This window comes from Anoplopoma fimbria, chromosome 18 (assembly GCF_027596085.1).
Source record: "Anoplopoma fimbria isolate UVic2021 breed Golden Eagle Sablefish chromosome 18, Afim_UVic_2022, whole genome shotgun sequence".
NCBI lineage: Eukaryota > Metazoa > Chordata > Actinopteri > Perciformes > Anoplopomatidae > Anoplopoma > Anoplopoma fimbria.
This window is the reverse complement of record NC_072466.1, coordinates 8054031-8118767: the sequence shown is the minus strand read 5'-3', so window position 1 is coordinate 8118767 and position 64737 is coordinate 8054031. Positions and strand designations below refer to the sequence as shown.

Below are 64737 nucleotides of genomic sequence, written 5' to 3'. Positions count from 1 at the left end.
GAAAAGATGGAAAGTTACTTAAGACATGTAGCCCTTGCGATCAAAGACTACACTGTCTTTGATCACAAGGGCTACATGTCTTAAGAGCAATGTCCAAATTCCCCTAGTGTGAATGTATAAAACGAATGCACAATTTTAAGCTTTCCTAACGTTGCAGAAATTATCCATATCCTTTACCGTTTCACTGCATGTATCATCTCAGTCTTGATTGAACAAAGTTGTCAGAGATTAAAAACACAGCACTAGGTATTATTAGTATGTCAATCAAAAATAGCTTCCAGTTATTTCCACAAAATGGGATCACACACAGAACAGATACGGATGTTCTATCTCTTAAATGGAACAACCACATTGCAATTAGGAAGCACAATAGGAACATCCTCCTCCACACTGAGGTGAAGAGTTACACCACCCCTGGGAGAATCTGCAGCAGTCAAAAACAAGCCAGATACGCTGCAGCATAGGTACACCAGTGCAAGCCATCACATTAGGCAGAGAAAAAGGGACCAATGCAGGCCAGTCAGTAAAAATAGGACATGAACGGCAATTTTGCATTGCTTGTTTTAAAAAAAAAATCATTCATTTGTGATAGTAAGTTTTTATATCTTTTGAGTTTTTACTGCTGTTTCTAATTTGAGTAAAACATTCTAATACAGAACCACAAACCTTGTATTAAAGTGGGGAGTTTACTGAAATGCATATAGTTTTGGAGGACACTTCTAAATCCTTTTTCGTGCATCCTGCAGTATTGCACAAGCTTTACCGCCTGTGCCGATTTGGTAATCAGGCCGCGCTCATGGGTAAATGGAAATCTAGCCTTCTCCTTCCCTGGGTTGGCAGCCATGTGCTGGCCTTCCTCTGTGCTTTTGCTGGTAGCCTGTATCTGCTTAGAACAGGTGCCGGATCCCGTTCAGCTGCAGCATTCACAGCACAGGTACGGGTGGGAGGCCCTTGGCTGCTCGTACAGTCCCCCAAGTTTTCCAGGGGTCCCCATCTGTGTCCCCGCACATCCTCTGCCACATGGCACCTGTCCCTCGACGGGTCTGGTCCATTCTTCGTCCGGCGACGTACACGCCTGCCTGCCACCCCACACTCTGCCTGTTGTTGAGCCACAATGAGATGAAGAATAGCTGCACCCATAATCCCTTGCTGTGAGATGTGTGTGTTTGTGTTTTTTTTCCTCTTCCTTCCAGATTCAGGGCCAAGTACAAATTGTAAACAGGTTATTATGCTGCTGTAACACACTCCAACTGGAAATGCACTCCGACAACATTTAGTGTTTAGTGATGTAAGTGTGTCTTTATCCATCGCACAGAAAATTTTAATTTGGTGTAAAGTTCACTGCGTTTACTGTGATGAGGATTCTATAATGGGTATGTTGTTTTCTATTTGCAAGGCTTAAAAGGAAAGAGATGATTATCCCCCAAAAATCTTTGCAGTGATAACAGTCCGTAATCTAATTGCAAAAAAATACTCACAATATGTGCAATTGCATATATATTAGGTATTATAATTTTAGAGTAAGCAGCCACAATACAAGAACTCAAACAAATGATGACATAAAGAATCGATAGTAAGTAGGTTTAACGAGCATCTTGGTCTCAAGCATGCGTATACCTTAGTCACGTAGTCCTAATCAGTCACTTCTCTCTTGACCTACAGTAAGTGCACAAATTAACATCATATAGCACAAATGTGACGTGATTGGACGCTCCCTCACCAGCTACACAATGGATGCTGGACCAACCAGACAGTCAGCCTCCTCCTTGCCTCCGGAGGACATGATATTTAAAGTGATCACTGCGCACCTCGGCCCCAGCAGATGGATAATACTTTACACAGCTGTGCAAGCTTTGCACCTCATCCACACACACAGAGCCCCACATAGTTACCTTGACAGTTGGTGTCGAATTAGACCCCCGAGTTGTTTGTTTGCCCAGGGAAGTGACATGACGACAGAGGAGGAAATAGGAAACATAACAGACTACCTGACAGACTCATTCCACCGGCTTGACCTGAGACTGGAACTGAGCCAGTCAGCAATCAGAGAGAAATAACAGGAGGAGGCGTTTTGTTTGTTCAGCCTATATCCTTATATTTGCAAATATTTGTAAATCTTGTGAATCTGCAATCTTGCAAATGTGTGAAAGATTAAATTTGTCAAATTAAATAGTTCATACACTCCCTTCTCACAGAAGAAGGGGCTTTAAAGATAATTCCTGCAAATACCTGTATGTATAAGGAGTAAAGTTTGTGCATTTCACAATAATGTCATGTCAGTGTTTGTTGACACGTTATTTTCTATTTCCTTTTCTTGTTGATTTATTGCAGCTAAAACAGCAGCAATGGCTGTCTCAGGTTAACTAAAAGTTACGATGACAATGAGTCAACTTCTAGGGAGGAAAGGATTGAGGATGACAAGTTGAGTGTTTTGCCCTCACTTCCCGAAACGTAAAAGTCACAGGATCCAAAAATATTGATAAAAACTCCCGTTCAGCGCTTCCGTGCATTCACATTTACATATATATATATATATATATATATAATTATATATATATATATAATTTTGTTTAAAAATGTAAGTGTTCCTTTATGGTTTCAGAAAAAAATCCTGCTTCCAATAGCTGAAAAAACTGTTAAAAAACTGCCTTGGATTAACTGAAAAGTGCATTGTTACCACTATTAAATAGGCCTGTATTTCTTAGTTGATCTTGCTTGTATTTATATTTCTTACCTAAAACTCTGTTGTGGCCATGAATAATAAAAAATAGTTAAGGAAAAATATGATATAATGATGAAAACACTGCTTTATTCTGCAATTTATGCTTTAGTTCTGTCTTCCTGTGTGCACAAGTCTGAGTCTAATGTGATGATGCTTTGTTGACGCTTGAGTCTTTGTCCTTGTTCCTGTTTCCGTGTCCTACCCTGAGGTGGTGGTGATTGTTGAGACATTGCAGGGCGTCTTTACCAGGGGAATCTGCAGCAGCACCGTGAGCTGACCCTGACAACTCAGGGGCTGATGGCGCCCCAAAGACTACTTCTCACCCCGTATGCCTGGGGCTCCACCCGTCCGGCTCACACGTCCGAAATATGGTCGCACTCAAATGGACCCTCTGCAGAGTTTTGAACCCTGCAGGCACAAAGGGTAATGATGTAACCCCCGAAGAAATGAACACGACATCAGCCAGATGCAAACACTGGTGTTTGATGAATGTTGTCATACCGGTCAGTTTAAACACAAGGCGTCAAAAGCACACGGTTAAATAGGGCGCCGAAGAAAGGTCATTTTAGGTACATATGTACTTAAGTGTTCAGGTATCAAGTGTTAATTTGTGGTTTCAGAGTAAGAAACCCGCTCATTACTGTATGGATGTTTGTGGTGTGTCTGTGGTCACGGTACGACAGGCTAGGTTTACAAAGCCTCTCCTGAAAAATAGTGGCTAAGTAAAGAAGGGTTAGTAAGATGCTAATCAGCACGGCAGTGTTTCCTCTCGCTTGCTGAACAGTGGGTTCCCTTCCCTCTCTCTGGCTCTTTAATGCAGGGCCCAGCCAGGCCCAAACATCCTGACGGAGAGAGGCTTTTCCCTTATCAGTCAGGAAACACCGCTCCTCCGCCACATCCTCTTTACAAGAAGCACGACTCAACCGTTCCCAAAAAAATGCAGGAAGACCAGCCAGACTCCAGGATTTGTCAAAAGCCCCCTGAATTCCTTTTATCGAAAAAGAAAAATTCAAGAGAACAGAGAGGGTGAGAGGGGGGGGGGGGGAGGAGTGGAGAGGGTAAAAAAAAAAAAAAAAAAAAAAAAGAGAGAGAGAAAAATGAGGAGGGTGTAAAACAGTCAACGAAGCCCTGGGATTTATTTTTTTATTTATTCTGCACAGATTACGAAAGGTCTGCATCAGCAAGATAGAACACGGGTGAGGGGGTGGGGGTGGAAGTGGGGTCCGGTGTGCCTAAGAATGGCACCCAGAATAAGACTACGGGGAAACAAAGGGAGGTTTGGGATGGAGGCGGGTGGCGACGGCTGTGCCTGTTTTACACTAATCCTCTGTAGCGGGATGAAATGAAAGCGAGAGGAGACGGATGGAGAAGGATGATGTGATGCAGGGTGGAAAAAAGAAAGCGGGGGAGTGGGTGTCAGAATGGGCCACTTGCAGTAGAACAGCTAGACAGAGCGAAAGATAGATGTGGCGTGACACGGAATTCAAAGATGGAAAAATAGCACACATCGTTTCCCCCCCATTTGTGTCTGAAAAGCTTTGGCGTGACTTTTAATTGTTTTAATTCAGGAATCTGTTTGTATTAGTTAGGTGGTATGTATATGAGTGAAAATGTGTTTCATCTGCCGTTGCATATTTCATTTCAAGTGTATCAGTTATTCCCAATACTTCACACATAATTATTTTGTTGTGGTGTGTTTTCTGTGGGCACATTATCCAAGTAGCAAGTAGGTTATATAAAAATTGAACTTTATTTTAAATTATTGTCTTTCACAAACTTAAATCAGCATACAGTTATAGTTACCATTATTATTTTTCATGGTAGAGGTTATGATTATATATTATTAAGTACTTGAGAAGAAGTATAAACGCCTTTTTTCTTCATTACACACGTTTTTGTTAAATTGCATAAGAAATGTCCAACTAAGACCTCATTCAATTACAACTACTGAGGTAAGACTCCCAAACTAATGAGAGAGAGAGAGAACACATAGTACAAACATTCGAATGGAAAGCGTCAATAATAACATTACAGTTAGCGTTTATGCGAAACATCGAAGGACTTAAATTAGCTTCTAAAGAGCATCTGTACATGCCGCAGTGGCAACAGTAACTGGTGACATTTACAAGTGGACAACAAGTCTTTACAATTGTTCTTCTGGTTTAGAAATTTCACGACAACTGGAGGTGGCATACTATAGTATTTTGTGTCTGCATCCCTGAGGTGTCCATCTCCCTTTTTTCTTCATATTGTTCTTTGTTTCCTCGGCTCCAGACAATCATTTTGCTCAGTAATCAGTTCAGGTTAAAATCATGGTCGGATGATTTTGCTCGTATATGCTAATATGGGATTTTGAATTTACAGACGAAAGCACAGACATTTTTTCCCTTACTGGCACCTAGGTGCAACATCATCCCAATGTCTTCACCCATTGTAAACCCTGTAGTGTCTCTGATCAGCCACAAGTGTAATGGGTGCTGTAACTGAGTTTATGAGATGCCGTAGTTGTTGTAGTAGGCCGCCGTCGCGTCCGCGAGCACCGAAATGAGGCTGGTTTCTGTGGTGCTACTGGGACATGCAGAGGCAGGAGCCGCGGAGGCAACCTGGATGTGTCCTGTAACAGTCATGCTGCCGCCCTGCTCGGGATGAAACCCGGTCCCATTGGAGTTCAGATACTGGTCAAACTCATTGCGGTCCACCTCACACAGAAGCTCTGCCTGGCTCAGCTGGTCTAGAGTCTCCAGGTGACCCTGTGTCTCTGGTGGGGGGGACAGCTGACCCAGGTGGCCCTGATGGAGCCTGTGGTGGATCTGGGGGAAAGATGAGGTACTGTAGTAAGACAGCGGAGGGCCAGGGATCAGTCCACCACCAGTTTGGGACATGTGAGAGATGTGACCCATATGTGTGACCCCACAATGGATTTGGGTCTGAGTGTAGTCGGTGTGGTACGGAGGAGGGCTGCTCATGTGCGTCTGATGCTGGTGGTGCTCATCTGGGCAGGAGGAAGAGCAGGAAGAGCTACCAGATGTTGAATAATAAGAGGGGGGTACATGCTCGTGGTCCATGGCATCTAAGGGGGACATCTCAGGGGGGGTGGGCAGACCGTAGGGGTAGGTGTCAAAGCTGCTGTTGGAACCGGCTGGGTCTCTGAAGCTCCTCACGCTGGGCAAAACAGGGCTGGGGCTAGAGAAGCCGCTTCGCATACCATTAGGGCTGCCCTCGTCTTTGTCGAGGGGGTGACAGAGGACTCGCTGGTCGGGCAGGGCGTTCTGATCGGGGGCCAGCCCGCTCAGCAGGAAGCCGGGGTCCACTCGCTTGCAGATGCGTTTGAGCTGTTTCTTCCGGCGAGGCCGATACTTATAGTTGGGGTAGTCCTGCATGTGCTGCACCCGAAGCCTCTCTGCTTCCTCCACATAGGGCCTCTTATCAGGGGGAGTCAGGGCCTTCCATGATTTGCCTGCAAGAAGAAAAGACAGATTTTGAGTTCAAATCTTAAATAAATTTCAATAGATTAGCTCTCAATTTATTATTGCACCTTTTTTTAATTTCATATTTCAAGTCTGTTAAACCGACTCCAAATTAAAATGACTCACACACTATCAATCTTCTACAACTTGTTAAATATACATAATCATGTTGTAAATTATTTTTAAAGTTTTAGGCTGAAACTCCTTTATCGGATTATTAAGAGTTTAATTTCCCTATGAGTAATGGTGGGATTAAAACAATAAAAACAAAGGTTGAAAAGCACTGTAAAACAGACAATATTAAGATAAGTATTCCTTTACTTTAAAACAAAAACTCAAATGTATCATTAATATATCAGGTGCATGATTTGTTCTCTAGAAATGAAAGAAAAAACATTAGTATTAAGACTTTCACCACAGCCTCAATATTCAGCTTCCCTTTAAATTCTTAATCGTTTTAAGGGACTTTGCTTCAAGTAATGAATGCCCTTTTAAAGATAACCATAAGTGCCGATTTTACCTTTAATAATGAAAGCATATTTTACATGTATTGCTGTTTTGGAATTGGCTTTAAGATGATTTCAGATGTGCGAGAGTGCCAGATTTTGAGCTTAACATTAAACACTAATCCAAATGGCCTAAATCCAACTCAAAATCCTACATTTCTGTCCTTTTCTATGTCCATTGTCTTAACGAATTATACGGTTTTACAGAGACATTACCTTTTAAATTCAGAGGGGTTTTGGCGAAGCGCTTCATACTATAATGACTGTGAAGTTATGTGATTATTTTACTCGGTCTAACATTTGGCTGGCTACGATTAAACACGTCAATGTGTTTCCTTTTCTTCTTAAACACCTTTACTATAATTTTGATTTTATCACTTAACTTTTTTGGCGTTGAAAAACAACTTTTAAAACTTTTGTTAAACAGCCGAGGCCTGGTGGGAATTATAAGCGTGTGGATGTCTTAATAAAACACTAATATTAATTACAATAATAAGATAATAATATGTATATGTATATACATAAAATACCTGAATTAATAACACGTAAATGAATTCATCTCACCCAACATTTTGCTGAGCTCGGCATTGTGCAGGTCTGGGTTTTGCACCGCCAGCCGTTTGCGCTCATCTTTGGCCCACACCATGAACGCGTTCATGGGCCGCCTGATGCGCGGCTCCGGCGCCTTGTCCACGGGGGTCCTGTGCGGGCCGTGTCCGTCGGGCGCGTCCCCGTCTCCCGGAGGACACTCGAAGGACTCTGGCCACGACGAGTACGCGCTGATGAGGGCTGCCATCTGCGCGCGTTCTCCTCTCCAAACTTAAGATGCGCGTCTCGCTCTGCCGCTCTGACAAGTTGAGGATAAACTGGAGTGCTGATTAAAAAAGCTGAACTACTTTTTTTTTTTTTTTTTTTTTTTAATTTAAATTTTAAATACAGCAGTACAGTGTTTCACACACTCACTAGATCACTAAAGCTATACAGGCTGGAGTCAGATATCAGGACAAGTTTAAGGCAAAAACAACCCAGAGATGTGCTCAGGAAGCGTCTCCTCCTTGTGAGTTATGATTCAGTCTTTCCTGGTGGATGAGGAGAGCGCTTTATATTTGAGGAGCAGGTTCCAGGAGAAGCCCCGGAGGACTCTCGGCTCCTCCTTGATTGCAAGTTGAGCCCCGTGAAAGGGAAGAGAGAGAGAGAGAGAGAGAGAGAGAGAGAGAGAGAGAGAGAGAGCAGCATTTCAACACCACTAACTACTTAAACTGGCCTCACAACAAAACAACACTTTCCACTGACAGATAACGAACTAAACTCATTGTTGTTTAGGTGAGTTGGGCCAAACTGAATTTTTTTTTTGTTTTCCAGCCATTACAAAAATCCATGTCTATTTCACAGTAAACTGATGTGATGACAGAGGGATTTGGCAACAAGGAAACCCTTGTCAAACGCATCAAACTTATCTAACCTGTTTGGCAGTTTACTCAAACATTACTAGCAAGCTGCACTAGTTAAGTGACGCTTTCAAATTTCCATTGAAACTTCTAAGCAGGTCAAAGTGTCAAGGTCCACACAAATGAGGAAGCAACACTCAGATTTAAAAATAGAAATAAACTACTATTCTTCCTGTTTTTATAAGCTACACTCAACAGAATTTTGCAAGCTTTATGAATATATTTTTCACACGTAATTCCTGTTAAACATCTAAATGCAAAAGCCTATATTTAAACCATATTCCCTCAGAGGAGGGAAAAGGTCCTCTTTTTAACACTTTAGGTGCAGATCCATGTGGAACCTCTGAACACATCTGTGGGCGACAAAAGAGATAAAACCACTGAACACACACTACAAACCAATCAGTTTCCTTCTGTGGCCAGCGGCGGGTGCATATCAAATCCAGGAGTTCCTGTTGACAGGATACTCTTGGGCTGCAGCCATGGAGTAGCTCACACTCTCACAAACAACGGTAGACACACACACACACACGAACACACACACTGCTTGAACACAGCTACTGATCACAGGTCAGATGTTGTCTTGGTTTGTAGTATTTATGGGTGAAGGAGTACCCTGACAGATACTGTGGGTTTTAACTCTTCTTTCACTTCCTTCCCTTCAGAATGAATCCACAGCAGACATGAATGTTAAAGTGTAATACACATCTTTTGGTCGGTCATGCCTCCTCAACCATCAGACTGAAGTGTCAGCTCTAGCTTTGTGTGAAACTTGCCCCCCCTCCCTCCCTCCACAGGAACAGGATACGGCACCTGAAGCCACAGATAGTGAGTAGAGCAGGCCACATCGGTGATATATAGGGCCGTGCTGTTCTGACGAGGGGCCACAGTGATGTGAAGTCAGTGTGCTGGTAAACATTTTCGTGAGTGTGTGGACAGCAGACCGGCAATATGAGGGAGCAAAGTTTCACATCGTATTTGCATATTTTGGGTTTCTGAAATGACTAATGGCTTTATGTGTTAATCGCTGTGTGGGTAGAAACTGCATCAGCCTGCTGTTGTCCAACCTTTCGGTTTAACTGACATGTGGCTACTGGAGACTTAAGGAGGGGGTCTGTTTCCCTATGGTAACGTAATTCAAGCAAGGACACATCCAAATCAGTTAATAAGCTAAACCTTTGTCACTTTTATTAGATTGTTCTCCACGTCATACATAACCTTGCTATACATCCAATGTTTACTTTTGGGTCATTTCTTTTTTTTTTATAAAAATGAGCAGCATCATTATATGCAAATTATTTCAGTAAATGTTGGTTGAACAAATATGCAGTATATTCCTTCTGTGACTGTTAAGGTTTTGTAAAGTACTTAATCGAATCTCATGATTACAGTATCAGGACAGAGAAGAAAAAAAAAAACTACTGAGATGGTTAGTTATAGTCAGGTTGTTTTAACCATGATGAGGAATGCTATGTTGTTTTGACGAGAAAGACTGGACTGCTCTAGTTTCATCTTACCTCCTTTGACTCATACCACCCACTTGTTGCTGAACAAGACTGGCTTGTTGGTAGTTCGCCTGTCAAGTCAAAGAAAATATTTCGTAACCTCAAATCATATTTGGACGTGGAAAGGGTGACTGTTTTAAAAGCCATCTGTGTTTGGAGGTGTATATCAGTTATTTTTAGATTACCTTTACAGCTGATCAGCTGATATACGGTACTCACTGCTCGACTGAAGTAAAACTATTTCTCATCACCATTGTTTTCTTAATAAATTCACCTACATTTCACTCAACCTATGGAGGTGGGGGGGAAAAAAACAATCAAACACACATGCATTGCTATTTGGATTTATTTTAAAAAGTGATTTCATCTGGTTAAAGCTCCAAATCGAAGCCTGTTTTCTTACAGCTCATGAAGTGTCAGAAAAAACGTTTTTCAGATTTCTAGCAAAACATCCTCAAATTTCATCAGTTCATATTTGTCAAGTCATATCACATCAAGGAGACTAATGTGTGTGGGCTTCCGTTTATACAAAATTGACAAAAATAATTGGAATTAGGTAGTGAAAACTAATTGCTTGCGAGAAAATACAATTTACTGTGAATGCTAAATAAATAGTGATGAGTTGGTTAGACAAAAGATTTGTGTTTTTTGTCTCTCCGTCAAATATGAAGCTACAGCTGGATAGCTTAGCTCTGCATTAAGACTGAAAACGGGGAAACCACTGGCCTGGCTCTGTCTTAAAGTAACATGGAAGTCAATAAGTGTATTTCCCAAAAATGTTTAACTTTTTCTGTAAGTCTAGGCATTTTACCACCTGACACAACAATGTCGACAGTACAAGTTTGTGGATTAGCTCTGAAGCTTCAAGTGTTCTTTGAGTAGGTTATAAGATTGTATCTGTACAAGACATTTGACTTGCTCGGAAAAGGCAATTTCTCCAAACACGCGTCGCCATGGTCATATTTATAATAGGAAAAGTACGAAGTCCCATAAAGCATTAAGGACTTATGGCATTGGAGGCCAATTTCTATCAATTCCATCCTATTCTTGACGTTTCTTTTTCTTGTTTTTCTTGGATTTCTTCACTACCTGCTCCTCCTTGGCTACATCGTCCACCTCCTCTCTGTTGTTTTTCTTCTTCTTTTTGTGAACAACCTCAGATTCAACAGTTTGATCCTCAGTTAGCCCGTGTCCATTTAGTAGCTCAGTGTCCTGATGGTGTTTTTTAAGCTTCTTCTTCTTCTTGGAAGGAGGCAGCTCCTCACAGTCCTGCTCCACACCAGAGGTGGAGCTACAGTTCTCATTTGTAGCGCCATCGCTTTCTTCCACTTTCCTCTTCTTCTTCTTTTTACCCGAACACTCCTGCTGTCCGTCCTCATCGTCCTCTATTAGGATGATGGGAGCGGCGGTACTGTTCTCTTCTACCACCTCTAGGTCATCTGCTGACTTTTTGCTCTTCTTATTCTTCTTCTTCTTCTTTTTCTTTTTGGGCTCTTCCGAGTCGTCGATGACGAGGACGGGACTGGGTTCATCAGATGGACCGGATGTCTCGTTGGTCTCCGTTGAGGGTGCTGTACTCCGCCCTTGTCCACGAGCCTCCTTCAACTGAGCCATTCGCTGTGCAAAGTACTCCTGCATAGTGAGAGTACTTTTCACAGTATTGGTGATGGTCTCTGTATCCAGTTCAAAGGCAGCAGGAGTGAAAGTCTCCTCCGTCTCACCCTGAGAATCACTGCTGTTGCTCTCCTAGACACCAAAAACACACATGAGAAAGACAGTTAGGATTTAATGCAACATATAGAGAATCTACACAGAAATACACACACATACACACAAACAATGGCGGACCGAGGAGCTTAAGTGATCGTCAATCATCATGCAAAGATTAACCAGGCAGATTTTGGTGAGTGAAAAGAGTCCAAAATAGGACGTTGAGGTAACAATAGGTGTTAAAGGATCATCTTAAGATAAGCATCACCGGTCCTAATTGTCACTTGTGACATTTATCATCATCTTCTTTAAGTACAATGCAGCTTCACACATCCAGCTGTGTCCTTTCACAGCCGTCTCTCTCTTACCAAAAACAAACCATAAGTGTTGACAGTGTACATACGTTTTTGGGTTTTTTCAGTTCACATTGTGACACTACAGAACTGCTTCAAAAACAAATTAAAATGCACACCACTTGAGGAAATCCTTTCATATGGTTTAGTTATATTTACACATATTTATTCCATTTATTTTACTGGATACATTCTAAATGATTTAAAATGTGTGAATCAAGACTGTGACTGATAGCATTTTTTCAGGAACTTGGACATGCTTATATTAGACTAAGTAAACTGATACTAAGTAAACTGCTCTCCTTTAACATAAAAGGTGAATTCAATTAGAAATGAAACCCTGACAACAGTTCATACTTTATGTATTCTGAATGGTAAACAACAAAAATACCTTTTATACAACACAATTGTGCAGTTAATAGCTTTGATGATTTCAGTTTCTGAGGACTTTTTGTGTACCTCCTTGATGTGTGTCTGCTAATAAGCACAGCAACATCTGATGCTCAAATTTCTGTCAGAGAACGACCCATTTTGGGATTAGAGTGGAACCTCCTCGGAGCAAAAAAGAAATCTACTGATTTCAGTGAGGCAGTTAGAAGGTGAATCCTTTGTTTAAAAAAAACACTGTTTGTTAGACAGTGTTTGTTAAAAAGGAGGAAAGAGACAGGACCCCCCTTTTTTTTTTCCTTTTGGTTAAACTGTCTCCAATCTGAGTCGGCCGGTCTCACACTCATCTGTCCAGCCTCTAGGCTACATCATGAAACAGGGACTACTTTTCAGCCGAGAAGTACAACACAGTCCAGATTTTAACTCTACAGCAGGAACAATTTGTCACTTCACCCCTGCGACCCATTTGTCTTCATTTTCCTAATGGCCTACTCAATGCATAATGATTTGTCCAGAAGAATACAGGAGCTTCTCCTGAGAGTCGCACTAAACAATGCTGCAGCTCTGTGCATCGCCTCGGAGATGGTGAAGCGGACGGCATTTTTTTTCAAACCCTACAGATTAGAGATGAATTGAAAACACGGTGTTATGTCGAGTCACCTCATTGTTTGGCCTTTAAGCTTTTACATTCAGATTACACTACTTTGACCCTTGACGCTGATTGAGACGGACAAGCTAACTGATGGGCTGGTAAAACAATGTGGATGCAGATCCGATCAGGTCTTGTGGGACCTTCAATAGACTTAAATGCGGAGTGACGTTACTACATCTGGGCTTTAACGTATACTGTAAATATATATATATATATTTTTTAGGATGACCAAAAAAGCCAAACTAGCCACCTGGGACTTCAGTGAAACCCTTCAACCTATTTGTCTTAACCTACAAGAAGGCTCTTCATAGTCAATATATTTCCATTTGGGAATTAACCATTGTTTTTGCGGCATAATATATTGATTAATATGGTAAGAAATGATTGCTCTGCAAATATACCCCTCGTTCTATACTTCTTTAATGCTATAAATTATGCATGTAACATCATGATTTGACCAAGTATAACATAGTTGAGTATCTCTTGGGTTACTACATAATCTGTAGACTGTATTCCATCTCAATAAAATGGATTCAGAAGCTTCCCAGTCATGAACATGTGATTGAGGCTAAATGACAAGGCAGGTGTTCCGACGTACCACAAAGTTTTCTGCCACCTCAGACCTAGACTAGAAAGAACCCCAACTTCTAACAAGGGGGGGATAAGGCCCTTCAGGTGAGATGCCATTACACAAAACTTTCCAACTTCCCGGAGAAAATCTATACTCCCCGTTACTGCACAATGGCATCCTCTCTGCTTGGGAGAGACGAGATGTGGCTTAGAGCTGACAGCGCCAAACAACATGTTACTGGGATTAGGGAAGATGGCTGGGGGCCACTTTAGAACTGCCTGTGAAATTACTCTCGAGAGGGAGAGGGTGAATGAGCGAGGGGGGGAAAGAGAGGAGAGTGACTGAGAGAAACATCTCCTTCATCAAGGAAAGTAGTAGGAGCTTGGTCCGTGGTTCGTCCTCTCTGCCTGGGGATCTCCATTAGACCCTGATCCGACAGGAAAAACATACGTACAGTGGGGATATAAACCAGATACAGTCAGCGTTACCGGCAGCCCTGGAGATTTTTGTTGGCGAGTGCTGAGGGCAACATGTTACTAAGAAACAACTCTGCAGTAATGTTTGAGATCTTATTTCCAGGTAGGTGTTATTTTCTCTAGGCTGCTATGGGCATTCACACTTTCTGTGTAAGTGCCATACTACATTAGTGTACAGCAGAGGCATGAGACGAAATCCTCAGACCAGAATAAATCTTCCTGATAAAAGCTCAATGATAATACAAAAATACTACAATAATCACACAAAAAATGAAATCACAAAAAAGCTATATAATATGATACCAAAATAAACCAAAAAAAAATGTTCTTTTTCACACCACAGAATTTTTTTTTTTTTTTTTTTTATTTTTTATAACCAAGCCAAATTTCAATAAAGAAATAAAAAAGAAATAGTATTTAGAATTAGGTTTCAAAATCATGAAAAAAAAACCTATTCTCTGCTCTAAAAGCACTGGAGGCGTGTCCTCTGACAGCTTTGAAATCACAACCTATCATGGGTGAGGGTTGACCACATATGGGCAGATCATCCGCATCAGAGACATCAGCCGGCCGATCCAGCTAACTTCGGGTTTAACCCTATGACAACTTAAATGGGGATAAAATGATTTAATTGTGCATCTTTTCTAGACTTTCCAAATGTTATCAGACCGAACTGATAAAATTCAGATAATGAAGTGAATAATTTTGCGAGGGTTGTGACGATTAAAACAATGTATCCATCGTTCAACAGCCGCAACAGTTATAACATAGTAGGCTATGGTGGAGCCTATGAAATACGCACAACACGCATGCAGCACGCTCTCATGCGCACCCCGAATGGCAGGCACACAGAGAAGAGCAGTAAGGAGACAAAAATTATTATTATTATTTTGCCTAAAAATCCTAAACACAAAAATGGTGAAAAATATATTGATGTAGCTCCAAAATTCAGTACTATATAGTTTAGTCTTTTCAAATGTTTTCAGCAAATACTTTGCTAAAAAAACAAATCTCAGATTTTACTTAACCAGGACTTTAACAAATCATCTTCTTTAAGAGTTTGAATATGTCGATGTACTTATCAAGAAATATTGAATACAATCACTGCAATACTAATCTACTTTCCTGAACTGTTAATGGCCAGGCAACTACTGCATAAAACAAATGCAGAATGTGTTTAGTTGTATTCGATGGTAACTTAATAGTTTTTTTTTTCAGCAGAGGTTTGCAGTCCATTTCTATAATTTTATTTCTATATAGTTTGTAATTTACTATTTTTACTCATTGAACTGAAGCCCAACGGAATATTCTTAAATATACAGTGCATAGTAGATAAGTAAAATTGCGTCATGCTACAAGATAATAATGCCATAGTGGTTTTTATTTTTTTCTTGTAATGGCGATCCTTAAAAATGAAAAATAAATAAAAATGAAAATAACTCGTTTTACTATTTTAATGCTGAACTAAATTTTAAAAGAGCAAAGATTGTTTCCAATGGGATTTGTTCAAAAAGGAACACAACCATATATAATCTATTAAATGAGTTTACATAATTGCTGGAACTAGAGAAGAATGATTGAAAAGGTAGTCCCAGGCCATAACACAGTTGGGGTTGGAGAACACACCTATATCCAGTCATGTCTGCTCCTCCTCCTCCTCCTCCTCCTCCACCCGGACCCAGAACCCCAGGAAAAGGATGCGCTCAGTGCACTGTGTGCAGTTCTGAGATAAGGCTCCTTCGACAGAGGAGCGGTCTGGCTGGCTATCGGGCCCTTCCTGCTCCACTCTCTCCCCTGGCGGGGGCTGGGGCTGGGCAGGGAACACAGGGAGGGCCCGCAGAGGGTCCCAGAGAAAAGGAGAGGGTGGGAAGACATTCAACAGGCCGCCTCCTTCAAGACACTCCAGTTCTATCTCGCCCTGCTAATGTAGCCGATGGAAAGCCAATGGCAAGACATGTGCCAAGGTACCAAGATACTGAGGCCAACATATTCAGGAGGAGAGTCAATCAAGCCAGCAGAGGGATGGTGGAAAAGGTCCATTAGAGTGCATGGGGAACTTTTTTTCACTCAACGTGATTGGCAGAGAAATTTTGATTGACTCCTCACTAGATCTGAAAACTTTATGTAGCAAGTAAAGCTACTTTTTGCCTATTTATTTCTAAAGAGAGGATAGAATTCCAGAACCAATACTTTTAGGGATGTTCTTAGCTCCGTTACAAATACAAGGCTTTTAAAACTTTGCCAATACAAAATAAAAGTATTTTATACATTGTTCAGCTTCAGAGGGCACTATTAAGTACAAGAATAAATGAAAGTAGTCCGATTTTAATCAGTTTTGTGTAAGAGCTGAACAGCTCTGCATTTAAAAAATATTGCCCTTTAGTTATTTCCTATAGTGTTTCTATAGTTTAATATATTATCTGTAGAGAGATGAGCGCTGGTGTAGATCTGTTGTGGCAGGATGGTTTGGACAGGAATTTGACCTGTAAAATGTCCCTGAAATATAGTTAAATATAACAACCCTCTTTTTGACGCTGCCATTCAGGGTTGCTTTCATTAACTGAAACGATAATACTATAATATAAACTATAATAATATTTTCATTCGCCCTACTAAAGGCTAACAAGTGGCTGTCATATGGCTCAACATTAAACATTTGCTAGTTACACCATCTCGAATGGTTAATTATTGTCTCCGTTTCAAATTACATTACATTGTTCATTGGTATTTTGGCAGCTGTTTTCCTGTTGCACAATAAAACCAGTGAATGTGATTACTTACAACATGTAAACAGTGTAAACTGGGGAATGTTTTATGCATTTCCCAACAGTCACATTCAATTTTTGGTTAACAATTTCAGGGAAAAGAAGATACTATATAACTATAAATGTATTATCATTACATATTAAAACCTGGCTAAGACCCCCATTAGATTATAAGGAGGGGTTAGTTCTCGTTGACTGTATATTTTAATTGGGCATTGCATGGTAGCTCCAAAACAAAGGTCAGTGTTCCCATGTAATACCAGCCCCTCAAGGTATGAGTATGAGGATTAAAATAATAATAATTGACAATTAATTGACTGGTTATATGTAGTACACTGTCAATCAGTCAGAAAAAAAAAATCTCATGCAGTAGTGTAAAACTGAAGAAAAGATTCTAATGCAAAGTTGATAAGTTCACTCGTATTAGATTTACTAAAAGTTATGAAACAACTTAAAGATAAATGTGTCTTATTAATCAGCTTTTCAAAAGGCATTAAGTCACCTCCTGGCTCACATCTTAATTAGCATTTGACAAAGCTGCAGTCGCCTCTTTATTTTCCTAAAAACTGCCTGTTTGCATTACTTGCCGTTTTTTTCCCCAATATTTTCTAGCCAATATTGGTTGGGAATGTAATTGCATGAGTGTGCCCTCATTGTCCTGCCACAATAATAAATTTGGCGATAGTCAAGGTCTATGGATCAGGCCCTGATTAGCCAGCTGTCTCTCCCTGATGAGCACACAAGTCCAGCAGCCCATCCTTCATGGGCCTGATGTGGGCGGACAGCAAAACAGGTGGATGCTTCATTCTCTGGTAAATAAGCAACCCTTCCGTTGACATCAATACTTTTTAAAATAATGTCACTGCCCTCCAATGTGATCCTAATATTTTACTTCCTTTTCTGCGGAAATCAAATTTCCACAAAGTAACAATAAAGTATAAAATGATGTAGCGCAAGTACATTAAACGCCAAACATGGAAGCTTCCACAAAGCTTGTACTTTTGCTAAAGGCATACTTTCTGTGTGTAGTTAAAGCAAAACACACACAAAAAAAAAAAAATGGGGTTTGAAAAATTGCACTTTGTGCCCGGTGCGAGAACGTTTATCATAAGTAACAAATGAAGACCACATTATGCATGCAGCATGACGGCCCTGTGCTTGTTCAACATTGCAAACGCTTGCCAACAATGCCCCCCTCAAGTGCATGGGTAACCCCCCCCCACCGCCCCAACCCCAGAGAGGGAAGATACAGTGATTATTTTCCCCAGCTGTGATTTATTAGATTAAAGAGTCAGTGATTAAATGGTAGTCGGCGGCTGTAAACAGCCGAGAGGGCTGGAAATCTTTGGGCGGTTAGCTTCACCAGGCGGTAATTACCCTGGCCCCATGTATTCTAGCTTAGGCCCGTAACTAAGAGACGGACGCCCTCTTTTTCTTTTTTGTCCTGCGCTAATCTGTAAGTGTCAGCGAGCTGGCATGCCAGGAGGGAGCAGTCCACAGAACTGCCAGGGAGGTAGGTGGTAAATGTGTGCATGTGTGTGTCTTTGCAGCAGGGGGTGGAGTGAGGGGGGGGGTCGCTTGGCGGGTCTTGATATTTTCGGCGGTAGAAGCAAACGGGCCTGTCAACAAACACGCTCAAGAAAGGGAGAGCTTTTGATTGAGGCAATTAGATGTTATCTGAGAATGAATTAGCGCTCTTCGGTTTCACAATAAAGCCTTCACCCTGCATGAGTGCACTGGCCCATTCAAACTGCTCCAACCACAATGCGACAACACACGTTTACACCGGCAAACCCCTTTCAACGGATTTATGATAAGGTCGATGGACAACTGAGACAAAAAGAAAATCTCTGCCTCGGTGCCGTATTTCTATTTATACTGTCAATTATTCAATGCAGCGGAACTCAGCAAATAAATAAAGTTAAATAAAGAATAAAGTAAATAAAGAATCATCTAGCTAATGTATACCAAGAATAAACTGTTAGTGTTGACCAGGAATACAAGTTAATATAACAGCTTGATACAAATGTAGAGATTCAAAAATAACAGAAATGGAAGAAGAAACTGTAAAACACTTGTCAATCTGCTTAACTGCATAAAGTTAAGATGCAATTAAACTGAGTTTTTTTTTTTTGTCTTAAATGATTGCAACTAAAGATATGTTAATGGAACCATGTTATGCCTCATCTTCAACAACTGGGCCAGTTACTGAAAATGTTGGCACACTTTCAAAAATAACAATTAAACCCTACCTCACGTCACTGTTGACTGAGCAATAACCTGTGAAACCTGAGTTGAAGACACGTTCTTCAGCGAAAAGACATTTTGCCTCTGCGCTGTCAGCAAAGTTTCTCTGCTCGACTCCGCCCATCGGCTCCCTGGCGCCATGCCGACACATCTGCCAAACACCCGAGCCCCCAAACCGCGCCGCCCCTGCCCCATATTCCTTAAGACGGCGGTATCGGGGGAGCCCCCGCTGACGTGCGATCCTTCATGCGGACGACGCGTAGGCAGGAGAAACTTGCAACAGGTGCCACCCGAAGAGGCCTGATCCTCGGCCCTTTGTGCCTGAGCGTGAGTGGGAGTGGGAGAGGCCGCAAAGGTCACGCTGACCCAAGAGCAGGGTGAGCCGTACCGACTGTCTGACTGGAGGGTTCAGACGTCAAAACAAGCCTTGTATCAAATTATACTCAACCATTTTTCTTCCATGACATTTTTAAGGAGTAAAGAAATGGGCGATGTAACAATTTGAGGTTTATAATATCGCCGTATCTGCTGACCGTAAAGCGTGATTAATTATGGACATTTCTATTTTTTTTTTTTTACTGCACTTATAAAGAAGCTGAATCATAAGATGAAAATATAATTTGGACGATTGCAATAAGCTACAGTAAAATTATATTAAAGATTATGCTGGAGATTCCTCACAAAATCAATATCTGGAAGACTTAATGAAAAACCTGAAATATTGATGTAATTTCATTTTCTCGAACATTTGTTTCAATGACTCTAATCGAATCTAAATCATGGCATTTTACAGTCATACTTTTTTAAAGGCTTTAACATTAAGAAAAAAAAACAATTAAAAAAGATGATAAATTGGAATTTTATCTTTTTCAAAACACCCCTCCCCCCAAAAAAAATAAATGTAGTAGCAAATGTAGGTGGAAAAATAAAACCACGGCTCGCTTCCACTTTCATCTGAGCTGGCGGCTTTAAAAAATGACTAACTTTTGTTGATATATGAATCGGCGGGGAGTCTATTTATCAGCAGGCCCTCTGCGGTCGCCCGCTTGGGTCCCTCAAGTCACCAGCCGCGTCGCTCCCCTTTGACTGATTAATTAGCCAATCAGAGGACATTTTTCACTGGGCGGCAGAATGGTTTATTTCAGCTAATGCCGGGCTTTCTAGCTGAGGCCCGTTGGAGCCTCGTCGGCTCTTTCGGCCTGCTTGAGTGGTCGGGCAGAGGGGCAAGGGAGATAAATCAAGCCGGGCTGGCCCTCCATGTGGCTCCCCTAACTAAACCCCCTGAGGAGGGCACGACGGTGGAGAAGGTGGAGGAGAGAGAGGGGGGACGCAGGACGGCCAGGGGCACTGCACGTCCGCCGATAAGCACGGGGAGCACAGGGCTGCCAAAGTGCCTTCATTTAGAAGTGGCCGGGGCTTTTTGATATCTCGGCAGAGAGAGCCTGTCGTTTGTCATGCTGTGAGTAATTGTGTTGAGGGGAACAAGAGGAAGCGGGAGATGGAGGGGGGGGGGGGGGGGGTTGCAAGCGTGGGATGGGTGATGGATAACAGAGAGCCGTGTGGATGGACAGGTGCTCCACCACAACTTGGTAACCCTTACTGGTTGGGGAGTGTAAATAATGGTTTTAAGCACACATTTTCAGGTGGCTACACTGAATGGGGGGATGAGGTTGTGGGTGAAATGGTGGTCATCCATTTATTCTGTAGATCACGGTTTGTAGATGACAATCAATGTGTCGAAAATGTGTGTATTCATTTATATGTTTTTTTACTAATGTCAAAATTTTGTTTTGGTGGTTTAACCGGCCTGGAAAATATTGAGGTGTTTCACTATTTAAATTCAATAAAATCCAGTCCAGCACAAAACCACCACTTACTATTACATTACATTACAGTCATTTAGCAGACGCTTTTATCCAAAGCGACTTACAATAAGTGTATTCAACATAGGTATTCAAGAGAACTACTAGTCACCAGAAGTCATAAGTGCATCTCCTTTCTTAAACAAGCATCTAAAAGCATAAACCAGAGCAAAAGTATAGTGCAGAGGCAAATTAATACGAATACAATAAGTGCAACGAACTGATACGAATACAATAAGTGCAACAAACTAATACTATCACCTTGATGCTAAACGTCTGACGATTATCTCTCAATCATTTTTTTGTTTGTTTTAATCCTATTGAGGAGTCATACGTTAACATTTGGTGTTTTCATATCACTTGGCTAGAATACTTAGGTCTTAGATATTTTTCCTCATGCATCCAAGTGCATCTATGGTTGTTTAAAGAATATCAAAAAGCTCTTCAAAAACTCTGAAAGACATTTTCTTTTTATAAAAATACATTAAAATGAGTTATCTTTAACATTTTAAAGGGGGGTATTTTAACCAAACATTAAGCCAGGAGGTTTTACACCAAAATATTATTTAAAAGACTAGCTCAGGTGAAACACAATAGTGGAGGAAACTTACAGTATGAGACCAATTAATATGAGGGGGGTTAATAATCTGTCCCATGTGCTCGTTTGGTCTTTTCAACACATCCAATCCCGCCTTTGATGAACGGGAGCATGTGGGATAGCCGAGTGTGTGTGTGTGTGTGTGTGTGTGTGTGTGTGTGTGTGTGTGCGCGTCTGTCTGTCTGCATTTCAGGGAGCGTTGTGAGCAGCGATAAGAGGCCAGCAGGAAGCACATCACTGCTGAGGAAGGAAAACCCCAGCGGTGTGGGATGGGTGGAAGGGAGGCTGGAGGGAGAGCAGTGGGTGGTGGGTGAAGAGCTGGGAGATTCATGAGCGGGAAGGAGGGCGGTTCTGGAGAAGCCGATCCAGATTTGGTCGGGTTTCCAGGCCTCACCATGTCAAGATGCATACGAGTGATAATGTGACTGCTGCAAACCCATGCCAATTGATTTCGCCACTAAATCAGCGCCCTTAATGTTGATATAATCACTACTTAGGAATACAACTCTTGAGGGTACTGAGATTCTTGCATGTTCGTATATTTAGAGCGTATTTTGTGCCGCAACAGTAACGGTGGAGTACTGTAAGCACAGTTCAGGGTGCACTGAGGGTCACTGGCAGCGTCGCAGGAGATTCTGGACAATGCCTAGAGCTTGATTGGTCCATCACCCTCTTTACCTCTTCCCAGCAACCTCAGACGTTGCTGGGCTTCAACACAAGGCCTCATGGGATGCCATTGTAATTGTGTTCAGCGTTTTCGATATGGTCAATGGTGTCCCTCCTGGCTGAAAAATAACAACCCATAACCAAACGATTAGGGAGAAAATGGTGGTGTGTATTGCTTGCATTTCCAATGTTAATCAGCAAAGGGAGCAGCAGCCATTGTGATGTTATGGCTCGGCACCTGCGCGGGAATAGAAAAGGTTTTTCCTCGTGCAATTTATGGATTTTAAGATGCCAATTTCTTCAAGCCAAATGCTCGAGATAAACGGAGGAAGCCAGCAAGAGGCTTTTCTGTGTCTTTGCGTACAAAAAGCTACATTTGTCTTTGTCCTGCTTTCTCTGTATGGAGTCAGCAGAACTTGTGACACAAAAAAATACTAGTTTTATAAAATTAAGATTTATTAAATCATAAAACATAGAAGTTCTGTGTCTGCTTATGAAAATTCTCCTTTCTTTGTTAAAATAACCCACAGTTTATTTTCATGGAAAGTCAGAAAAAGTCCCATCTTTTAGCCCTCAAAAAGAGTATGTGAAAGAGTATTTAGAAATCTTATTGGTGGGACTATTGCAATTTTAATGCTAATACTTATGTGCTTACTTATTTAACATGATGATTTTATTTGTCCGTATTTATAAATAAATGCAACTGTGCCTTCGGTACACAAGTTCCATTAGCAGATACTTGTTTTTAATTTCTAATAACTCAAACTCTGATTTTTATTTCAATTAACTAAAAAGACCATAACAATGGAACAGACTAAACGCTGGTTAATTCAATAACAAGTAAGGTTTTGTTTTTGACAAGTAAGCCAAAGAAACTTGCTGAGCATGAAATGTAAGTTGCACCTGTCTGAGCCTGTAAGCTACGTTTCAAAAAGCACGAGAGCCAGCATAACGCCAAATGGCAAAGTGACGTTTGAAGTGACCGTCCACCAGCGCCAAAAGCGAACTTTTTTTTTTTGCAAGCGTCATCATTTCAGATTTCCGCACACCTCATCCCGATTTTTGATTTGCCTTTAATAATGCCCTCTGGCATTAGAAGCTACCTGATGTGAGCGCTCCAAGACAGGGGGAGAGAAGAGAGGGATTGCGGAGAGAGGAGCAGGGGGTAAGAGTGCAAATCCCTTAACTGGATTTAGGTGCTCTCGCCGCCATCAGTGGCCTGTCGGCGGTGTGAAAGCTGCACGGTGTGCCGTGGCTAATCTAGGGCCACGGGCTGTTCCGGAGCTGGGCCCTGTAGAAGCACATGGATCACATAATACTGCAGCGATGATTGAGGCATCAGCACCAGTGGTCAACCTTAATTACCAAGACAGAGGCAAATAAGCTCGAGCCACCTGGCTAGAGGGACGCCAGCTCCTCCCTCGGTTCACACTTGACATTGACTGGGTCGAGAGCGTTCACAGGCCCTCTCAGTTTAGATAATGACTGTTTCACTACAAAAAGAGTCATTTGTTCCTGATGAAAATCCTTGTAATAAACTCATATTACAGGCAATAGTCATGATCATATTTGTAATTTTAGATATAATTACTACACAAAAAAGACAGACAAGTGTGTCTGATCATAAACTGATTGTGACAGACAGTTCACGTGTACACATTTTGGAAATATGGTTTGAAAGTTGTTTTAACTTTTAGGTTTATTTATATTGCAAACTTCTCCACTGTGGGACTAATAAAGGATTATCTTATCTTATCTTATATCATGAGTCATGCTTCACATACTTGCATTACACTTGTTTGTTTTAAGTTGTTTATAGTTGATTTGTTTCCTTTTGTGTTTCTGCATGGCCATATGTCATGCTGGATTGATTCTGTCTTATGTTTGATTGTTGTTGTTTTTTGCTGATGTTTGGATAAGTGTTTTTTGTAGGTTGTTTTATGACAGAAATAAAACCATTTAGGATTTTTTTTAATGTATTTTGGTTTCTGTGTTTGCAAGTATATTGTTTATTAAATTAAAACAATGACAAAAAAGAAGATTTTTTTTGATGGAAACTAGGAAAATGACTGCCTATATTCAACTTCAAGGCAAGTAAAAATGTTTTATCTAATTGTGGATAATGTAACTTATCCTGAAGCCTTTTACCTGCTCTTGTTGATTGGTAGATCTTCCTCTCTTCCCAAAGATGCAGTTGAGGTCTGTTTCACTACGGGAGGACAGGTCTTTTCCTTAATAGAAAAAAACAAATACATATTTCAAAATCATTAGGCAACTTAAAAATCATTTTTAAAACCATTTGATTTTGGACTCTTTTATGAAGGCATTTAGAAAAAGAATAACTCAAACAACTGGATAATATGTCACAGAAACTACCAATGCACACAAAAAAGGATTAGTTGGTTTTACTTTTGCAAATGCACCAAAATGTAATCCCAAACAATCACATTTTCACACACACACAAAATAAATAAATCTAAAACGAAGATATCTAAAGGGCAACCTGTTATGGTTGCAGTTGAAAGAATGTGTGCGTGCGTGCGTGCGTGCGTGCGTGCGTGCATGCGTGGGGGTATCTTATGCAAAGAAAGGGGAGGTTTGCGTGGTTTGCTTCTTGCTTCAGGGATAAAACGGCAAAGAAAAATAAACCAACGACAAGGTCTGCCACGCCACGCCTCCGGATTCCCATTTTCAAGCCAGGCCTCAAAGACTCCTGGAGCACACAGTCGCCTGTCTCAAGCCCAGGTCCTGTTCGTACAGCTGCATCCTCTTCCTTCAGTGGGGCTCTGATAACATTTGGTTATTTATTGCTTTTAAACCTCTATCTCCCCTGCTCTTGGCTTTGAAAGTCACTGCACATGCAGGTCTAAGAAGTAAAACCCAGAAAGTATGTTGAAAACTAAAATAAATGCCTGTGGTGTTTGTCATCTAGTGAACTCGGGTCAAATGTAAAATTATGCCCAATCCGACCTTTCTGCGCTTTGGATGAGGAAGTGCCTGTCAAAATTCTCAGGCTTTCAGGTGAAAGTGCAAATAACAACGTTCTGATAAAAAAGGGGCTCAAGCGTTTACAAGGTGGCCGAATGCCATAACGCAGGATGAAGCATGTGCGCTGCTGTCGTGCCATGGAAAGTGTTAGTAAATACATGCTGGTTACCAGGGACACAGTTGAAATGGCAACAACTGTCAGTACAGATAACTAGCCGAACCAGACCAACAGATCATTGTGGCCTTACAGAGAAATACAAAAATTTGACAAATAAGGCCAATATGATTAATGTTGTCCGGTAATAATGTAACAAGTATTGAACATTAAACTGTAGGTAGATGGGATATTTCTGGAGAACAATAAACACAATATAAGACATGTATTCCTCAGTTCTTCAGCTCTGTGATGGGCCACGGTTTATTCGGTCTGTCATGCTTTCTATAAACCTTTTCATTTACAGAGTTATAATGACTAAATCTGTTTTGTTTAAAAAAAAGCCCCCAAGACTGAAGATAAAGCCAACCACATAGAGCAACGGATGGAGAGCTGTAGTTAAATTCTGCATCAGCCACCCTTGCTGCCGTGACAGATGATAGATGGAGGTAGCAATTAAAACTGGGTTACTGGTTTATGCCGTAGGTCCCGGACCTGAGCAGCGGAGATTTTGGTGCCTTTCCCCACAAACAAAGGCCATCAATCCTCAGCTGCTGGCAGTGAGGGAACCAGCCTGAACAGGATATCAATAAAAATAAAAAAAAAGCAGGAGAGAGTAAGGAGGAGGACTAGGCTGCTACGGAGAAGGAGATGTTGGGGAGGTTCTAAGGTGCTTTTGTAGCCACAACTTCTTATTTTTCCATCAAAGGTTTTACAGTCTACATATCAAATTAACCGATCATCTAATAAATTACGAGACAAGCCTAGGATTTAAGCAGCAATGCATTGAATTTAGTACCATGTTATAGACTTATATACTAATACATATTATTTCTTGACATGAAATCAGTTTTTTTTTTGAAATGGTAGATTCCATGCTTGACCTTTGCCAGATCTCTAAACTTTTCAACCTCTCATGTAACAAGCTTACAACATTAAATCTATTACCGAGCCCTCACTTGGCAACGGCTTCACAGGGAGGGGAGCCGGCATTACAGCAGTCAGCGGAGGCATGCAAACAGGCGTGGCTGGTTATATGTTGCCAGGTAACTTTTTGGTTCCCCATGCTGATCCAGAGAACAAGTAGGAAACAATGAGGCAATGTCAACAGAAGGACACGGATAGAGAAATACATAAATCAGTTAATATAATACTTCTTGTAGAAGTCTAATATAATTATGAGAGGACCATAAATATTTCCTACATAAAAAGAATATAAAAAAATAAAAAAAAATACAGTTTCACGGTCAAACTGTACTGATAGTTTATGCCTGTCAGATCACTTATGGCAGGCGGAACACTCAGCTCTCAAGTTCCCAATCAAGTTATGAATCGTTTATGGACAAACGAGTAATGCCAGCGTCCCTTCAGTTGCATGACAACAGCTAACGCCTCTTTTGAGTGGAAACAATTTAAAGGGGTGTTGAGTTGCTATAGACGCTTCTAATGCCTTCAGAGCAACAAACTGGCTCAAGATTAAAATTCCAGAGGAAAAACATTCCCACCTGCATTTCCCATAAACTGCCTCCTGTTCTGCTTTCTGAAAGTCTGAGAAAATAAAAGATAGTGAAGAGAGTGGATCTCAAATAACCTTATGTAACAAACAGTAGCAGGGTCAGGTGTTACCTGCCCTTTAGTTTCCCTCCACATTCATGAACGGCTGGTGGTGATAATGGAAGGGTTCTCCTCGAACGGATTAGAATCTAAAAGGTCCTGGGGGTTCAGAATTAATTAGCTGGCGACAGGTTGGAGGACAAGTGTATCCCTAATGCAAAGACGCTAAAAGAGGCCCAAGTTCACAGTCGACACAAATGTCCTGTCATAAACAACAGACAAATGTGGCTGTCAAAATGTCAGGAGGACTTGAGGTATTGTTTTCGGTGCTGTTCATGGGGTCATTGAGGCTGTTTTGGGGTTAGACGAGAGGTGGATATGGATGCAGAGGTCAAAATAGAAGTGAAGCAATTCAATGAGTTCAGTTTGGTGGGATTCACAGTGCAGGGTTAATATTTTGTAGTCATAAAGATTTGATCATTTTTTTTACTGAACAGATTTTAGCATAACATCATTCTCGTCGTTCCTTAATGATATGCTTTAAAACACAAAAACCTTAGTTGCTCACATATCAAAAGTTCCAATGCAAGTATGTTAAATGGTGCCGTGCAATAACATTTAACATTAATAATGTACGGTAAGAGATGGTATGGAAGTATTCATAATCAAAGCTGGATGCAGACTCCTATTATGGGACACCAACTAAGGCAAAGGGGGCCTCTGCAACAGTCAGAAGAGTCTCACATTGATACCAAATTAACTTTTAGATGTTTGACTTCAATAAAGTATATATAGAGACGGAGAGCAGAAAAAGGGAGCATCCGGGGGAAAATCATCCCCGCATTAATATCTGTACTCCATGTCTTTAGTGTGTATGGTGCATCCAATCCACCAGGGACAAAGTCTTTTTCTGTCCCCTGCCAAATTAAGATTACAAAAACAGGGTGAGAGGGTCTGGGGGAAGAGACGAAGGCCACATTTTATCTGGCAGGGTCATCTAATGGGTCACACAGCCTCTGGGAGGTGTTGTTTTTGGGGGGCCAGTAAATGGACATGCCAGATGCCCCAAACAGGAAACAGGAAGTTGCTATTGAATGACGTAAAATAGAAAAGGCTCTTCCAGGTGAGGCAAGAGTTGAGATTTTGTTTTCCCATGTATTGACCTGATGAGGTAAATCTGAACCCAATAACAAAAACGATTATAGAGTAAATACTTTAAACACATGTTGATTAATGATGAGCTTGCACTACTTTTCTGCAAAAATACTTTTAGAATTACTGCAATAAAAAGAACTAAAGAACTTAGACTAATATCATCTTAGTATTGCAACATAACGTTAACATTCAACATCAAAACACCATTACTAATGAATTCCTTGACAATCCTATTACGACATTGTGTTTGTAATCACTCAACTATGCTCCATGCTTAAGTAAACTATGGGTTAGTGGTTATTCATTTCGGTCTCCAGTGGTCCTGAACACCAAATTCCTCCTCGTGCCTATCAGTGCACTGGCCTTGACCAGCCAATTTTGTCTTCCTGACTTGTAAAGGAGTAATGAAAGTAAAGGGAAGAGTTATTAATAACCTCCCCTAGCACTGACCGGGCCAAGTGACCCAGCACAGCCTGACAGGGCTCTGATCAGCATTTGTGGTCTGAGCCAAGTGCACAGGGCTCAACGAATGGTTAAGGAGGCGTTCTGTCTGTCTGGGTGGATTGTATGAATAAAAAAAAATAAAAAATTTTTTTAAAAAAGAAATAGTAGAGGCACACACTTTAGTAGAAAAAAAGGTGCCGGGCCTGAATCAGTACACGTTGACCTGAAACAACTTTATCTAAAACACAGATACATTTTCCGGGCAGACTTTTTACTATGTGATGAGCAGTTGATCCAGTCTGGCTGAGTTTGTTACATGAAACTACAGAAACAGTTTTCAGGTAATCAATGTAATAATTGTTGAGAATAAGAAGAAGAAAAAACACTGTGTGCACAAAAGGCATCCTCTTGAGCTATTTCTATCCCTTTGTTTTCTGTCTGCTGCTGTAAAGACCTGTCCGCTGCCAAAAGAAAAACTCACCTTTAGTGAACTTCATGTAATGGACCCTCTTTTTGGAGGTCTTGGACTTCTCCTCCAAGCTGAAGCCTTTCGGCTCCTCTGGTGGTGGAGGTGCTATAGATAATGAAACAAATACAAGAATAATATAGACACCAGTAGTTACACTTTTAAGATGAGCATTGAACAGCATTTCTTTATCACCACCACATAAAACAGTAATGTGCTTTATCTCCCAGAACAGTGATAGTGAAGTTATTCATTGTGTGACAGTGACTATCGAAACGTTTTCTCTCCTAAATGTTGCAGTGCAGCACCCTCTACTGTCCAATACATGGACCACAATCACAGAAAAGGCTGCACTTAGGTGTAGTCATGTAGTTTGAAACAGAGCCAAAGTGGGAAGGTAACACCTTAGAGAAAGTATACACATCATGTTTCAACTGTAGATAATGCAGTAGCAGTGTGAGTCATTTATGGCACATTAAGAACATGGCCTATTTCTAGATTACTTCCCATAAATTACAGAGAAAAAGAAATCTAATCACAAATACGTATGAGATTACAAAATCTTTGGACACGTATGATCAACAATAGTAACTTACATTAGGGATGCACTGATGCAACTTTTTCAGTCCTGATACCCAAACAGATACCTGGGCTTTGGGTATTGGCCAATAAAGAGTACTGATCCGATACCATTGTTTAATTAATAAGCTGTATGCCTCACTGTGTGGAGACTGGGATCATTCTTTTATGTGTAAGGCAGCATCAAGGTTGACTTAAACATTGTTTTTTTAACTTTGTTATACAAAATGTAACAAATAAATATAGATACAAATTTGAGCTATGATGTGGCAAGGGGCGATAACCCACCAGACCTTGTTTTTTCGCTTAATATTAAAAATCTATTCACACATTTTCTTTAACGTAACAGGTATGTTTGGTGTGTGAAGAACAAGTTACACTGTTTTGTTCATAACATCTAATGAAGTCGACCACCACAAATAAATTCTCCACCTGGTTGTTACCAGTGGTGCACATTTCACATCTTAACACTGACGTTTGTACATACCAGGGTTGTTGTTTTGACCATGGCAGTTGTTCAGTTGAGCAAGAAGCTCGTTGAAATCATCTTGGTGTGCGATCCAGTTATCCTGTGAAAACAACAGATCTCAACTCAAAAGAATTCAGATTGATAATAACATATCTTTGTAGCGTTTAAGACATTTCCAAAAAACTAAGAGATATACATATGGCCTTCTACGATCAGTTGCCAGTTTATTAGGTACCGCTACCTAAAACTAATGCGGTCTAATAGCACAGCCCTGCTACATTACATTACATTACAGTCCTTTAGCAGACACTTTTATCCAAAGCGACTTACAGGAAGTGTATTCAACATAGGTATTCAAGAGAACTACTAGTCACCAGAAGTCATAAGTGCATCTCCTTTCTTAAACAAGCATCTAAGAGCATAAACCAGAGCAAAGGTATAGTGCAGAGGCAAATTACTACGAAAACAATATTGCAACAGACTAATACGAATATAATAAGTGCTACAAACTACTACAAATAGGATAAGTGCAGTAAACGAATACGAATTCAATAAGTGCAGCGAACTGATACGAATACAGTAAGTGCAACAACTAATACGAATGCAATAAGTGCTACAATCCTTCCTTCATGAAAATGGAGAAAAAAATTAACAGAGCGACAAAAGTATTTAATTTAAGATTTGCGTCAAAAAGTGTTGAATATGCTCACCTCCTGGCTGGCATTGGTTCCGAGACCAAAGTGGTTGTTTTTAACTTTAACTTTGATGTGGTCAGTGGAGCCCTGCTCACTTCTGCCCAGGCCCTTAACGTGAAAAGAGAGGACATAAATGTGTTATCAGCTCATAAATTCACTGTCAAATCTTTTAAGAAATCACAACAATTGATCCATCTCACCTTGCCCTTGGACCAGCCCATTCGCTCCAGCATCTTGTGGCCGAATTTGGACTCATCTTTACTCCAGGCGCTGTTCCTCGGGTCAACAGACCACTTCTGTTTCCTGCGGGCTGGAAAGAGAGAGCAGCAACATCATCATCATCATCATCATCATCATCACATAACAGGCATCCAACAAAACATTACATAGACTCCCAAACTGTATACTGTGTAGTCAGGTTGTGTTAAAACAGAAGTAGCCCGATCTCGCTGCAAACTGTGCCATTTAGCAGTGATTTCAAAACCTTTCAGTATTCAGATTGTGTTCCAGATAATAACCGGCACCCTGAGGTGTCATACACAATGGTTGACAACTGCCAGAGAATAAAGACACCAGGAAGCCATGCTTTGAGAGAACAATCTGCCATCGCTTACAATACGTTTAATAGAAAGAAAGCACACATAAATACAAATATTGGGCCATTAAGGGCAACACAGTAAGCTAAAATGAGGTAATAGCAAGTTACTGCAGTTAAGATGCAGAAACACGTGTTGGTTTACAGTCTGCTGTAGTTATGCTAATGCTAACGTTAGCTTCTCGAATAGTTTAACAAGTAGAAAATACAGAATACTTTCGGAACAAAGTCTTTGGTCAGCAGGTAGCAGTGTTGTAAGAGAACACAATACACAAAGATACATGTTGTTATTTTGAAAGATAAAGGGGAAATATCTATCAAAAGTCTGACAATTTTTACGTACGCTCAGCAAGCATGGACATCTTGGGGTCCTTAAACAGCTTGACGTCGCTTGACGCAAGTCGCGTAGGGGTCCTAGAAAGTGCCTGAAGAGAAAACGTGACCGGCTGTTTGTAAAAAAACATATACTGATAAGATATGTGTTGTGTTTAGTATACCATAAGCATGAAAGCATATTGATTTTGTCGTTTATTATAACAATGTATAATACAATATATTAGTATCATTGCAAGTGTTTATCTTCGCCAACAGAGAGCGCCACACACACACACACACACACACACACACACAGCCTAAAAACAGGCTACGTGTACGGGGTAACTCAGGTTCAATGAACCCAAACTACAGCCCAATGATATAATACACAGGATATCATAATGAAAAGTAGAATATCCGTTTTCACCATAAATGTTGCAATTTAATGTATAAACGACAAATAGGCCTACCACAACATATATTATCCTTGAAACAAGGACAAAATACATATTTAAACCAATATATATAGGCATATTTGTGATCAGCCAATATCAGCTGATATCAGCCCACTAATTTGTTCCTCAAGGTCCACCCAAAACAAACTGTGATTTGTCCAACTCAAACAAGCATTGCTTAATGTGCTCTTGCAGACAATGTCATAATGTCATAATGGGGCGGCTGTGGCGTAGTGGAGAGCAAGGTAGTTCTCCAATCAGAGGGTCGGTGGTTCGATACCCGGCTTCGGCAGTCAATGTGTCCTTGGGCAAGACACTTAACCCCAAGTTGCTCCCGAAGGCTTGCCATCGGTGTGGACTGGATGTTGCATGAATGTTAGTTAGAGTCTGATGGTGGCACCTTGCATGGTAGCCTGTCATCAGTGTGTGAATGGGTGACTGATATGTAATATACTACTGATTGTAAGTCACTTTGGATAAAAGCGTCTGCTAAATGACTGTAATAATATAATATAATGATGACAAATGTCAAAAGTTTTTGGGCATAGAGCTGCTTCTCATGGACCTACTAACAGAGATATCACAACGTGATTGTTCAATTTAATTTCATTTAATTCAATTTATTTTGTACAGCCCCACAAATCACACATTTTGCCTTAGAGGGCTTTACAATCTGTACAACATATGACATCCTATGTCCCGGCCCCCTCACATCTGCACAGGAAAAACTCCCCCCCAAAAGAAACCTTTAATGGGGAGAACAAATGGAAGAAACCTTATGGAGAGCAACAGAGGAGGATCCCTCTCCCAGGATGCACAGAAGTGCAATAGATGTCATGTGTACAGAACGAACAACATAATTGAATTGTAAAACAGTCAATGTTTTAAAATTCAATGTTAAAGCATGGAGCCTGGCGTGTTTGCAACTCCAGTTTATTAACTGATTACAATTAAATACTGTAAAAGTGCGTGTCCTTGAGCTACTTGCGGCTTATAAAAGCTTTCTTGGGACATTTATAAGCTGTATCAAAAGGAACAACTTGAGGCCACGTCCACACTAACCCGTTTTCAAATGAATCCGCATATCTTTTTCTGCGTTTGCACCGAGCGTCCACACTACACAGCGTTTTCAGTCACCGAAAACGATTAAGTTTGAAAACGCTGCGTTTTCATGATAGTGTGGATGACTGAAAACGAAGAAGGCCGAAAACGATGACGTAGGCACCTGCGTTCTCTATTTGATTGGTTCTTAGCAGTTATGACGTGTCATTCCCTGATTCGTCACCCCCTTACCACGTGACCCTTTTCCGGAAGAGAACAACAACAACAGCCTTGATACCATCAGCTGTTATTGGAGCGATTAGAGCGGCGTGTCCAGTGACGTCATCAGCCCTACAGAACGGACTAATGACGGACTAGTGTTGACCAGATGTATGGACCCATAATCTAGTAAACTTCGTTTAATAACTGCTCATTTAAAGTACATGTGCTGTCTGTGTGGGAGAGATAGAGTTAGACCTGCAGTGTTGTAGCTAAACTTGAAAAATAAAACTTCTAAAGTTTTGAGTTCATGGAGGAAGATTTTAGAGGAAGTTCTTAAGTATCAAGCACGACAAGCATCAAGAGTAGTGTAATCGTAGTATCTGTAACCAAGCAACCAATGTACTTCCTGTTTACACCGGCATGCACATGCCCAGTGTACGTGAATAGTCACGTGATATTCGTTTTCAGGGGAGCAAGTCTGGACGCACATAATTTAGTTATTGCAGTTTGAAAAGTGTTTCCAAGAAAAGGGAAGGACAGGTACGCAATCTATTACTGGCATTAGCCCTGAAACACAAGCAGTATATATTTACTTCTGCTTTACAATGATACAATAACTTCTAAGTAAATACTTTAGAAAATAAGAATTGGACCGCTGATTTCTAAAATCTTCAATCCCCTTTATCGCCATCAGGCCCCTTCATCTACTCAGACATCTTGGACTACAAGAACCTGTGGGAAATTGTGGTGAACAACCGCATCACATGGCTGGTTCACTACAGCGCCCTCCTCAGTGCTGTTGGAGAGGCGAACGTACGTGTGGACGGAGATCTGAAAACCCCGTTTTCATTTGAAAACGAGTGAAAACGGGTTAATGTGGACATGGCCTGATAAGTCTTGATATGGTGTAGCCAGTGTTTACATTTCTTCTGTGCCAAAGGACACAAGATGTGGCAATGATATTTATTTATGCTAAAAAGCCCCGGGAAGAGGTTTGTTTTGAAAACGGCTGACTTGGTTCACCTTCAGGAGTTGTTAGCCTTTAGAAAGGAACTAATGTTTAAATGGTTGATTTTAACTTTTTAACTTGTTTCCACATAGTCCCCATGTGAGTTGAAAATTGTACTTCTGTTAAAAAGTGATTAAAGAGTGAGAAAGTATTATCTGCGATACCTGCAGGGAAACTTTTGGATCATACAAGTGCAGACACTAAACATGAATGTGTCTCAGTGTTAGTAGTTACGATTTATTCTTAGAAACTGAAACCAAGCTCTGTAACACACTTGTCCTCTCCTATTATGAGATGAGATTATTTTTATCATGGCTTTGCATTACAGGAACATGTTCACTGGACATATCCACTTTTACCTTTTTTATTTCTTTAACCTAAATCTTAGTCTAATCAACACATTTCAAAATAAAACAATAAATACAAATATATTTTTAATATGTTAAATCCATTTTCTTGAGTTTATTTGCTTAGATGTTGGATCTTAATCCTAATTCTGGTTTGGAGTGTCATCTTTTAAATAGAGAATATATGGTTCCAAACATAGTTTTAATATGTATCTCCTTGGAAATCAAACTCTGTAAAATAATAATGGTTAGCATAAAATTTAAACAATAAGTCATCACATCTGCTGTTAAAGAGTCGGACATTAGTTTGTTACTATAATAGTTAAGGCTGAATAGTATGTAGCTCTAATCTGACCTCAGATCTGTGGTTAAAGCGTTCACTTCGAGCATTGGATTAAGGTGAGGTTGTGTAACTGTGCCAGAAGTCTTAAAGGAATCAGTGACAGCACATACTGTCAAACTGACTGTGTGCTACAACGCAGCTGATAATAGGAATCATGATCCTGTGCAGTATCACTGCACCCGATCTTTCTTCTTCTTGTTCTTATTTCAACTCACCTTGAAAGAGTTCTCTGTACGTTTCAACCATTATGTCCTGATTTCAAATGATTTTAGAAATGCTTTACTATAAACTCGCAATGTTAAGGTCAGATCAGGTGAAAAATGTCATTCAAAATGTCCTATACATGGAATCATTGAATCATAGAGCTAATAAATGTGGCCGTGATTCCAAAGTCAAAATTGATTTTCTGACCATTAACACTGTTCCAGACTACTGGAGTGGAGGAAATGCCATTAAAAATGTTTCACAAAACCAATAAAACCTTATGAATAAAAAAAATCTGAAATATTTTGCTACTTAATGAGGTCCCTTCTGTCTGTTACTGTGAAACATTGTCTCAAATAAGAAATAAAGAAGCCACAAGCCTGTACTGTTTTGACTCAGCTGCCTAAAAGCCTGTAACTGTAATGGAGTGATATACAGTAGGCCTTTACATTGCTCTTGAGGCTTGAGGGTAAGAGGAAGGCAGTGGTGGGGTCTTGGGCTCTATTACCATGGCAACAGGTCTCCATGTGGAATAACAGCTGTGGCACAGAGTGTTATGGCAGTTCTGGCCCACAGCCGAGCAGCTCCCTCCCCCCGGCCCTTCTTTATGTCTCGTCCTTCACTTTCTGCCCCGGCCCAACGTAAGCCGCTGCACACTGTGTGAATCTTATTACACGATGACGAACAAAACACTGGGGAGAGGAGAGGAGAGGCGTCCTGATTGGCCGGTGGAAGGCGGGCCTGCAAGTGTGTGTTCACACCCAGGGAGACTGTCTTACATAAGAACAAGAGGTAGAAAGTAAAGGGCCCTTCACATGCCCCTTTGTTTCTGTTTCAAAACACTGTCTTCCACAGCCCTCCAATGGAAAGCTTCGTCTGTGAGGCACACATGTTCAGTCACATTCACAGACTTGCAAAACAAAATTTGTATGTAGGAATGTGTTGCCGCAGAAACATGTCCATACATTACATTTGCTTGCAAATGTGCTGTAAATTCTGTAAGATGTATGTTGGTTTTCTAGTCCTGCATTGATCCACTGTATTGATGAACTGTACTCAGTTCTTTAAGACCATCTCAGACTTGTATTTAATTGTAAGGATAGAAAGACTCTGTTTCCTATGGCACAAAAACTGTATTCGAGTTGTAGGCTACATTGGAGCCAAAGCAAATCCTGTGTAAATATTGATCTTCATTTGAAATTTCCATATTGCTACCAGGCTCCTTATGGCAGATAAACTACAGTATTTCATATGAGGGAGGACAGGAATTACATAAAGTCTAATTTAAAGAGGACTTTAAAAAAACAGAAATTGCTTAATTATCACCACAGGCACATTGTTTTGGTTCCCTGTTCAATGTCTTGTGAACTGATATCCTTTTGTGATAAACAAAAACAACCAAAAAAGAAATGACTCTGCTATTTTGCAATCAAGGACAAACTTTTGCAGTCATGCCAGTAAGTATGATTAAGGTTTTTAAGAGTCCATTTCATTGAGGTGTTAACATTGTTATCTTCCCACGTTATACAAGCTGCAAAATCTTAGGACAACAAAGATAACATTATTTGCTGAACTTCTCGGCTGGATGTGAGAACAGTGTAACTCATTTCTACTTACAAGGATGTGTGAAAAAAAGCCTGCATACACTTTCTGAAGGTTTGTTGAGATTCGTGATGAGTAAATTATAATTGTTCATTCCAAATTAGAGAGCGCACCTGCAGTTTTTATTGACACACATCAACAGAGGAGATGTGCTAATTAGTGCAGAGTGCCTGTTTAGTTGAAAGTTGAAAAGCGTGAAAGCTTATCAGTCTGAGTGGTTCATGATTAAGACCGAATAGAAAATGCACCCTACCTTAATATTTCATTCTGTTTAACAAATCAAATCTCTCGTTGCAGGCAGGCATTCTGTCTCCCTCTGTGCTCTTTTCTCTCTGCAGCAAAAAGCAAACAAACAAAGTCACCCCGAAAACAGCTCCAATTACTGACACAGAGAAATTGAAGAAAGGCTATCAAGCGTATAGTGAAGGACACTGCTGTCCTCAGGGTTACAGTTTATGGTCCCAGGCCATGACGGAAATACAGCTGCAGTTTATTGCAATTATTGATGTGCTGAGGAGGACACTTTTCTCTTATGGGTTTTTTTGTGCCTTCTGACTATATTACGGCTTAAATGTCAATATATATATATATATATATATATATATATATATATATATATATATATAGAATATGACCAAAGGAACCTCACTTGCAATAAATATGAAGGCAGTATAGGGCAAGATTTAATTACCCCTGAATGCACACTCTAAATATTATTAATCCTACTCACTGTTCATCCACATCCAGTATTAAAACATGTTATTAACTATTGACATTTTTACACTCAATGCTTAAACAATTTATTTGCCTTCATTTGAATCTGCAATGTACTTGAATCTAGCTCAAACAACAACTCAATCAATCACGGATGCACCTGAACAATAATTCACACACTATGATTTACAAAACAGAAATTTTAGCTTGAGGCCAACTGTAAAAATGTGAAAGACATAAAAGCCTTGAATGGCAGTAAGGGTACATTTACAGCTGCACCGTTTAGGAGAAAGACGAGTGAAGTGGGCTTGGTTGGCTGAAAACAGTATTTTAACAGCTGGATGTGTTTGACATTTCCACGTATGCACATTCCAACTCTGCTCAGAAAAAATATTTATAGGTTATAATTACAGGTCTTTGCTGCCAAACGCACATTATCAAACCTTCGTACCGTGCACAGAAGCAACTTTCTGCATATTTTCTCATTTGTGCAATCAGAGAAGACTGGTTTCAACCTGTTCAGAAATGCTGGAGATGTGATCTGTCTTTTTCTATTTTTTCTGCTGACTATTCTCGTAGTCAATAATTCAATAAATAGATCAATAGATCAGAAAAGGTCAAATTTGAGGTGAATCTAAAAAAAAGCATATAAAGCTTTACTCTATAGAATTCCCAACAAGATTACTAAATTCATGCTCCAATGCAAGTCGTGCTGTAAGTTTTATCCATCATAAGCTTGCATAACTTACATCCAAATAAGACCTTGCATCTGTATACTACGCTAAAACTAAAGGAAATACCTTCTTTTCAAATTTGATACATTTCATATTAAAGACAGACATCTGTTTTCTCAGGAGTGATTTTTTCTCTCTGAGGAGCCTTTGTACTCAAATGTTTGCCATGGTATGTTCTCATCCACCCAGAGGGCTGGAACAGAGAGAACATCGCCTGCGGTAAATTTATGTAAGACAGTCTTCATGAACTTGTTGTGAAAGAGTGAAAAACGAGTAGAGGTGTGTGAAAAAAAAAAAGGTTTTATTGTCAAGGTTTGTTGTGTGATTGAAAGAACAGACCGATTTCCACATGTCAGCATTTCTAATACAAAATGCTGAAATACAGTAACCACAAAATGTGGCCAAATGTAAATGTTGCATACAGAGTCACATTTCCCTTTTGTGTCATAATAATCCCACAAAGAAGATGAAAAACATAAAACATAAAAGTGGACAGGAACACTTTGAAACGGCGTTAAGAAATACTTTAATTCGATGAATCTCCCAAACGTTTATCACAACGATGGACAGAATAAATAATCGTACATGGAATAAACAGAAGAACAATTCTCAAGATTTTTTGCTTCACCAACTAGAAATACAGATGCACTTTATCAGAAATCGCCCCAGCAGGTGATTGGACTCATTTACTTGTCTGTAATTTAAGGATATGAATCCGTCTAAAGTGCGTCAAAGGACACAGTTTGTGTATTTGTACACCTCTTGATACAAACTTACTTGATTTTTAGCCCCAAGAGCTTTAGGCCCAGAATACCTGAATTTTGACAACACATTCTGAAGACACGGTCGCCTCGTGCCAGGCATGCAGAGCCCTTCTGATTTTACAGAGAGAAGTGAGAGAACGACTATGTACAGGCCAAGTTTCTCTATTCTCTTTGGTGAGTCTTTACATTATGTACAAAGAATACTCGGACCGATATTGTGAGCCCTTCAGTTAGCACGAGCCATGCGCGACTCTGCGCCAAAGAAGTTGAGCATCGTCTGGACCAGCTCTGGCAGATCGTAATCGTGCTTCCAGCCCCAGTCCTTCCGTGCGTTGGAATCGTCGAAGTTCATTGGCCAACTGTCGGCTGTGAAGAAACAGATAAGACAGACTTAGAATTTAACTTTATAAAAAAAACAAAAAAACATGCTGGTTAAAGTTTCTGATCAAAGTCAGACTCTTAACTTAAAGCCAGATTATTCAACTTTTGGAACAAGAAACACAATCCTCTTTTTGAGAAGAATTCAGTGGAAATTAAACGCACCGTTGCTCAGCTTAATAAACTCAGAGGTTTTGGTGCTACAGCTTTACTTGGTCTGGTGTGACCAGTAGCCTCTGCTGGCTAACGTTGGCTAACTTTAAAAAGATACTGCTTTGTAACTGAGGTCAGTTTTTTGACTTCGTACTCATTTCAGCATGGCAGTGATAAGAAACTCTGATATATTTAAAACAGCTGACTAAAGAGAATCTTAAGAAATGAAGGCAAAAATGTGCAATTGTCTTATATCTCGCACTTGTGGCAACATTGGTCAGTGTGCAACTTACCGATGGCCTGCCGTACGTTGTCGACGTCATACGTGACCTCCAGCTCGGGCATCTGCTTCTGGAGTTCCTGGGCCAGTTCCTCGGGGGTGAAGCTCATGGCGTTGATGTTGTAGGTCCTCATGCTCAGCGTGTCAGCTGGCGCCTCCAATACCTCCAGCGTGGCACGCAAGCAGTCGTCAATGTACATCATGGGCAGCCGCGTGCTGGAATTCAAGTTGCACTCGAACTTGCCACTCTTGATTGCATCGTGGAAAATCTGGACGGCATAGTCTGGTCAGAGACAAAATGATTGTTAAAACTCTGATGAACTCGAGTGTAAAAAAAGGAACAAGTGCAACATTCTTTAACGATACTTATGAAACTGGTTTTAGGTGTGAAGGGTGTGGTAGCTGTTCAGACAAGTAAAACTATGATGATAAATCTGCTGCCCTAAAAATACAAGCTTCAACAACTCTTCTGGAATAAGTCAGTTACATAACGAACTTGTGACATGACAGGAGCGGTACAGGAATAGACGGGACATTAAAGTTGAAACCTTATCTCAGCCTCGTATCGCTAACCTGTTGTGCCGCCCCCTGGCATGGAGTCAGCAGAGATGATTCCTGGGTAACGGAGACAGCGGAAGTCCAGGCCGTAGCGGTGGTGGTAGTACTGCAGAAAGAGCAGAGAGGAATCCACATTGATAACATGTAGAAAATATTAAATGGGTTCTCACAGCAGATACCGATATGCCACATTAAATGTAACAAGAGAAGAATAATGAGAGTTTATCCAGAGGAGTGTATGGTTTATGTGGAATGATGATGTAGAAATCTGAGATCTCACCTCTCCCATCAGCTCAGCGTGGACTTTGGAGACACCGTAGATGGTGCGAGGTCTCTGCACGCAGAGATCCGGGGTAGGGTTGCGGGGGGAAGTGGGACCGAAGGCTCCGATGGTACTGGGGACAAACAGACGCAAGCCGTGCTCCGCCGCAATGTCCAAGATGTTGTGAAGCCCTAAGGAACACACAAAGAACCATCCCATTAGGACATCACACTCAGCTACATGTAAGGGAAAGATCGTTAACTCTAATTAGACCCAATAAGATATTAGAGAAAATTAGCAAGTGCTTACCGGTGATGTTTACAGAGCGTGCCAGGGCTACGTTCGCCTCTCCAACAGCACTGAGGAGGGCGCTGTAGTGAACCAGCCATGTGATGCGGTTGTTCACCACAATTTCCCGCAGGTTCTTGTAGTCCAAGATGTCTGAGTAGATGAAGGGGCCTGATGGCGATAAAGGGGATTGAAGATTTTAGAAATCAGCGGTCCAATTCTTATTTTCTAAAGTATTTACTTAGAAGTTATTGTATCATTGTAAAGCAGAAGTAAATATATACTGCTTGTGTTTCAGGGCTAATGCCAGTAATAGATTGCGTACCTGTCCTTCCCTTTTCTTGGAAACACTTTTCAAACTGCAATAACCCAGGTCTTATGTGGTAAATGACTATTTCTTTCCTGTTACATGTATTCCAGTTCAATTTTGTCTGCTCCAAGCTGTTACATTCATCACGTCTCACATATTGATTTATGTCTGTGACGCATGGCACATATCTAAATCAACATAAAAACAGGAAAGTGGGACTTCCTGTTGCGCATGAATGAAAGAAAATCAATAAGAACTGGACAGGCTGTATTTGCCAACACTGTTGTTTCTGTTATTCGGCAATAAAGCTGTGGCACATTAGTAACACATTAACAACCGTCATTTCCAAAGGTTTTTGGAATTTTTAAAGGGGTGTGGTATTAGTCATAGTGACACTCACCAAAAGAACACACCTTTGTGCATTTTGATGCAATTGAAAGTTTTTCTAGACACTAAAGAGATATATTTGCATGTTTATGACATCTAGGTCTTGTCTGTTGAGGGGGAATACATTTGAATGGAGGTTATGTAATGTAATCATAACACCCTCCTGTCCTCTGGCCTGGCTTTAAAGTAAAACGCTACTGAATCTGATTCATTTCAGACTACAGACTCTTAAACAGTACAGTATGGGTTGACTCACCGCTGTGGAACACGCTGCTTGGCGGTTTCCTGATGTCAGACAGAATGACGTTGTTCTTTCCAAACCTCTTCCTGTGAAGCAGGAAGTCATTTTTATACAACTTGAAAAATAAATCATATAATGTTCTCTCACTGATGCAATGTAATTGGCAATTGGCCATTTGCCAGCGGTCAGCAAATGATGTTTGATTTTTGGCAAACAAACTTATTAGAAATCTTACCTCAACAATTTGGCGAGCCCCACCCCGAGCTGTCCCAGGCCACCTGCACAAGATGGAGAGAGAGAGAGAGAGAGAGAGAGAGAGAGAGAGAGAGAGAGAGAGAGAGAGAGAGGAACACAAGATGTCATCACACTGCACAAATCACCAGCAGATTGTAATCATCACTGCTGGTCTCCATGGAGACTGAAGTAACTAAGAAGGAGAGTGGGCCATAAGAAAATAGAGGTCAGAGCACTAGACGCCTACACTTTGTTTTTAACCTTCATCCTTTTCGACGTTCATTTCCAAACTCGTTAAAAATCCTGTTGGTCTTGAATCTCTGCAGAGCAGAATTTTCTTCCACTTAACTACCATGCATGATTGGAAAAAATGCAACCGGGCCTCTTTTCTATAAAAAAAAAAAGGGCGGCGCTCCATGATTTTTAACAGCTGTTATAAAACACCCAAAAGAAACCAGATGCTGCGTACCTGTAATGAGCACCTTGGGGTGGTCTGTCTCTGAGAAGGACACGGAGTGGAAGCTGGCGTCAGAGGTCACCTGCCGAGGGGAGAAGCTGATGTTGCGTACTGCAACTGTTAGGGGCTGACAGCCGCACCCCGGGGTGCTGAGCAGGGCCTGCTTGGCCACCTTGCTGAGGGTTCTGATGACAGGCATGCTGGTAACTGCAGTGAAAAGGAAAAAAACAACAACTTTAGGTTGAAATCTATGAAATGCCACATGCACGAGTGAAAATCAGGAAAAATCAGAAAGTCAGGAGATTTCCCACAAAATCTGTTGAAGCCACATCAGATATTTATTTCTATATGTTTGACTGCCATCATCTGGTGGCCTCTTTAAGTACATTTTTTTTTTTTGGGCCAATGCATGCAAGTTCTGTGTGACGAGATATGGGCTCCACTCCAAACCTCAGGCGCCAAGAGACAGACAGTCAGTCAGTCAGTCAGTCAGTCAGTCAGAGCACTGCAGGAGAAAACTGGCACTGTGAGAGGTGAATAAAATGACTTCCTTTCATATGCGTCTGCGGCAGAGTGGCCAAGAAGCGAAAAGGCCACAATGGAAAACGGCCGGAGGTTGGAGGAAAAATATGCCAGCAGGGAAGACACGTAGGCTTCAGTCAAATGCAAATGACAGGCTATTGTTTCCACAAAAAAACAAAAAAGAAAACGCGCAACGGAGACTTACCAAACATTCCCCTCACAGACTTTGCACTATGTATGGGGCATTACTCCAGGAATATATTTCCATCATGCATTTAACTTTTATGAGTCTTTCAGAAAAGATGGAAAACTGAGTCAGCACATTTGAAAGCAGCGTTCAAAAGCGTATTGTGTAATTTTAAAATAAAAAAGGTTTATATAAAGGTTTATTCTAACGAAACGCAAAACCATTTCTTCATCACTGAGCCGCCTCGACTTTTGCACAAAACACATCATTCCAGAAGCGGACTTACCGAGAGAGAGCTGCGAGATTCCCCCAAAAAAAGGAAGGAAGAGAGGAACTTTAGAGTATATATACACGGCCCTGCCTTCAACGAGGGCCAATCAGGGAGAGAGGGCGGACAGAGGCAAAAGGAAAACAGTGCCAAGGACGGGCCCACCATCACTGGGGACGGGATGTGGAAACATTTTGGGAACGATTTATGCAACTTGAGGAGATTTTTTTTATTTTTTTGTGTCTTGGAAAAACTTATAGAAGAAATCTGATTTGGAAGTGAAAATGACATAATGTTACATTTACAAGACTTGCGTTATTACACATTAAGCATCAATGAGTTAGACTTAATGTTTCAGACTATTTTTTTACGCGTAAAAAAAAAAAAAAAAAGAATTGCACTTATTACGCATTTCACGTGGCACTAAACCCTTTAACCTCCATGTGTAATTCACTGTTGTGCCAACAAGGTTTTACGCGCATGTAAGCAGGGGGAGCTCAGAGCCGGCACCCGATGCAGCCAGTCTCTACCCTCCAGTCCCCAGAGAGAGTCCCTGCTGGTCTCCTTTTTGGTGTAGCTGCTTTTCCACGTGGACTATGGTGGCAAAGAGAAGCCTTGGGAACCTGATGCCTTTTTTTTTGAATGAATGAATGAGAAAAAACACAAAAAACCTCTATTTGAGATGTAGGTTTCTTTAAAATGTGGATGTATGTGAGAGGCAGTCAGCCATCCAGACAAATGAAACCGTGCCAGCGCGCCGGACTGAAGCTGTCTCCTGGCCAATGGCCTGAGCGCAATACGTCAGCAGCCTGGTGCCTAATATAATTAATAAGGAATATTTTGCTTTGGCCCAACAACAAAAAAAAAAAAAAAAATGAAATACATAATTGTATTAATTGCTAAATCAGGTGCAGATTAATTAATAGACATTTAAGAGTCTAAATCTAAGCGGACTGATACAGAAATGGAAAGGGAAGTAGTGTACTCACCGGGTTATCTTCAGGACTAGAAGCAGTGCAGGACTCGTGTCTGACTGTGTTTTTCAGAATGAGACGCAGTTTTCCTCCTTTGAGCTCCAAACGCGCTCACGTGACGTGGTCTGTTATCTCCGTCCAGTGTTGCATCAGCTTCGCCTCCCAGGCTATATATCAGCGGCCATCTGGTTTCAGGGGAAGCCGGCTTTCTCTCGGATTGGTGGAGCGTCGGAGGTGCGGTCCTCCCTCCCAGACCACGCCCACCGAGAGTCAGCGAGACGCGGCGGCCCATTCACCATACTGCCGGTCAACTGTGAAGCCACCAGCACCCCGGGCGCGACGTTTTTAAGGCGTTTTCTCCCCCCAAAAAAACGGAGTCACCTCAGAGACACGTGATTGATGAGCAACCCGGTACTAATCAGTGGTGGAGCCATAGTACAATACAATATGATAAAATACAATACTATACAATACTATATGATATATAGCCTAAATTATTATATATTTTATATATATATATATATATTATATATATATATATATATATATATATATATATATATATATATATAATTTAGGCTATATATCATATAGTATATAGTATTGTATTTTATCATATTGTATTGTATAAGGATATATATATATATCTCCACTTGTTATATTCAATATATTTAAATAGCCTGTTTAGTCATACCAATAGTATAAATAAATATATTACTAATCCTATATAGGAACTATAAAGGAACTTTATAGGAACTGTGGATTAACAGCTTTTTGGATTAAATAAACTAATGGACAAATCGACAAAATGTTGTGTTAGTTCACTCCTCTTTGGATTAAATAAACTAATGACAAATCGACAAAATGTTGTGTTAGTCACTCCTCTTTGGTTGAGGACATCCCTACGTAGGAGGCTAAGAAAAGTATCAAATATTCATATAAAGCTGAATTGTGACAATTCATTGCATTTTGCCTAAAAACACACAATACAGTCCAGGATATATTCTTTGTTAACAGCTTTTCTAAATCTGAGGAAAACTATGTTTTTAAAACAGGTTGTGTTTGTTGAATTCTTAGATGAAGCCACAAGAATATGAATTATATTTCTTCAAGTATCCAGATATAGCCTACAACCTTTTTTTTTTTTTTTTTTTTTTTTTTTTGAGGTGCTAAAAGCACCCAGATCCCAGATTTTGTGAAGATAGGGTTTCTGGGTCTCTTTGAACAGACTTTAAATTAATTATTTAACTTTTATCTGCTGTAAAAAAGCATACACTGTGTTGTGTGTATGGTATCCTCTATAGAGCTGGAGTGAGTCTACTATGTGACAAAATCTCAACACAGTGAAACAGAAGCCTCCTCAAGAGCAGGCGTAGGTGGAATGAAGCGGAGTGCATTAACTCAAGTACAAATTTGCGGTGCTTGTGCTTTACTTACTTGTACTTGACTAGTATTTGCTATCTAATGCAAAGTTATACTTCTTCTCCACCCTCAAAGTTAAATAATAGTTAAAATAGTTTTTTCTGTCTGTAAATATAATATTTCAGTTATTGTTGATTTTCTACAGTTTTTTATTGCTTATTTATAATACTTGTTTTTTTATTTTCATTTTTTACTTTTATCTTGTCTTTCTTCTACTATGTCTCTTGTGTGCACTTTACTCTATGCTGCTGTAAGCCTGCAAATTTCCCCGCTGCGGGACTAATAAAGGATTATCTTATCTTATTTTATCAAAGGTTAATGTTGAACTTTTACTCCACTACATTCGTCTGACAGCTTTGTTTACATTTCAGATTACAAATTTCAATACCCTTCCTGTCCAGTGAAAACCAAGTATTTCCAAATTTGGGGATTTTTTTAGAAGTTCTGATTAAATGAAGGATTAAGGGTTCCTTTATCGGTTGAGGATATGCTCCTACTTCTTAATTATTTTCTTTAAATACCTGTAAAATGCATTGTCACAAACCTGAAAACCTGGCTGCTTTTGTGGTCTCACAGGAGAGCGACGCTAAAAACACGTTATAGAATATGATGCATCCTTCTAGATTAAACTACATGATAGTAAATAAAGGCGTGTAAAGGCGTTACAACTAGACAACAACAGCAGTTAAACGCAACATACACATTAATGTGGTATTAAAATGAATCAAAAACATATATAATAATATAATAGATACACTGAACACTGTAGAATCAGTAGTTTTACTTTTGATTGTTAAGTCATTTTTGCTAATACTTACAAGCTTTTATCTGAGTACGGCTCTGAATGCTTGTAGTGGATTATTGTGACAGTGTGGAATTGCTACTTTCACTTAAGTAAAGGATCTGAGTACTTCTTTCACCAGTGAGAGTCGGAAAAACAAGAATGACCTCACATGTCTCTACTGCAGATATAAAAGGCCTATACAAATACTGACAAAAATGGCAAAGGAAAAAACCTGAGGCATCCTTGTGAGAAAACAATGATTAACACACTATATTGTTTGTTCAAGCAAACCAAATCATTGTGGCTACTCCACAGGGTTTGTAACTTTCCAGGTAAAAGGGAGTTCCTCCTTTGATTTGAATGTAACAAAATCCATTCATGTTTATCAAGGGAAAGGCATGGTGGGTAAACACAGACCCTTTGACTTTGAGGATTGTTTGCAGTAGATAGAGGAGGTTGAAAGAGGGTGACAATTGCTCCGATTGGAGCGAGCAATGGGCGGGCTTAAGATCTGTGCCGGCATGTGAGTGGTGGAAAGGTGCACACCCCCGCGACTGTCATCACCTAAATGAAAACAAGTGTATCTTTAAACTGACACAACAAAATCAGGGATATCTTCAAGGAAACTTAAGAACAACTTCCAAGAATCAGACATATTTTGGCATATTAAGTCCTCAGCTCGTCATTCGCATGAAACATGAGAGGACATTGATATCTGATAAACTGTGAGAGGACACAGAGGTTATTTTTAGCGTAATGGTGGCACAGGTTCTAACTCCAGCTGAGAACATCTGGGCAGCAAAGACAAAACAAATATTTCTGCTTGACCTTTAAGTGAGGGCAGACACACTCCTTCATTGCCAATGGAGAGAAATGGTGGCTGCGCAGGCAACACCGGCTGCCATCAGATGCCTCCATGAAGCGCCTGATCCCCGGCTATTTATTCCCCCCGTCGCCTCATCATATGACCATTTCGTCACTGGGATAGCAACATATTTAGAGAGGTTTCTGGGTTGCTGTTTACGAATTCTTGGACAAGCCATAACAGGACGGTATGGGAAACTTGAAGTCTGTGTCACCTGCCATTATGGTGTAAATATGCTCCTTCATCACTGAGCAGACGTCACCACGGGCCCAACAATGAAGTGAGACATTACATAGATATTTTATGTAAAACTGTTTTAGTCGTTTGTTGTTTTGGAAAATAACAATCCACCCCAATGCTTTTTGAAAGCAGGAATTATGTAGATTATTGCGATACCGATAGAAAATTTGAAGAAAAAAATCAAAAAATCAGTTAAATTAATCTTTATTATTTATTTTTTTAGCAAATTACACAAAAATACGAGTGTTCACATGCTAGTTGCTAGCTTTGACTGTCTACTGTTTTTAGAGCTCTTTCATAAGAACATCTGCATTCTGTGACTAGAAGCTGTGTTGTTAAGAGTGGTGACACTGAATCAAAAACAGTAATTTGAGTAATTTAAAACTAAAACATTAGCAAAGGTAATCAAATAATGTAAGATTGTAAAAAATAAAAATGTTAATAAAAAAAAGCTTGCTGTGAGAATACAAAAATGATGAAATAAATACAAAATCAAACAACCTCCTTTGTGCTGTAATTTTTAATGGCTTGAAACTTAAAAAAAACATTTAATCTTTTGAACAATAATATAATTTTACAGAAACAGTGATAAAACAACTTAAAAGTTCATTTTGAAATATTTGAAATTTTGCAGTAAGGCATTGCACAAACACAGTAGAATTATTGACTTTGACAGAGCAACAATTATTTTGAGGAATAACATTAAGCATAATGCAAGCATAGGAAGTTTGCACAATTGTAAATCAAACCATTAACTTGATATAAGGCATTGTTCTATTCATGCACAAACACAAAGCAACGGTAGGTCTTTTTTTGGCCAAAGTTAAACATGTATATAGTGCAGCTATAAACAACTTTCCCTTTATAAAGCATTTAAATGTAGTGGCTGGAATCAGTTCAGCTTAGTGTGATTATCACGTCATTCTTGATTAAATGAATCAAGATGAAATGGACACAAGTAAATAAAATGCACCTTCTTAATGGCAAAACAAACTAAATTGGCCAAGGATGACCACTGTGGATTTAATTTAACCCCATAAATGCCATTTATTTTGTATTTAAAGTGCAGCATATAGCTTTCTCAATAGTATTATGCAAATGGAGGCTACCTTCACCAATGGACAGCATTAAACGATGAGCTTTAACGTCACTATGCAAACAGACTTTAGCTTTATCTGCTCCTTTAATGAATGCAATCAAAGGTTTGGAAGAAACAGCAGTGTTTTAATGTGGCTTTCCTGGTCATGGACTACAGTGTGGAGAGTCCTGAGTTTGTGGGAAAATGATCACTTTGTATGCAAGAAATGTGTGTGAATGCCCCCATGAAATAATGTTTTATGTCATTTCTAGTCTAATAGCTTGAGCTTACGTTTGTTGATATATTTGCAAGTTTTAACAATTGATATTAAGTCATATTGTCTAATATGGTGACAGCTGGTAAGTACTGACAACAAAAAGTATGCTACATTAATTCTAATCTAATTATAATGCCTTTCACACAAAGTGCATCAGTTTTGGATCTTAAACTAGAAAACAGCAGATATGCATTTTGTTTAATAATGTGCTTGACCACAACAATTATTATCCAACTTTAATTACCAAAATATAAATTGGTCTTTAAAGTAATATCTCACATAAATATATTTTTTTCACTTCATAAGCAGATCAACTCTAATCAGTCATAAGACCAACATGGCAAATGTTTACAGACTCTTTTTGTCTGGATCACAATCTCAAAACTATTTGACTCGGTTTTTTTTTATGCTTGATAAGATTGGAAAAAAAAAAAGCAAGCAAGCTAACATTTTATCGGGTCGTGTGTAGACTACCTCCAGCTGTGCTCCTTACTGGAATGTCAAGTAATGATCAGATAAATACAAGATATTTTGCTCAGATCCCTATTAAAAAAAAAGCCTCGCCTCTCATTGTACAGAACAGAAGGTGATGACCCTACCTACGCTTATTATATCATCTCATCATGCAGCAAAGTCACGTGCTGCCTTATATGTTGCCATAGTTACTCTGCAGTGCTTCAGTAGCATATACATTCAGCAGGATGTTTAGTGGAAAAACCTGAACTCTGTAGTATTTTCCTTCTTGAACAAGATCAATGTACAAAAATACAGAGGGATCTCTTTAAACACATTTACAGTAAAGTCACTATAAAGTCAGTTAGTCACTGAATGTTCAGATTGTGTGTGAGCGAGTGTGAGACGTGGGGGTTTGATGAGGCTGCTGTGAAAGTGTCATTTAAAGGAACCGAGCAGTTTTTTCTCTTCACACGCAGTAAGGAAGCAATTAACTATTATATTCATTATCATGTAATCCGACGATTGTTTGTAAACATTTTGAAATGGTTTTTGAAATGTTAAAAAAACAAATATGCTTCCAAATGTCTCAGAGCTTAGAGCTAAATTTGCACTTATAACATAGAAAAGCAGCAAATGCTTGGCATATTTGCTTGAAAAATTATTGAAATTATTAATTCATTTTCTAAATATCTGGACGATTGATTGATTAATCGACTTATTGTTCCCCCTCTATATAATATGACTTTGACATGATGATCAGCATTGTTTTTTTATTTATTTGGGGGGATTATTTGTTTTTTTTGTTCCTGTATCTCTCCCTCCTGCTTAGTTTCAATGACACAACATGGTGAAATAAGCTAAAACTGTTTTTAATGAATGTTTTCAATGCACTCTTTCAGCCCATTTAATATATATATATATATATATATATATATATATATATATATATATATATATATATATATATATATTGTGTGAAAGATAACTGCATGAACAGAAAAATCGGAAAGTGGGTGATTTTTAAATTAATCTGGGTCTAGTGCCATTCCATTTCATTTTTTATCCGTGAGGGAAACCAAAATGTTTCATCATCAATCATATACAAAAAACAGTTTGAATGATATATTCTCCTGTATCTGAGAAGAACCTAACCAAAGCCTACAAGTGGGACATTGATCGGTTAATGTATTTAGTTAGATTTTCAAATTTTTTACCTCATTCTTCCATCTGGTTTCCTTTCACAGCTCTCTCTCTTTCTCTCTCGCTCTCTCTTTCTCTCTCTCTCTCTCTCTCGCTCTCTCTCTCTATGGCGTCTGCAGCAGAGGATCTTCAGTTTCCAGCTGTGCCAGCTGCCTGCGCAGGCTGTTAACTTTGTTCTGAAGCTCCTTGTTGTATTCAATTATGTGAACCATTTCCTCATAGGCCTCGTCCAAACACTTGGAAGAGCGGTTCCAGCGAAGGAACACTCCTGAAATAGAAGAGTGAGTAAAGCACAGTGAGTACGCCATAAAGAACACATCCTATTAAAAGGAAGTGATTTATGTTGTTCCTCGAATGATATAACAAGACTAAAGAGCCAAAGTAATCCCAATGCTAACATGCTGATTTTAGCAGGTAGAACATTTACCATGTTCACATTCCTAATTAAGCATTTTGGCACTGAGAGTAATAAACACACATGAAGGTTCTTGAGGCAGAATGTCAAATAGTGTTGAAAAGTAGAATACTGAGTGTGTGAACTGACTGTATAACCTTCTTTTCCTGCTCACAGTCTCTATGCAGGTGGGCGGGGGACTTTGGCAGAGGAACTTGTGTAACGGAGATACTGGAAACACAAGTGTGACCACAGAAATCTGCTGTGTGACTGGAATGTTCAACATGGTGGAGCGGTGACTCGTCAGTTAAGATGAGAGTGTGGCAATGACATAATTGTCACGTGACAAGACAGCCAAACACCTGTACAGCAATGTACTGAGCAACCAAGTGTCATTTCTCTCACTCATTGTTGGGGTTTGAAGTATTTTGGCAAGATGTTATGAATCTATATTTAGGTAGATAATAGCATTACTGCATTTGAAAACAGTAAATGAATGCCTCCAAATTTGAAATTGTGCACCGCAGTGGTAGTTTAGTTTATAATTCAAGGTTAGCAGGAGCGGAATACACATATTTAAAGTTGAGGGGATAATGTCTGAGTTCATGACACAGACATTACTGACAGGAGAGCAGCTGCAGGATTAGGATTCTTGCGATTAGAGCACGGAGCGCTGCTCAACATCTACACACTGCCCTGTCTGTTTTGTGAAAACTCAAACTTCATTCCAAGTCCAAACAAACCACACAACAATTCACGTTAAAGCACAGCAAGTGTGCCCCAGAAATAGTATGGAATTGTAGTTCTATAAAGCTATGATGCACACCATCAGCCGCCGTTAGTGTTAACATCAGGAGCTGCAGGGGTCTCTTAGGTCGGCCCGGGAGTGTGCTCCATTCTCTATGAAAAGGTTGCATAAGCAGGATGTCTGTTTGATTTCACGTGCTTCAGTAGTTCTCATAGTTCATATAGAATGAGGGAGGGGCCCTGAGGCTTTAGGCAGGAAGGGGGCCCCTCAAACAGGTTTGACTGAACCTAATGACCCCTCATCTGTCTAGATTCCCTCCCCCTTTTTCTCTTTTTGAATGCGGTTTGCTTTGGGCTGATTGGAGACTCAGCAATTTCAAGCATGGGCTCCGCTGGGACTTTTTCTTCAATAAAAAACAAAACAAAAAAAAACCTAGACCCACAATTACCGAAATCAACATATTCCTTCTCATTTAAACAATTTTGAAGAAAAAGTACTTTTTTTTTTTTATCCCCATTATTATGTTTGTGATAGGAAACCTCCTACGGAATCCAAATCAAGCTCCTGACATGAAATTACTTCGTTGAAGAATTCATTTCAGTGAAATGTTTGAAAGTGTACCTTAATACTGGAGCTGCATCTTATTTATTCCATGTAATACTTGATTGCTACTTACAATAAATCACAAGAAAACCACCGGCATCGTTAGAGTGGCTCTGCTTAGTAAAGACGCTGGCCTGATACAATCTCAGTTTCACTTCTCTACATTGAGGTTAAGTTACATCAAGGGTGCTGAGAGAGAAAAGAGCGGTTTGCATTCACTTCACCCACGCAGATTTTCTTAAGCATCATAGAACGATCCCTGTATCACTGCTTGTTCATTTTGTTTACCACCTTTTGATGCTTTGAAACTTAAAACAGTTTATTTCAATTTAACAAGGAGGCCGAATGTGTTTTAAAATAATTCAGACATCAAATTTCCATCTTAAACAAAAGTGAAAGTACAGACAAAAAAAGCCAAACGGGGGTAAAAAGTCATATGAGCTAAACGGCCGCATGCAGAGTTTGACCTCTTCATGTATCATTGTCCATAAGGGGGGGGTTCACTGCTGAGAGGTCAGAAAAATGCTTTGTCAACACAATATGTCAGACTAAATACCAAATGTGCTCATATGCTCACTATTTCACTCAAGCTTTGTACTACATTGTATTACCTAAACTGTAGATGAATTTAATGATTGTTTATTTTCAGAAGGAGGTGTTTTCTGTGGTTACAATGTCATATTGGAATTATGTCATATGTCAAAAGGTCATGTAATTGGCCAACAAAGAATGATGGCCTATTGTGTTAATAATTGTGTCTCACATGGTTTGCTGTTACTGTGACAAATTCCTCTTCAGAATAATATTTCTAACTCTGAACATAGGAAAAAAAAAATCCAATGGCAACTAAATATGTATGTAGCAGCATTTATAGTGACTCACAGGGTCACTCGGTTTAATAGCAGTGCAAATGGTAAAAATCAATGGCGCCCCCTTCTGCTAGGATTACAGAATGTCTGCCGCATCAAAAATCTAATAATGAATGAGACTATGCTAAATGTATCACAGCAGGTATTCCACCCATTGCTATGGTGGGTTCCTCTCTTTTCTAGTGATCATTTTTAAAGACATTTTTAGTGATGATCTGACGGACAGGGATCCTGCCATTGACTAAAATGTTTCTCTTTGTAGAAGTCTGATTTAAAAGCCTAACTTGAGAGACAATACTACCAAACTAAAAAATAAGGTAACGTTAGCCGGAATACAGTCTGGCTCCTATTCATTGTTTTAACCCTGGCTTCCAACTCAATATTATCCAACTCTCTCTACAACACCCAACACACATATGAAACTATTGCTCCAACTGAACCAAACTAACCAATTAAACATTTATCAACCTTTGGGAAGAAAGGAACCCTATATAAAGTCATTCATCCTGCTTGAGTTGGGTGTGTTCACAGCGTTTCCACAACATAAACGAGAGAAGCTTATTCAAAAATAAAATCTCATTCATAAAACATTTGAGCATAATTATGATCCTGAATATAACTTATCCCTTTCAGATGGCAATGCTATCCATTTTGGGGACCTCTGATAAATAGCCTTGTAGTTCATTCTCAAAAAATAGGAGGATGTTTTTAGAATTGTCTAAAAACCCCAAAATGGTCACCTGTTTACAAGGTTTTCCAGGACGTGAGGGAACACTGTAACAAGGCGTAAGTTAACTGATAACTTAAACAAACATGAGCATGAGTCAAACCCACAATGTCACAGAAAACAGAAAGTGCCATGCTGTGAGTGCTCAGCATGCAGTCTCACTGGTTGACACACACAGAAACAGGTTTTCTGTGTTAAACAAGAACAACAGGACTGCTATTAGATGTGTAGCCTACTCTCAGTCTTGGTACAAATTTACATCAACAAAACTTAAATTGTGTAAACAGCCACTAGTTTCAGCCCCTAACCTTTGTGGGTATTTTCCCTTCTAGGTCTGCTCATCTATCAAATATCTCATAATATGGGATGATTGTGATGAGTATTTTCATTTTTTTTTTTGTTGTAAAAAGACAAGTTATGTTTGCTTAGGTTTCGCCTGTTTTTCAACAAACCCAGTGTGGCTGCTTTATGAAATTATATTCAGTGTTGACAATCAGGGTTGTTTACTGCGGGGAATTACTAATGTATTGGACGGACACTACCTTCTCTCTGAAAAGCCAGAACCTTTAAGGTCCCCTGTTGTATATAATCTCAGTCGCTGCATGTTTTTGTTGTGTTTACCTTCCCACAGCAGCAGACTCTGAGGGGCCACAGAGGGCCAGATCACGAGACTGTTGGCCTCGTAGAGCGGGTTGGTCAGACGCTCCAGTTCTTGGGGCCGGTTCACCCACGACCAAAGGGACACAGTCTTCTCAGGCAGAGACAGTTTGGTTCTATGAGAAAGGATGAATGTTAACCAATGAGTAACCAATATTAAGAGTGGTTACCTATATACAATGACACATCAGGAGGAACAAGGAAAAACACAGCAATGGGAAGGAAATATTTTTTGCTTTCTTACATCAATGTCATGAATGGGACATTACCACACTAATGACCTACCTGTATCTGTAAAAAGTTTCTTAAACACTGTATATCGTATCTGATTGCATTCAATTATATATGAGTACATAACTATTGCAGACCAAGATGAAACATAATCAATAAGCATATGGTTGACACAAGCCGGTAGATCAACCACAACATACATCAGACTCACCTCTCATTTGTACTGTTGCACAGGAAGGTGCCGAACTGAGAAGCATAGGCGTGTTCAAAGACCAGCACCAGGAAGCTCTCGCTGAATTCAAAGGAACAAGGAAACTGGCGAAGGATCTGCCACACACAGTCCAAGAAGAGAAGGAAGACGGGAGCCTCCTGACGGGGCTTGCTGTTGGAGAAGGCCGACTGGGCGCAGCGCTGCCGGAACGGGTGACCCGCCTGGGACAGACGGTCAAAAAGAGGTGAGCGGGGGTCATGAAGAGGAACGCAAAGAACACGTCGGTCTTGATATGAAAATGCTTATTGGACCTGATTATACTGCATGGAAAGGTTTAACATCAGCTTATGTGAAGTGATGAATGTTTCTGTAACCTAATACGTGCCAAATATAAATACTAAACTTAAAAAGGTAAAAACAAAGTGCATGCAATTTCTTGGCTTCTAAAAGTAAATATGTAATATGATAACTTTACCTGGAGCCACTCTCGCTCCACCAGGCCCTGGAAGCCTCTGATGGTCCTGCAGGCCGGATCGAGGATGATCTGAGACAAGGAGGTCACCTGCAGGGTGGAGTCCGTCCCCTCTGTACCGTGAACGAGGACTGACGCTCCCTCCCTGAGACAAACACACATGATTACACTTTGTACTGTATACAGAAAAGTAACACAGATTCAATACTGAACACTAGGATTTTCTCACTTCAGTATGTTTAGAGCAAATAACAGTATTGCGTATGACTTAGTACGTAACGGTCCAAAGATTAGCATTGCAAGCTAATCGATCGTTCCCTGACCTGTCGATACACTGGGCAGCCAGGCAGGCGGTGGTGAGGATCTCCTTGACATGAGTCTGCCAGTTGGAGGCCTCTAGCTTGCTTAACCAGCGGTCCATACTGTGCGACTGGTCGTTACACGCCTCTACCAGCTTTATCAGGCTCTCCTGGAGGATGTTAGACCTGGAAGAGACAGATTTTTTCAAGATTCAGAATTCATATTAATTAACTAATTCATTTATAGAGTATAAATATCAGTCATATGAATGTTGAAAGACATTTTTTGACACAGTATCAGTGCCTTGAGACTCAACACAAGAACTATTACTTTATGGATTCGCTGTAGCCCTTACTGACCGCTCACCTTTCGATTGCCTTGTGAATCCTCCTCCATTGGGGGTAGTTAGCCTCAGACTCGAATCCTCCACCTCGAGCTTTGGCCTGCTGGGCAACATTGATGGTGCGCGTGTCGATGATGTAGCCTCGTTTGCCCGGTCGCAGCGTGGCATTGATCAGCTTCTCGTCTTCTTTACATCGTCGCCCGTTGGTGCCTGTCAGAGGCTGCCCTGCTCGCATCATCACCTGAAAGTGGAGGTGATTTGAGGAGATTTTCTAAAATTAAACATTTCGTACAAATACAACTAAGCCACCCCTACAGACAGACAGTATAACCAAAAAGAATACTTTGCAGCAGAGACAGTCTTTTTAACTCTGATTCCCAGGTGCTCACCATGCCATTCTTCTTGTGGTAGTAGCTAAGAACTGGAAAACGGCCACTGTGACGGAAGGTAGCTACTTTCCTCAGTGTGTCATCATCAACATCTTTGGGAACCGCCACTAGAGGGGGGTATGATGAACAGACAGTGAAGTCCTTGTTGACCTCACTCAGTCTCCACTCATCTGTCTGATAAAAAGGATGGTGAGGGGTTAAAAGAAAGTAGTTTAGCATGTACAACGGAAGGCTGAGAGAATGTAAAGTATAAACATTTTTGGGAGACTTATCATGTCCATACCATGGACTCCAAATCTTTAAAGGCATCCTCTGGTAGAAATGAATTCCAGCCATCTTCTATGACTTCAAACATGGGCCGGTAGAAGAAAGGGTACATCAGGGAGAGAGAGTCAAGCGTGGACAGAGCCTAGAGAGTGAAAAAGGAATATGTACTAGTTAAGCACATGTAGGATCTCATTTGACATTAAAAATAGGACAATCTTTCAGATAGTAAAATTCAACATTATGCAAAGTTTTTTAGTTTTGTTTTACCTCAATAGAGCTGGCAATGTTGAGACACTCTTCCATGCCAGGAATGTCGAGCTGGATCACCCTCAGGTCTTTGCATTTGACTATGATGCTCCCCAGAGACCCCACAAATCTGAAAGTGAAGTCAAAGCAAGGTTAGTTTAAAAAAAAAAAGACAAGAACATGAAAAAAAAAATTTGGTGGATTGTTGTGACTTTTCTGTGTGGAAATCTCCTCATGTTGGGTTTTCCTACAGGCACTCTGAATTTCCCCCATACCAAAACACTTACAAGTTAACTATTATGATCCTGAATATAACTTAGCCCTTTCAGATGGCAATGCTATCCATTTTGGGGACCTCTGATAAATAGCCTTGTAGTTCATTCTCAAAAAATAGGAGGATGTTTTTATAATTGGTCACCTGTTTACAAGGTATTCCAGGACGTGAGGGAACACTGTAACAAGGCGTAAGTTAACTGATAACTTAAACAAACATGAGCATGAGTCAAACCCACAATGTCACAGAAAACAGAAAGTGCCATGCTGTGAGTGCTCAGCATGCAGTCTCACTGGTTGACACACACAGAAACAGGTTTTCGGTGTTAAACAAGAACAACAGGACTGCTATTAGATGTGTAGCCTACTCTCAGTCTTGGTACAAATTTACATCAACAAAACTTAATTCATTCTCCAAAAATAGGAGGAGGTTTTTATAATTGTCTAAAAACCACAAAATGGTCACCTGTTTACCAGGTTTTCCAGGATGTGAGGGAACACTGTAACAAGGCGTAAGTTTGTCCCCAGTAGTTCCTCCTAGCAGCGACTGTGCATTCAAGTGCAATCATTAGTTTGTTTGTTTGCTTGTCATTTTTTATAGCCAATATTAAACCCCTCAATATTGTTTACAGCTCCCCCAGCCTTCTAAACCACACAAAACGTCAAAAACACTGCAGTCAAACTCAAACTTCCTGTCACAGTTTCAGATCCTCTCTCCACTGTAAAAGCAGAGCGTCAGCACATTAAAAGAAAGAACTAGCAGTAAAGTGCTCAGATCTGGTGCATGCACTCAGAGTTTGCATTGAAGAGACAGGTGTAACCGCAGAACTCTCACTGTGTTTCCTCCCTTGTTACTCAAAATGATTTCAACCAAATATATATATATATATATCCTGTTGATCAGAATGGGTTTAATAAAGAAGTCACACGGTGTAAATGCATTGTGCAACATCCCCTTTCTGTGTGCAAATCACCTCTTTTTAACATAACTAATGATAATGTGAGAGTGGCATTCCCTGCAAAACAATTAAGGAAAAAGGTGTCAAATCCTCCCACTAGATAGTAAGATAAGATAAGATAATCCTTTATTAGTCCCGCAGTGGGGAAATTTACAGGATTACAGCAGCATAGAGGATAGTGCAAACAACAGACATAGTAAAAGAACAAGATCAAAAACAAGTATTATAAATAAGCAAATGAGCAATAAAAAACAGTAAAAAACTGTAAAGAATCCACAGTAACTGAAATAGTATATATACAGACAGAAACTATTATAACTATTGTATTGCACAGTGTATTTGTATTGCAGAGGTGTTTAGTGTCATGTGGTCTACTGGGTGCAGAGCTGTAGTATCTCATCACCTTTTCTCTATGGAGTCAATGTTTGAGTGAAGCAGCCACAGCTCCTCAGTGTTGTCCTGTCTGGAGGAGAGGATCAGGTGATGTCCAGTCAAACACAGGGTCCCCTCCACAGTGGGCAGGAAAGGCCGATGTAGGATAACCCCATCCACCCTGGGTGTCTTTATCAACTCTGCAAACTCCATGACCTGACCTGCAGAACAGACAGCAGACAGGAAAGAGACACAGGGGAGAGACAGGGTGCAGGTGTTTTAGCACATGGACAACAGTACAGTTACCTGGATCCAGGAAATGATGTTGCTAACGTCGGCTAGCTAAGCTAACCGTGACAGACCGTATAAATTGTCCGTCAATTGTATATATTTACGTCAAAATGTAAAACATCATACTGTACATGTGCAGAACAAAAATAAACGTTTTTCGCTGAGGCTAAAATGAGTTTTCATACAATTACCTGGTTATCTTTTCTATGTATATGTTGTTGGGCGAGACTGGTACGTCCGCATAAACAAGCCGACTGGAAACAACGGACCGGAGACATTTGCTACCGGACAGTTTGCATAAGCACATTCCCCCAAATTCTCCTTTAAGAAAAGGAAAAAAATACTTTTCCAATGATTTTGATTATTATCGTTACAGTGTGTGTTTATAAGGTTAACTCGAGACCCAATGGGTACAACATAAGTAAGAGGTGAAATGTAATTGTTTGTTAAATGTTAAATGTAGGTTAATATCATTCATCCAGGCAGTATGTCAATACAAAAATGTAATTACCATAAACTGTAAATGTAATTACCTCCATCTAGTAGATTGGTCATTTCAGAAAAGTATTTAAGTTATAAAAAAATAGTTTGTTGGCTAGGTTTTAATTGCATCAAATGCAATTAAAACCTAGCCAACAGATTTCCTTCATGTCATTGGCACATTGCATATTTTCACATTCCTGTTGTGTGGGCTGCTTTTATTTTTAAGGTTAATCAATATATCCTCTATTCTTCCCCTGCTAAATGAAACAGCTCACAGTATCAAAAAGGGACACTAGGTGGTGACATTGAAAGATTTTTTAACAGACTGAGCTGCATTGCCCCATAATTCAATATCACCTTGATTTAAGATGCCTGAAAGGTACATTCCGAATGATCACGAGAAATAAATTATAACTATATGTTAAGAAGTGTGTGTGTGTGTGTGTGTGTGTGTGTGTGTGTGTGTGTGTGTGTGTGTGTGTGTGTGTGTGTGTGTGTGTGTGTGTGTGTGTGTGTGTTGTTTTGATGATAAATCTTACAATGTAAGGTGAGTAAATGGACTTAGAGATTTTAATAGCCATGGGTTGGCTGGTCAGACTTTCTACCTGGTGACGATAACTATTGACAGGCAGCAAACCATGGGCAGGTACATAAACAGATGGAGGCCCAGCTCCTCCAAACAGCCCAAGAGCAGCACAGAATCCTAGATACAATAACTAACACAGGTGGTAGTGGTATGTAGTAGTATGATGTCTGGTCGTATGACCGGAGAGGAGGGGGACCTTCAGGTTAAGAATGAGAATAGTACTATTTATTTTATTATTTACTGTACATAAGTTAGATATAAGCTCATTTAAATCTGCAGTCCCTGAGTTATACATGATGGGCTTGATCTAAGCCATGATTTCATCTTGAATTTAAAAATCCATAAGGCTACAGTTCTCTCTTATATAAATTTGAACTGAGCTCCAAAAGTCTCATATAGGAGACTTATCCTCCAAACCCAGTAGATCTGAGCTGTATCACACAGTCACCTCTGTTGGTCGTCCTAGTTGTCCTCCCATTATTTGAGCGCAGGGATATGAAGTCGTTCAATGGAGCAGGAAACGTATCAGGGGGCTCGGGAACATGTAGGATCCTAACAGCTAGACAATGTGCTCCATCAACTAGACTCCACTATTGCCAAGCTAATAAAATGCACTTTTTAGCATCAAATTCAAATATGGATTATTCTAGATTAATAGAAAGCTTTTCACACTCATAGAAAAAACAACATTTGAGACTAGATTTGAAGATCACAAGGGAGCCGGCTTCCCTAACAGCAGCTAACAGGAAAAAGCTGTTGCTTGAGGAGTTTGTCTTTAGTTTTTTAGGATAGCGAGGAGGTCTGCCTGCTGAGATCTCAAAGCACACGCCACCCTTGAACAAGAGACTCCCTTAAGAGGTGAACACTTTTGGCAAGAGATGAAGAAGAAGAAGAAGAAGAAGAAGAAGAAGAAGAAGAAGAAGAAGAAGAAGAAGAAGAAGAAGAAGAAGAAGAAGAAGAAGAAGAAGAAGAAGAAGAAGAAGAAGAAGAAGAAGAAGAAGAGCAGATGGGCCTGAGTGTTTCATACACATCTTTGTCAGGGCAGTGTGGGTTTATGCGTGCGTGTGTGATGTATTGCAAATCAGCACAGTATTTGCTTCAGTTGCAGCCTGTCTGGGCTTCACAATAGATGGTTTGCTCTGGGCCTCTCCAGCCATCAACATAGAGAAGCATGTACAGATGCCAGGGATTAATTCAAAATGAAACCCGGCGTTGCTTTACAAACCAAATAACTGCTCTTTCTCTGAGCAAAAGAAAAAAAAAAGAGGGATAAAAAATTGCTTTCAAAGCAAATATTCAGTTCACAGCACTTTGCAGGATACAAAAGAAACCTCTGTTTTATTTAACAGATGCTTTGACAAATGCATTGGTGCAGAAGGAGATGATTTACTTTAACATTCTGTTGTAAAAAGTTTTGTGATAAAAATGTTAACTTTTATCTAAGCAGCTTAAATGTTTAAAGAGTCAACACAAAATGGTTATTCCTCGATGTGTCTCAGAGGAGAGATATTAATAAACATGTCAAACACAAAACTACATGTTACATTAAAAGTACATTGGATGAGTAACTACAACTAGAAGCAGTCAAACTGTGATTAAGTTGTTATCACTGAGTGTCCAGATGTGAACGCTCACTCACGTCACACAGATCAGATCTTGACATTTCTTGACAAACTCTGAGCATTTTGGAACATCATCCAGTAAATGTTAATGATTGACAGTTTGTACCCACACACCTACACCATTACTCACCAAAGCTTTTCATTCAGTTTCTTCTAAAAACAATGTCTCATCTAACATTCTGTTCTGAGTGGTTTGCTTGGTGTTTGTTCCGCTATGTGCTGTTATTTTTGGTATGTCAAGTCTGACACATCAATCTGTCATGGGCCAGAGAATGATTAGCACTTAAACGTTGGTGCTAATATCAAAATTAGTTGCGTAAGCTCTGTGAGAGAATTCTTTATTTCTTCAGTCAAAGCACTAACAACAGCCATATTGCCTCTTCAAGTTTGTAAATGCTAGTTTAAATCTTGTCAGGCTTATGAAATGAAAAGTAGAAAAATAAATTTGTTAGTTGTTTTTTTTGTTTCCATATTTATTTGAATGTAGCTGTTTTGGTTGTGGTCCTGTTAATCAGTGTTGTATTTCAGACCACCAAGACCAAGACCAAGTTGTGACCAAGAACAGAGTGTATCGAGACCGAGACAAGACCAAGACTTTGAGATGTTGAGACTTATTCAAGACCAAGACCAGACCAGAGTCCCACACTGCATGACACACATGGGATAAAATGTAGAACATCTAAACAAGAGGCACTACTTAAAATGAAATCTTAGGGATCAACATTCCTGTAAAAAAAAAAAAGGACACAAAACAAATGAAGATTCCTCTTAATTGGCCTCTTTATTTGCCATATACATAAACTGTATATGTCCCTGTATAAGTGTATCATGAGAAATGTCTTGATAAAATAGTGAAAGGCTTTGCAGAGATACATTTTATGTGTTGGGATTTATCTTTATTTTTGTTTTCAATGAGCAAACACAGAAATCAAAACAAATTCTTCAAACAATGCACGTGTAATTTGGTGAAAAATACCAGTAACTGTGGTCTTGACCGGTCTGTTTCTTTTCATTTAATTTTCAGAATTTTTATTTTTCCCCTTTTCTTTCTTTTTTTTTATTGAAAAGCACCCCTGGTTTATAATACTTTTTGTGCCGAAGAACAGACATCACTTTTAGATGCACTGTCACTGTCAATTTGGGCACCCTGATGAGATTTGACATGAGCGCTAACCTGATGAATATTATTTAGTACAGCCTCGCTTCCCCTCTTTTAAATGCCTCTACAGTTTAGGAATGCAGAAAATCTCCCCCTTTTCAAACCTCAAGTTCATTTAAGTCGGTTTCACATCTGCCTTCCAGTAAAATCCATCAACATGGAAGTTAGCTTATACAAATAAATGACCATGACAATATTTTGTGCTGTGGTAAGTCTATATGGCATAACACTTTGGTAAGCCTCAGCAGCAGGAGCACTCACACAAAGATTTGTCATCGGCTTCACATTGCTACTTGTATTGATTACACAGTCACACCTCTGAAGTACAAAACATAAAACAGACTTGCCCACAATGCATCATTGATTTGCTCCACCTGAGCACTTTGCTCACAGGATGCAGGTTTTACATTAGAAGTACAGCTGGGTAGAACGTATCACTATTCCCTCTGCAGGTTCCTTGTGTTGAAATCACACACACACACACACACACACACACACACACACACACACACACACACACACACACACACACACACACACACACACACACACACACACACACACACACACACACACACTGTCTGATTTATTCATCTCTTCCTCGAGAGGCCTCTGAGTCTTCTCTTTCTACTCCTGCCTTGTATTCTTTTAAGGTCTGCTTTTATATTCACCCACTCCCCCTGTCTCACGCATACCCACTCATGTTAGGCCTTTGGTTTGTTTTTGTTTAAGATGACTAATGCCTGTTTGTTGCCCTGTGAGGCGGTTCGTACCAAATTGGGTAACTTGAATTATGATTTGAACTGATGTCATCTGATTTGATTAATCTTTATTATTATTGCTTCGAGACGTTTGCTGCATTAAAACTGCCTGCTGTCTCCGGTGTATATTAAAGCTGAGTGTGCATCTGGTGTGCTGCTCAAAAGGCATTGTGTAGGCCTAGTAGACCTGAGAAAGAAGAGAAAATGAAGGCTTCTCAGATGAAACAGGATACCATACTCTCCTGTGTGTATTCACACAAGTGTTTTTTCCATTGAAGACATTTTTTTCTTATATATCTGGCTTGGAGGAACGGCTTTACCTGATTCTTTTCATACAGCATCACTGTGACTTTTCCTGCACTTCTAAAACAAAGGACTTCCCTCTCCCACTGCTCACAATTCACCGAGACGTGGTAGAAGAAGTGGTAGTATCAAGGGATCACTGAAAAGTATCTAACCTTATTTTATGTATTTGAACATACTGGGACATAACACATTTTTGCAGATTATGATAATTCCTTTGATTGCTTTCACTAATAATTAAAGAGAAAACAATTACTGTAACTGTTATCAGATCAATTACACAAAGAGTGTTCTTGGTGTATTTTAAGGAAGGGGTTATCAACATTTTGTAATTTAAGGCCCCCTTCTGATTGCTGATAGAAAACATCCAAGGACCATCTTCCAAAATAATATGGTGATTAGTTTGGTGATATTAAAATAAAACTGTTCATTGAAATTATGCTTTGTTTGAATTACTTTGTTTTTTATATATTTGATCACATTAAGATATAAAAACAACTAGCTTTGTAGAATAACAGAAAATACGTAGTTTTCATTTACAGACTTTTGACAGTGGTTGAGAATAGCTGTTGTAAAGTATATCATAATGGGAGAAAACATATGGGTGTTTTGGGGTGAAACCAAAGAAGACCTGGTTCGATAAACCCAGTCAGAAAGAATTAAGTGAGTTAATGTAGCTTTGGGCTCCATCTCACTGGTCCAATGGAAACTCTTGCCCTGGTAGTACAGAGAGAGAGAGAAAAGCTTGCAAACTAGTCATGCTTCTCCTCTCTGTAATGTGTTGACATTTTGCTCCTATGTGATTTGTCATTAGTCACAAAACCAGCAGATGTGAACATGATTTTGATATTAAGGTCTTCTGCGAC

At 40.0% G+C, this 64737-nt stretch overlaps 4 protein-coding genes across 5 annotated transcripts; all 4 read right to left on the bottom strand.

Annotated features, from left to right (window-relative positions):
* Positions 1 to 4492: 4492 nt before the first annotated feature.
* On the bottom strand, positions 4493 to 7751 carry sox7 (SRY-box transcription factor 7). Its single transcript, XM_054618391.1, has 2 exons — positions 7260 to 7751; positions 4493 to 6179 (listed from the first exon to the last, which is right to left on the bottom strand). Exons 1-2 carry the CDS (start codon positions 7489 to 7491, stop codon positions 5212 to 5214), a joined length of 1200 nt encoding a protein of 399 aa, XP_054474366.1. The 5' UTR covers positions 7492 to 7751; the 3' UTR covers positions 4493 to 5211.
* A 2232-nt stretch (positions 7752 to 9983) lies between these two features.
* pinx1 (PIN2 (TERF1) interacting telomerase inhibitor 1) lies at positions 9984 to 31454 on the bottom strand. Its single transcript, XM_054618635.1, has 7 exons — positions 31378 to 31454; positions 30640 to 30749; positions 30455 to 30547; positions 29763 to 29844; positions 28712 to 28804; positions 24084 to 24166; positions 9984 to 11394 (listed from the first exon to the last, which is right to left on the bottom strand). The coding sequence occupies exons 1-7, from the start codon at positions 31394 to 31396 to the stop codon at positions 10690 to 10692; spliced, it is 1185 nt and encodes a 394-aa protein (XP_054474610.1). The 5' UTR covers positions 31397 to 31454; the 3' UTR covers positions 9984 to 10689.
* A 6848-nt stretch (positions 31455 to 38302) lies between these two features.
* tdh (L-threonine dehydrogenase) lies at positions 38303 to 44545 on the bottom strand. 2 transcript variants are annotated; one of them, XM_054618383.1, is made up of 9 exons: positions 44299 to 44545; positions 42345 to 42539; positions 41877 to 41919; positions 41657 to 41727; positions 40725 to 40874; positions 40434 to 40606; positions 40169 to 40259; positions 39609 to 39878; positions 38303 to 39150 (listed from the first exon to the last, which is right to left on the bottom strand). In XM_054618383.1, the coding sequence occupies exons 2-9, from the start codon at positions 42529 to 42531 to the stop codon at positions 39011 to 39013; spliced, it is 1125 nt and encodes a 374-aa protein (XP_054474358.1). In that variant the 5' UTR covers positions 42532 to 42539; positions 44299 to 44545; the 3' UTR covers positions 38303 to 39010. The 2 variants fall into 2 exon arrangements, with proteins under 2 accessions (XP_054474358.1, XP_054474359.1); XM_054618384.1 differs by lacking the exon at positions 44299 to 44545 and adding an exon at positions 43328 to 43423.
* Positions 44546 to 50383: 5838 nt separating this feature from the next.
* On the bottom strand, positions 50384 to 59222 carry mtmr9 (myotubularin related protein 9). Its single transcript, XM_054618776.1, has 11 exons — positions 59149 to 59222; positions 58698 to 58887; positions 57084 to 57192; positions 56833 to 56958; positions 56550 to 56723; positions 56184 to 56401; positions 55841 to 56002; positions 55521 to 55662; positions 55046 to 55266; positions 54568 to 54719; positions 50384 to 50873 (listed from the first exon to the last, which is right to left on the bottom strand). The coding sequence occupies exons 2-11, from the start codon at positions 58877 to 58879 to the stop codon at positions 50710 to 50712; spliced, it is 1650 nt and encodes a 549-aa protein (XP_054474751.1). The 5' UTR covers positions 58880 to 58887; positions 59149 to 59222; the 3' UTR covers positions 50384 to 50709.
* Between the last annotated feature and the right edge of the window lie 5515 nt (positions 59223 to 64737).

Excerpts from the sequence above, each read along its gene's own strand:
- tdh (XM_054618383.1), bottom strand. The coding sequence starts at position 42,531 with ATGCCTGTCATCAGAACCCTCAGCAAGGTGGCCAAGCAGGCCCTGCTC. Across the intron at positions 41,728-41,876 it reads GGGCTCGCCAAATTGTTGAG|GAAGAGGTTTGGAAAGAACA; the intron begins GTAAGATTTCTA and ends CCTGCTTCACAG. Across the intron at positions 40,607-40,724 it reads ACGCTCTGTAAACATCACCG|GGCTTCACAACATCTTGGAC; the intron begins GTAAGCACTTGC and ends TGTGTTCCTTAG.
- pinx1 (XM_054618635.1), bottom strand. Across the intron at positions 29,845-30,454 it reads GAACCAATGCCAGCCAGGAG|GATAACTGGATCGCACACCA; the intron begins GTGAGCATATTC and ends TTGTTTTCACAG. Across the intron at positions 11,395-24,083 it reads CTACCAATCAACAAGAGCAG|GAGAGCAACAGCAGTGATTC; the intron begins GTAAAAGGCTTC and ends TTTGGTGTCTAG.
- sox7 (XM_054618391.1), bottom strand. The coding sequence starts at position 7,491 with ATGGCAGCCCTCATCAGCGCGTACTCGTCGTGGCCAGAGTCCTTCGAG. Across the intron at positions 6,180-7,259 it reads CGAGCTCAGCAAAATGTTGG|GCAAATCATGGAAGGCCCTG; the intron begins GTGAGATGAATT and ends TTCTTCTTGCAG.
- mtmr9 (XM_054618776.1), bottom strand. The coding sequence starts at position 58,879 with ATGGAGTTTGCAGAGTTGATAAAGACACCCAGGGTGGATGGGGTTATC. Across the intron at positions 56,959-57,083 it reads ACATTGCCAGCTCTATTGAG|GCTCTGTCCACGCTTGACTC; the intron begins GTAAAACAAAAC and ends TTCACTCTCTAG. Across the intron at positions 55,267-55,520 it reads TGGAGCGAGAGTGGCTCCAG|GCGGGTCACCCGTTCCGGCA; the intron begins GTAAAGTTATCA and ends CGTCTGTCCCAG.